At 41.9% G+C, this 72,089-nt stretch overlaps 1 protein-coding gene across 1 annotated transcript; it reads right to left on the bottom strand.

The window, feature by feature from the left end:
- Window positions 1–34,443: 34,443 nt before the first annotated feature.
- On the bottom strand, window positions 34,444–71,125 carry PNPLA4 (patatin like domain 4, phospholipase and triacylglycerol lipase). The gene is made up of 7 exons (XM_075263654.1): window positions 71,113–71,125; window positions 67,629–67,814; window positions 60,606–60,700; window positions 60,230–60,365; window positions 42,379–42,444; window positions 35,878–36,030; window positions 34,444–34,666 (listed from the first exon to the last, which is right to left on the bottom strand). The coding sequence occupies exons 2-7, from the start codon at window positions 67,806–67,808 to the stop codon at window positions 34,493–34,495; spliced, it is 804 nt and encodes a 267-aa protein (XP_075119755.1). The 5' UTR covers window positions 67,809–67,814; window positions 71,113–71,125; the 3' UTR covers window positions 34,444–34,492.
- Window positions 71,126–72,089: the final 964 nt, after the last annotated feature.

Genomic DNA, 72,089 nt, shown 5'->3' with positions numbered 1-72,089 from the left:
AAGTACAGCGCAACCCACCCACATGCCCAAGGCTTCAACGGCCTCATCTCAAGAAATCTGGCCCAGGAGATGTTGGAATCCCGGCTGGGGGACACTCTGCCCTTTTTGGGCAGAGTGTCTACTGCGCCACCGCACTGTGCCGTCCACACCAGCACTTTCCCCCAAACATGAGGCGGTCCCTAAATTCAGCGCTTAGCCCTAAAGTTCCATGTGACCAGTTACGAATGGACAAGTGCATGCGGACAGGGACGCTACCTTTCAATTTGGGCACAGTGGTTGAATGTAGTTGAGGCGTGGACCGGGTCGCAAAATGTGGTGGCCTGACTTGTCTCCCCACACAACATTCCTGGGAGGAGGGCTGAAACACCACCCTCCTCCGCTGTTAAATTGACCCCAGCTACGAGCTGGAAACGCTGCAACACTGGTGTGGGGAGACGTCAGCGGGCCGTGCTGAAGCTCATCAGCTTGGGGGCCAGACAGCACACTGCCTACAAAGTGAGTCATGCCATCCTCGATGAGACGGCAATGTGGTTTTTGCCACTGCACCTGGGCCCAGGCATGTTGTCATGTGTGATAATGGCCGTAACCTGGGATTGGCTCTGTAGCTTGGCAGCCTGCAACATATTCCATGCCTGGGCCACGTTTTTAACTCATTGCTGCTAATCTTTTGAAAAAGGTACCCCAATGTTCCTGAGCTACTGGTGAAAGTGTGGCGCTTGTGCGGATAGTTTTTAAAGTGTATAGTTGCCGCTGCTAGCCTCTATGCACTCCTACAACGCCTGTACCTGCTGGAACAACGGCTGTTGTGCGACGTCTCCACACTGCTGGCACTAAACATATCATGTGTTGAGCAGAGTGTGTGAGCAGCACAGACCTTTGATGTAGTTCCAACTCCAAAACCCTCGGGTTCGTCAAAGTCAACTCCCTCAGTTGCTCAACCATGAGTGGCCATGGGTGGCAGACTTATGTGAAATCCCATCCCATCCATTGCACTGGACACGAAACATTAGCATGCGCTCAGCACAACTTCGGATATGGCAGATGCGTTAAGCAGGGTGCAGGGTACAACACAGACCAGGCCCGAGCACCAGGAACAGGTGTTAGAAATACTGCAGCATCTGCCATTTCCTTCCAATTTTGGGGTTTTGGACCCGCCACCGACTTGTCTGGACCTAAGTGGGGATCATGAGACACAGTTGCCATCAAGGCAAGCTGTGGTCATGTGCGGTTTGCAGTAAGGGGGCAGTGCGCAATTGGAAGAGGAGTTGGTGGATGACGAGGCCACCGACCCCACATGGACAGGGGTGATGTCTAGGGGCTAAAGCAGTGTAGATGTAGAGGGAAGCTAAATCAACAAAAAACCTGGGTAGAAGCAAAGGCATAAACTGGGGTGATGTTTAGGGGTGAAAGCAGAGTAGATGTGGAGGGAAGCTAAGCAGCAAAAACAGTGGGTAGAAGCAAAGGCATGCAAAACTCTACCCTGTTGGAAGACTTATTCCTAGGTCTGGAACACGTTAATGGCCCCCCTGGACAAATTACTGCCACTCAGGGGCCTAGTGTCACCAGGAGGGACAAGTATAGGCGCATGTTGTGGGAATACCTGGCCGACACCAGCTCTGTCCTCTCCGATCCCTCTGTGCTCTACAGCCTAAACTTATTTTCTCATCTTTTTTTCTGAACTGCACATCTCTTGCCTGCTTCCTTTGGGATCTTAGAAATGGTGGTCCACTTCCACAGATGGTAACTTCAATAGACAGTGTAACGGGAGTAGCTGAGGGATCGCTGTCTTAACCACTTTTTGGCACAAAATTAACTTCCAAAGCCAAATATGGTGCAAGTATATGATGCAAGGACACCTACACACCTATCTCTGACACATTGGGGAGTTCACCCTCATGCGCCCTTTTGGCCTGCACCATCATGCGCCTCTTCCCAGCCACTCCACATTTCCCAAGCTTTTCATTGCAGGCAGAAGTACAATACAACCCACCCCCATGCCCAAGCCTGTAACAGCCTCATCGATAAACTGCTGGCCCTGGAGATGTTGGTGTTTGTTTATGCTTCTGGAGACCCAGGCCTTCCGTCAGCAGATGGCAGCTGGGGCACCTCCCTATGCTGGGCCTAGCCGTTACTACTTCTCTTGGTGTGCTGTCTCTGCCTTGCGCCTGCATGTGTCCCATAACATCAGTCGGGCCCAGAGCTCTGCGCTTTGCTGCAAGGTCCACTTGACCACCGACACATGGACAAGCGCCTGTGGTCAGGGATGCTGCAGTGCTTATCTTTAATGACAGGCAGGGTGAATGTGGTGGAGTCTGTTCCCCGGGTGCAAACTGGGGTGGCCTATCTCCTCTCCCAGGCCAAAATTCATGGCAGGAGTAGACTGAAACCCTACGAAGCTGCAACCTCCACCCCAGCTACTAGCGGAAAACACTGTAACACTGGCATGGGGAGATGTCAGTAGGCCGTGCTGAAACTGATCAGCTTGGGGGACAGACAGCACAGTGCCTCCGAGGTCAGGGATGCCATCCTGGCTGAGATGGCATTTTTTTTTCCCTGCTACACCTGGGGCCTGGCATTTTTGCGCCTGTGATAATGGCTGGAACCTGGTAGCAGATCTGGAGCTTGCCAGACTCAAACACGGTCCACGCATGGCCCACGTTTTCCAACTTGTTGGTGCCATGTTTCTTTGAAACCTACACCATTGTGCCTGATATACAGGTCAAAGTGGGGCCATTTTCGTAAGTGAGAACTAGCCTCTGCTAGGCAGAAAACATTCAGAGCACACTCCTCTCATCTTCGCACCGTTGGCTGGCGGAGGAAGACGAGGGGGTTGGAGTGGCATCTGATGTCCCTATCCCACACGAGGCTAGAGGGTGCACTTCAGTGCATCCCATTGCTTCACCACAAATGGTGTGAAGGGGAGTGGAAAATGGAGGAAATGGAGAGTGACCCTTACAGTTGGGGCCAGCAAAGGCATGCCAAGTAACACACTGGCACACATGGCTGACTTCATCTTGGGTTGCTTTTCAACACATATTTCACATCATGAAGAACAAATAATACTGGATTTTTTCAAGCCTCGAACCCCGGTCTAGGTCTAATGTCTGTTCCTTTCTTATATTAGGGGAGAGGGAAAAAAAATTACTTCAGTGATACGTTTAGCGTACATAGACTGACTATTAATGTGTATCCCACTTAGTGTTGTTAGGGTTACACACCGTCACAACCTGGCTAAAGCTTCTATAGCTGTTAATAAAGTCAACATAACTTTACGGTATCCAAAAAGACAGCTGGTACCGACAGAGAGCAAGACAAATGTCACCCAAAGCTGTGAGCTCTGAACACCCACAGTGACTTTGGCGTCATCATCATTATAAGGGAGTGGGTGGTAATAAATAACTTGGCAGTGCCTAAAACCCAAAAAGCTTATACAACTATATTTACATTAAGATACACAAATGAAACTTTTCAGTAGCATGTCATGAGACAAGCTGATAAGCTCTTCCTTTGTGCAGTGCTATTTGAAAGTTAAACGCTGCCTTTATTTTAATTCTGGAGAAGGTGCAGACATTAGATTTAGAACATGTTGTCTTCATTGTCCAAATCCTCTATATAGGTAACGCGTTTTTCGGGCCGAGCTGTCTGGGAACGAGCTGGTGCAGCACTGACAACCTGGGTGAATATGGCAAGAGCCTGAGATGTAGGGTGAATGAATCCCCAAATTATTTGTGGAATTCCCAGTGAGACAATGGCACTGTATACCAGTATTAAAAATTGTGGGTGCACATAACCCCCATATATTCTTTGAATTCCCAGTCAGACAATGGCACTGTATACCAGTATTAAAAATTGTGGGTGCACGTAACCCCCATATATTCTTTGAATTCCCAGTCAGACAATGGCACTATATACCAGTATTAAAAATTGTGGGTGCACATAACCCCCATATATTCTTTGAATTCCCAGTCAGACAATGGCACTGTATAGCAGTATTAAAAATTGTGGGTGCACATAACCCCCATATATTCTTTGAATTCCCAGTCAGACAATGGCACTGTATACCAGTATTAAAAATTGTGGGTGCACATAACCCCCATATATTCTTTGAATTCCCAGTGAGACAATGGAACTGTATAGCAGTAGCAAAAATTGTGGGTGCACGTCACCCCAATATATTCTTTGAATTCCCAGTTAGACAATGGCACTGTATACCAGTAGTAAAAATTGTGGGTGCACATAACCCCCATATATTCTTTGAATTCCCAGTCAGACAATGGCACTGTATACCAGTATTAAAAATTGTGGGTGCACATAACCCCCATATATTCTTTGAATTCCCAGTCAGACAATGGCACTGTATACCAGTATTAAAAATTGTGGGTGCACATAACCCCCATATATTCTTTGAATTCCCAGTGAGACAATGGAACTGTATAGCAGTAGCAAAAATTGTGGGTGCACGTCACCCCAATATATTCTTTGAATTCCCAGTTAGACAATGGCACTGTATACCAGTAGTAAAAATTGTGGGTGCACATAACCCCCATATATTCTTTGAATTCCCAGTCAGACAATGGCACTGTATACCAGTATTAAAAATTGTGGGTGCACATAACCCCCATATATTCTTTGAATTCCCAGTGAGACAATGGAACTGTATAGCAGTAGCAAAAATTGTGGGTGCACGTCACCCCAATATATTCTTTGAATTCCCAGTTAGACAATGGCACTGTATACCAGTAGTAAAAATTGTGGGTGCACATAACCCCCATATATTCTTTGAATTCCCAGTCAGACAATGGCACTGTATACCAGTATTAAAAATTGTGGGTGCACATAACCCCCATATATTCTTTGAATTCCCAGTCAGACAATGGCACTGTATACCAGTATTAAAAATTGTGGGTGCACATAACCCCCATATATTCTTTGAATTCCCAGTGAGACAATGGAACTGTATAGCAGTAGCAAAAATTGTGGGTGCACGTCACCCCAATATATTCTTTGAATTCCCAGTTAGACAATGGCACTGTATACCAGTAGTAAAAATTGTGGGTGCACATAACCCCCATATATTCTTTGAATTCCCAGTCAGACAATGGCACTGTATACCAGTATTAAAAATTGTGGGTGCACATAACCCCCATATATTCTTTGAATTCCCAGTCAGACAATGGCACTGTATACCAGTATTAAAAATTGTGGGTGCACATAACCCCCATATATTCTTTGAATTCCCAGTGAGACAATGGAACTGTATAGCAGTAGCAAAAATTGTGGGTGCACGTCACCCCAATATATTCTTTGAATTCCCAGTTAGACAATGGCACTGTATACCAGTAGTAAAAATTGTGGGTGCACATAACCCCCATATATTCTTTGAATTCCCAGTCAGACAATGGCACTGTATACCAGTATTAAAAATTGTGGGTGCACATAACCCCCATATATTCTTTGAATTCCCAGTCAGACAATGGCACTGTATACCAGTATTAAAAATTGTGGGTGCACGTAACCCCCATATATTCTTTGAATTCCCAGTCAGACAATGGCACTATATACCAGTATTAAAAATTGTGGGTGCACATAACCCCCATATATTCTTTGAATTCCCAGTCAGACAATGGCACTGTATACCAGTATTAAAAATTGTGGGTGCACATAACCCCCATATATTCTTTGAATTCCCAGTGAGACAATGGAACTGTATAGCAGTAGCAAAAATTGTGGGTGCACGTCACCCCAATATATTCTTTGAATTCCCAGTTAGACAATGGCACTGTATACCAGTAGTAAAAATTGTGGGTGCACATAACCCCCATATATTCTTTGAATTCCCAGTGAGACAATGGAACTGTATAGCAGTAGCAAAAATTGTGGGTGCACGTCACCCCAATATATTCTTTGAATTCCCAGTTAGACAATGGCACTGTATACCAGTAGTAAAAATTGTGGGTGCACATAACCCCCATATATTCTTTGAATTCCCAGTCAGACAATGGCACTGTATACCAGTATTAAAAATTGTGGGTGCACATAACCCCCATATATTCTTTGAATTCCCAGTCAGACAATGGCACTGTATACCAGTATTAAAAATTGTGGGTGCACATAACCCCCATATATTCTTTGAATTCCCAGTCAGACAATGGCACTGTATACCAGTATTAAAAATTGTGGGTGCACGTAACCCCCATATATTCTTTGAATTCCCAGTCAGACAATGGCACTGTATAGCAGTATTAAAAATTGTGGGTGCACGTAACCCCCATATATTCTTTGAATTCCCAGTCAGACAATGGCACTGTATACCAGTATTAAAAATTGTGGGTGCACATAACCCCCATATATTCTTTGAATTCCCAGTCAGACAATGGCACTGTATACCAGTAGTAAAAATTGTGGGTGCACATAACCCCCATATATTCTTTGAATTCCCAGTCAGACAATGGAACTGTATAGCAGTAGCAAAAATTGTGGGTGCACGTCACCCCAATATATTCTTTGAATTCCCAGTTAGACAATGGCACTGTATACCAGTAGTAAAAATTGTGGGTGCACATAACCCCCATATATTCTTTGAATTCCCAGTCAGACAATGGCACTGTATACCAGTATTAAAAATTGTGGGTGCACATAACCCCCATATATTCTTTGAATTCCCAGTCAGACAATGGCACTGTATACCAGTATTAAAAATTGTGGGTGCACATAACCCCCATATATTCTTTGAATTCCCAGTCAGACAATGGCACTGTATACCAGTATTAAAAATTGTGGGTGCACATAACCCCCATATATTCTTTGAATTCCCAGTCAGACAATGGCACTGTATACCAGTATTAAAAATTGTGGGTGCACATAACCCCCATATATTCTTTGAATTCCCAGTGAGACAATGGAACTGTATAGCAGTAGCAAAAATTGTGGGTGCACGTCACCCCAATATATTCTTTGAATTCCCAGTTAGACAATGGCACTGTATACCAGTAGTAAAAATTGTGGGTGCACATAACCCCCATATATTCTTTGAATTCCCAGTCAGACAATGGCACTGTATACCAGTATTAAAAATTGTGGGTGCACATAACCCCCATATATTCTTTGAATTCCCAGTCAGACAATGGCACTGTATACCAGTATTAAAAATTGTGGGTGCACATAACCCCCATATATTCTTTGAATTCCCAGTCAGACAATGGAACTGTATAGCAGTAGCAAAAATTGTGGGTGCACGTCACCCCAATATATTCTTTGAATTCCCAGTCAGACAATGGCACTGTATACCAGTAGTAAAAATTGTGGGTGCACATAACCCCAATATATTCTTTGAATTCCCAGTCAGACAATGGCACTGTATAGCAGTATTAAAAATTGTGGGTGCACGTAACCCCCATATATTCTTTGAATTCCCAGTCAGACAATGGCACTGTATAGCAGTATTAAAAATTGTGGGTGCACGTAACCCCCATATATTCTTTGAATTCCCAGTCAGACAATGGCACTGTATACCAGTATTAAAAATTGTGGGTGCACGTAACCCCCATATATTCTTTGAATTCCCAGTCAGACAATGGCACTATATACCAGTATTAAAAATTGTGGGTGCACATAACCCCCATATATTCTTTGAATTCCCAGTGAGACAATGGCACTGTATACCAGTAGCAAAAATTGTGGGTGTATATAGCCCCAATTCTATTGCTAGGGGACTTGCAGGGTATTTCTGAGGTGAAGGTGGGGGGGCACACCGTTGGAACGGGGATTTGGGGTGTATATATGGGGTATACGGGAATACACTGTCAGTGTGTTCCATTCAGGATCCTGGGAAAGCTGGGTTGCGGCGATTGAGCCCGTCAGTGCCACGTTACACTGACAAGCTTCTCCCTGGAATTGAAGTTATATGTAAGCCCAATATATTCTTTGAATTCCCAGTGAGACAATGGCACTATATGGCAGTAGCAAAAATAGTGGGTGTATATAGCCCCAATTCTATTGCTAGGGGACTTGCAGGGTATTTCTGGGGTGAAGGTGGGGGGGCACACCGTTGGAACGGGTATCGGGGGTATATATCGGGTATACGGGAATACACTGACAGTGTATTCCATTCAGGATCCTGGGAAAGCTGGGTTGCGGCGATTGAGCCCGTCAGTGCCACGTTACACTGACAAGCTTCTCCCTGGAATTTAGCTCTTATAAGAGCTGTTGGTTGTCTTCTCCTTCCTATCCTAGCCTGTCCCTGCCTACCCAGAATCTAACCCCTAGCTAACTGGACGGAAACCTCCGTCCTCGGTGAATTGCAAGCTCAGAATGACGCGAAGCTGGGCGGCGCTGTTCTTTTAAATTAGAGGTCACATGTTTTCGGCAGCCAATGGGTTTTGCCTACTTTTTTCAACGTCACCGGTGTCGTAGTTCCTGTCCCACCTACCCTGCGCTGTTATTGGAGCAAAAAAGGCGCCAGGGAAGGTGGGAGGGGAATCGAGTAATGGCGCACTTTACCACGCGGTGTTCGATTCGATTCGAACATGCCGAACAGCCTAATATCCGATCGAACATGAGTTCGATAGAACACTGTTCGCTCATCTCTAATAAACACATAATTGAGATTTTTTTTATCTAAAAATATTAATAAAAAGCATCTTATGTTATACATGTTTGGGCACAATGAATATTTTTTTTTCAGTCCTGACAGCACCTTATGCAGAATAACTTACAAAATCCAGTGTTTGCGCTGTCCTGTATAGGCAGTCACACAACATATGGCATCAGGTACATTTTCAGATCCATTAGGTTGTTTACAGCAATATGTGTATCACCTGCATATGGTGAATGATGCTAGAAGACAATAGGTAGCAAAATAAAATAAAAATATGACTTCAGGCAGGATATAACAATGCAACCTTGAACAGTAGAAGCAGATCAACACGGCTTAGGCTAAGTCCCCTTGCAGACGACTGTGGGGTCACTGGTGGCCGTGATTGAACCGTACGGCCGTTGTATGATCGGCATATTGATGGTGTGACCCATGTGCTTCCGTGGCCCCATTCATTTAATAAATAGGATCTGTAGAAGCCACAAAACAGGACAGGAATAGTCCCGGACTGCGTCCCGGACGGTTGATCCGCACATTGGACCTTGTAATACACGGTCATGTGCATGGGCTGATAGAATTGAATGGGTCAGTGTACTATACATAAAAAACCTGAATTGCTCACTGGTAACACTGGTAACTTTTTTATACGTCTGTGTACAGAGCTATATAAGGTGTCTCTTTTGTGGGGCTGGACATATTTTTTAGTTATATAATTTTGGGGAATGTTTAATGTTTTGATTCAACAGTTTTATGCAAAACAAAGAGAAAAATGGCAGTTCAGCTCTTTTGATATTTTTTTGTTACAGCATTCACAATAAAGGAAAAATAATATTGTACATTTATAGACTGGGAATTTTCAGAATTTAATAGGCTGCCATCTGTCATGGTAATGGATCGTTGGCTCCGGATCTTATTCCAGAGGATGGTGATCCAAAGCAAAATAGTGGCCCATGGAAAAATTCTGAACAAGGCATCAAGAGAGTTAACGTATAGTGAAGTGTAGACCCGGCAGCTATGGCAGCCGCTCAGCATCTAAGTAGCCGCCATAATGAAGAGTTAAATGTGGTTATGTTCATTGGAATATCTGGTTAAGACCTATTCTCAGCATGTGGTGGTCCTGCAGGAAATGCACTTATTAGCTGCATTATTAAGTCCTTAAAGGAGTATTTGTGGGCTCTTCCTATTATGATATCTACTCCAACTATGCCAAAGGTGTCACTGTCCTGGTAGCCTAAACAGTTAAATGCATCTTTCAAGAAGTCGATATTCAGCCTGGGATTATATTTCTTATCTACCTTTATTGGCCATCTACTGACCTTAACTCATGTACACCTCTTCCATCAAATTGTACATGATGTTATGGCTATTATGGTTATGCTAGACTCAGCTCCTATTCTCCTTATGTGAGATTTCAATTTATTCATAGACTCAGATACACTGAGGACAACAACTTTTACTTCCCCCAGCAGCATCACTGAAATTTTCTTAGGGTCGGTTCACATTAGCGTATGTATTCCATCCATGGAGAGTCTGCATGGAGATCCCTGGATGGAATACAACTGCAACTGCACTGTGCAGTTAAAGCACACGGACCCCATAGACTATAATGGGATCCGTGTGCTAGCCACACACTGCCCACACGAATCAGGGGTTACTCACTGCAGGAGGTATGGAGGCTTAGGCACCCACATGACACTGCTTATTTATTTCCCACAACACCTGACTTATGTTTAGAATTCTCCTGACTACCCTCTGTTGGTTAGGATAAGGCCCCACGTTGCGGAAATTCAGCTTTTGTTGTTGCAAATTTTGCTGCAGTTTTCTGAGCCAAAGCCAGGAGTGCATTGAGCAAAAGGTAAAAGTATCATTATTTCTTATATATTTCCCATTTCTTTTGTAGCCATTCTTGGCTTTGGCTAGAAAAACTGCAACAAAAAAGCTGCGTTTCTGCAACGCCTAAATGTTGCTCCTATCTCCACAGGGATATTTCACACCACTTCCCATTATTATGGTATTAGATTTTGGAACCACTGGTGGACAGAAACCATAGAAATTCAATTATCTATGGACACATGAACAGGAACTATTGACCCTTGAATGTTATGCTCTGTATGACCTGGACACTCTATGTACACCAACCTCTGCGTCCTCTGTCTTGTTGCCGTTTTCACGTTATATTTTATATTTCACGTTATATTTTGAAGAGCCGTAAGACGCCGCGGGGAAGCTGCACAGAGAAGACTTCTAAAGGTAGGAGAAGAACCAGCGTTGATTGGCCGACTGTATAGCATTCAGGCAATCAATGCTGGTTCTGCATCGAACTTTGCTATTCGAATATCGAGTGGTACTCGATCGAGTACGAGTATTTCGAATACCTACTCGATCGAATACTACTCGCTCATCTCTATTAATCTCATCTAGATTGCAGAAAAGCTGCATTTTTCTAAAATGTGCGTTTTCGCTACATTCTAGATGTTTTTTTTATCTAAGAAGGAAGGAAAAAAATCAGTGCAGCAAAAATGCAATAAAAAATGCTGCGGGAAAAAAATGCATTTTTGTTGTGGTTTTTTTCTGTAGTGTTTTTTGCTGCATTTCACTACATCCGTTGACCAATTTTTATTTTTTGTAATTTAAAGGTAAAAGTATCAGGTCTTTGATCAAACAAACCATTTGATGCTTTTTTCTTTATATCGCTGAAATGATTATCTTGTTTCTGTGTGCTCAGCAAAAATTCCCATTTCCACCCTTACCATCAATGGATAATCATCACACGCTATAAAGGCAAATTGAGCAGTAATTCAAAATATAAAGCTCTCACTTAATGAAAGAGATGACCAAGCTGGAAGAGGAGACGTTATTGGAGGCGGGTAGAAATAAATTGGCTCGTTAAGTAACAGAGAGCACGAATAACAGAGCAGGACCATATTTAAGACCACTTTTATCTTGGGAATCTTAAGTATTCTCAATTTGTTAACTTTATTCCATAATAAAGAGTAAAATATTAATTAAAAGTTAGACTTGTGAAGTTTCGAAACTTTTGTATGATCTGTAGAAAGCCGGGATGAAAATCGACTTGAAATGCTTAACAATCTGCAATTAGTCTACATAAAATCAGTGCTGCATTAAATATGGCTACACATTATTACAGCATTTAAAACTCCATGATTAAAGAATGTATATATTTTAATGCATCTCCAAGAAAAAAGTAAAGACCTAGTTAAAGCCATAGAAAGCGCCACAGCTACATAAAGACATGAAACATCAAAGGACACCGACTATTCCTAAAGCTTGCATACACCAGTATTAGTTGGTAGGCACAGCTATGCATTTAGATTTAGCCGCCTTTTGAGAAGGTTTCAGAATTAAAAGTAAAAAATGCACTTCTCAGAATTCTGCTTACACATGGGGGTGGTCATTTGGCTATGTTTCTAGTTAAAATTACAACCCTAGATTCTAGTTAAAATTACAACCCTAGATTCGAGGAGAAGAATTCTGTTGTGGACAAAAAAAAAATTATGGAAAAATTTGCACTTCCATGTTTTGGATCCACCCCGGGCTTTGTCTTATAAAAACGGACTGCACTATTTTAGGCACCTGTATACACTGTCTACCAATAAGTATTTGGACACCTGTGGTAGAATAGAAAAACAGCATTTATTCTTATTCAATAGTTGGTAGAATCCAGCAGATGCTTCCTTACAGATGGTATTGATCGACACAATACTCCTGGATGCCTGTTGAAACTCCTGGTGTATGTGAGCCATCGGTTGGGTGCGGTTTCTCTGGCCAGCACCCGTCGGTCTCTATCTCCCAGTTTCGGGTTCTGCCGACTCAGGGCACATTCCGACAATTACTGTTCACCTTCCACTTTGTAATCACATAGACGCCCTCGATTTTGGATAATTCAGTTCGCTTTCCATGTCCCTTAAGGATCAACCATTTCTGTGGTACTCAACAATTACCCATTTCTCGAAATTGGACAACTCTTGCATGTGACTAATGCCAATGCTGTTTCCTACATGATATTTAATGGCGGAAGGCGTGACACATCAGATATCTTCATTTTCATGGGTGTCCATTGGTAGACAGTATATAGGCATTATTAGCTGCACTAGAGCAGGTAAAGAGGAGGACAGCCAAGGTAATAATGTGGATTGGTGACCAGACTTTTAAGACTTGTTACCAATCTTGGGATTGCTCAGTTCGGAAAAAAGATGGAAGCGAACTGATTACAATATACAAAACAGATGAATGGACAGCACAGAAATATTTTTAATGATCTTTTTACATCTAGTAACTGTATACTTGTAACCATGACAAGGGGCATCCTCTAAAAAACAAAATTTTATATGATGCAGCTTTGTTTCTGCTGGAACTTTGCTTTTAACTATCGATTTCTCCGTTTCTGAGCTTTCAGATGGCACCTTTCTATGTGGTATAAAACCTGAGATATAACTAATTCAAGTGACACCATCATTTTAACTGCTATATCTCTATATTTTGGAAATGCAGGGTGAATACACAACAGATCTCCTTAAGGCTGGGACCCCATGCGCCTTAAATGCCGTGGATTGGCCACGGCAGAAACAACATGAAAAAAGTGTGGCATTTTACAGTCTGGCAAATCCCATCCCCACCTTGCAGAATAATACATGTCACGGATTTCAAAACTGTTGCGGTCAATTATACCTACGGAAACGCCTGCGGTTTCTCTATAGGTATAATTGAAGCAGAAAGTTGGACTTTCTGTGAAAAGCACTGCGGGGAAACCTGGGATGCATTTCCACCATGGTTTATCCCACAGTGCCTTTTTCCTGTAGGATGCTATGTGGAGCCTTAGCCTAACCATGTTTAGAACTAGAGATGAGCGAACACTAAAATGTTCGAGGTTCGAAATTCGATTCGAACAGCCGCTCACTGTTCGAGTGTTCGAATGGGTTTCGAACCCCATTATAGTCTATGGGGAACATAAACTCGTTAAGGGGGAAACCCAAATTCGTGTCTGGAGGGTCACCAAGTCCACTATGACACCCCAGGAAATAATACCAACACCCTGGAATGACACTGGGACAGCAGGGGAAGCATGTCTGGGGGCATAAAAGTCACTTTATTTCATGGAAATCCCTGTCAGTTTGCGATTTTCGCAAGCTAACTTTTCCCCATAGAAATGCATTGGCCAGTGCTGATTGGCCAGAGTACGGAACTCGACCAATCAGCGCTGGCTCTGCTGGAGGAGGCGGAGTCTAAGATAGCTCCACACCAGTCTCCATTCAGGTCCGACCTTAGACTCCGCCTCCTCCGGCAGAGCCAGCGCTGATTGGCCGAAGGCTGGCCAATGCATTCCTATGCGAATGCAGACTTAGCAGTGCTGAGTCAGTTTTGCTCAACTACACATCTGATGCACACTCGGCACTGCTACATCAGATGTAGCAATCTGATGTAGCAGAGCCGAGGGTGCACTAGAACCCCTGTGCAAACTCAGTTCACGCTAATAGAATGCATTGGCCAGCGCTGATTGGCCAATGCATTCTATTAGCCCGATGAAGTAGAGCTGAATGTGTGTGCTAAGCACACTCATTCAGCACTGCTTCATCACGCCAATACAATGCATTAGCCAGTGCTGATTGGCCAGAGTACGGAATTCGGCCAATCAGCGCTGGCTCTGCTGGAGGAGGCGGAGTCTAAGATCGCTCCACACCAGTCTCCATTCAGGTCCGACCTTAGACTCCGCCTCCTCCGGCAGAGCCAGCGCTGATTGGCCGAAGGCTGGCCAATGCATTCCTATGCGAATGCAGACTTAGCAGTGCTGAGTCAGTTTTGCTCAACTACACATCTGATGCACACTCGGCACTGCTACATCAGATGTAGCAATCTGATGTAGCAGAGCCGAGGGTGCACTAGAACCCCTGTGCAAACTCAGTTCACGCTAATAGAATGCATTGGCCAGCGCTGATTGGCCAATGCATTCTATTAGCCCGATGAAGTAGAGCTGAATGTGTGTGCTAAGCACACACATTCAGCACTGCTTCATCAAGCCAATACAATGCATTAGCCAGTGCTGATTGGCCAGAGTACGGAACTCGGCCAATCAGCGCTGGCTCTGCTGGAGGAGGCGGAGTCTAAGATAGCTCCACACCAGTCTCCATTCAGGTCCGACCTTAGACTCCGCCTCCTCCGGCAGAGCCAGCGCTGATTGGCCGAAGGCTGGCCAATGCATTCCTATGCGAATGCAGACTTAGCAGTGCTGAGTCAGTTTTGCTCAACTACACATCTGATGCACACTCGGCACTGCTACATCAGATGTAGCAATCTGATGTAGCAGAGCCGAGGGTGCACTAGAACCCCTGTGCAAACTCAGTTCACGCTAATAGAATGCATTGGCCAGCGCTGATTGGCCAATGCATTCTATTAGCCCGATGAAGTAGAGCTGAATGTGTGTGCTAAGCACACACATTCAGCACTGCTTCATCAAGCCAATACAATGCATTAGCCAGTGCTGATTGGCCAGAGTACGGAATTCGGCCAATCAGCGCTGGCTCTGCTGGAGGAGGCGGAGTCTAAGGTCGGACCTGAATGGAGACTGGTGTGGAGCGATCTTAGACTCCGCCTCCTCCAGCAGAGCCAGCGCTGATTGGCCGAATTCCGTACTCTGGCCAATCAGCACTGGCTAATGCATTGTATTGGCTTGATGAAGCAGTGCTGAATGTGTGTGCTTAGCACACACATTCAGCTCTACTTCATCGGGCTAATAGAATGCATTGGCCAGCGCTGATTGGCCGAATTCCGTACTCTGGCCAATCAGCACTGGCTAATGCATTGTATTGGCTTGATGAAGCAGTGCTGAATGTGTGTGCTTAGCACACACATTCAGCTCTACTTCATCGGGCTAATAGAATGCATTGGCCAATCAGCGCTGGCCAATGCATTCTATTAGCGTGAACTGAGTTTGCACAGGGGTTCTAGTGCACCCTCGGCTCTGCTACATCAGATTGCTACATCTGATGTAGCAGTGCCGAGTGTGCATCAGATGTGTAGTTGAGCAAAACTGACTCAGCACTGCTAAGTCTGCATTCGCATAGGAATGCATTGGCCAGCCTTCGGCCAATCAGCGCTGGCTCTGCCGGAGGAGGCGGAGTCTAAGGTCGGACCTGAATGGAGACTGGTGTGGAGCGATCTTAGACTCCGCCTCCTCCAGCAGAGCCAGCGCTGATTGGCCGAATTCCGTACTCTGGCCAATCAGCACTGGCTAATGCATTGTATTGGCTTGATGAAGCAGTGCTGAATGTGTGTGCTTAGCACACACATTCAGCTCTACTTCATCGGGCTAATAGAATGCATTGGCCAGCGCTGATTGGCCGAATTCCGTACTCTGGCCAATCAGCACTGGCTAATGCATTGTATTGGCTTGATGAAGCAGTGCTGAATGTGTGTGCTTAGCACACACATTCAGCTCTACTTCATCGGGCTAATAGAATGCATTGGCCAATCAGCGCTGGCCAATGCATTCTATTAGCGTGAACTGAGTTTGCACAGGGGTTCTAGTGCACCCTCGGCTCTGCTACATCAGATTGCTACATCTGATGTAGCAGTGCCGAGTGTGCATCAGATGTGTAGTTGAGCAAAACTGACTCAGCACTGCTAAGTCTGCATTCGCATAGGAATGCATTGGCCAGCCTTCGGCCAATCAGCGCTGGCTCTGCCGGAGGAGGCGGAGTCTAAGGTCGGACCTGAATGGAGACTGGTGTGGAGCGATCTTAGACTCCGCCTCCTCCAGCAGAGCCAGCGCTAATTGGCCGAATTCCGTACTCTGGCCAATCAGCACTGGCTAATGCATTGTATTGGCGTGATGAAGCAGTGCTGAATGTGTGTGCTTAGCACACACATTCAGCTCTACTTCATCGGGCTAATAGAATGCATTGGCCAGCGCTGATTGGCCGAATTCCGTACTCTGGCCAATCAGTGCTGGCCAATGCATTCTATTAGCTTGATGAAGCAGAGTGTGCACAAGGGTTCAAGCGCACCCTCGGCTCTGATGTAGCAGAGCCGAGGCTGCACAAGGGTTCAAGCGCACCCTCGGCTCTGATGTAGGAGAGCCGAGGGTGCACTTGAACCCTTGTGCAGCCTCGGCTCTGCTACATCAGAGCCGAGGGTGCGCTTGAACCCTTGTGCACACTCTGCTTCATCAAGCTAATAGAATGCATTGGCCAGCGCTGATTGGCCAATGTATTCTATTAGCCTGATGAAGTAGAGCTGAATGTGTGTGCTAAGCACACACATTCAGCTCTACTTCATCGGGCTAATAGAATGCATTGGCCAGCGCTGATTGGCCGAATTCCGTACTCTGGCCAATCAGTGCTGGCCAATGCATTCTATTAGCTTGATGAAGCAGAGTGTGCACAAGGGTTCAAGCGCACCCTCGGCTCTGATGTAGCAGAGCCGAGGCTGCACAAGGGTTCAAGCGCACCCTCGGCTCTGATGTAGGAGAGCCGAGGGTGCACTTGAACCCTTGTGCAGCCTCGGCTCTGCTACATCAGAGCCGAGGGTGCGCTTGAACCCTTGTGCACACTCTGCTTCATCAAGCTAATAGAATGCATTGGCCAGCGCTGATTGGCCAATGTATTCTATTAGCCTGATGAAGTAGAGCTGAATGTGTGTGCTAAGCACACACATTCAGCTCTACTTCATCGGGCTAATAGAATGCATTGGCCAGCGCTGATTGGCCAGAGTACGGAACTCGACCAATCAGCGCTGGCTCTGCTGGAGGAGGCGGAGTCTAAGATCGCTCCACACCAGTCTCCATTCAGGTCCGACCTTAGACTCCGCCTCCTCCAGCAGAGCCAGCGCTGATTGGCCGAATTCCGTACTCTGGCCAATCAGCACTGGCTAATGCATTGTATTGGCGTGATGAAGCAGTGCTGAATGTGTGTGCTTAGCACACACATTCAGCTCTACTTCATCGGGCTAATAGAATGCATTGGCCAATCAGCGCTGGCCAATGCATTCTATTAGCGTGAACTGAGTTTGCACAGGGGTTCTAGTGCACCCTCGGCTCTGCTACATCAGATTGCTACATCTGATGTAGCAGTGCCGAGTGTGCATCAGATGTGTAGTTGAGCAAAACTGACTCAGCACTGCTAAGTCTCTGCATTCGCATAGGAATGCATTGGCCAGCCTTCGGCCAATCAGCGCTGGCTCTGCCGAAGGAGGCGGAGTCTAAGGTCGGACCTGAATGGAGACTGGTGTGGAGCGATCTTAGACTCCGCCTCCTCCAGCAGAGCCAGCGCTGATTGGTCGAGTTCCGTACTCTGGCCAATCAGCGCTGGCCAATGCATTCTATTAGCCCGATGAAGTAGAGCTGAATGTGTGTGCTTAGCACACACATTCAGCTCTACTTCATCAGGCTAATAGAATACATTGGCCAATCAGCGCTGGCCAATGCATTCTATTAGCTTGATGAAGCAGAGTGTGCACAAGGGTTCAAGCGCACCCTCGGCTCTGATGTAGCAGAGCTGAGGGTGCACAAGGGTTCAAGTGCACCCTCGGCTCTCCTACATCAGAGCCGAGGGTGCGCTTGAACCCTTGTGCAGCCTCGGCTCTGCTACATCAGAGCCGAGGGTGCGCTTGAACCCTTGTGCACACTCTGCTTCATCAAGCTAATAGAATGCATTGGCCAGCACTGATTGGCCAGAGTACGGAATTCGGCCAATCAGCGCTGGCCAATGCATCCCTATGGGAAAAAGTTTATCTCACAAAAATCACAATTACACACCCGATAGAGCCCCAAAAAGTTATTTTTAATAACATTCCCCCCTAAATAAAGGTTATCCCTAGCTATCCCTGCCTGTACAGCTATCCCTGTCTCATAGTCACAAAGTTCACATTCTCATATGACCCGGATTTGAAATCCACTATTCGTCTAAAATGGAGGTCACCTGATTTCGGCAGCCAATGACTTTTTCCAATTTTTTTCAATGCCCCCAGTGTCGTAGTTCCTGTCCCACCTCCCCTGCGCTGTTATTGGTGCAAAAAAGGCGCCAGGGAAGGTGGGAGGGGAATCGAATTTTGGCGCACTTTACCACGTGGTGTTCGATTCGATTCGAACATGGCGAACACCCTGATATCCGATCGAACATGTGTTCGATAGAACACTGTTCGCTCATCTCTATTTAGAACCTAAGAAAGTACAATAGTATAATAAAGTGTAACATAAAAATGTTAAGTAAACACCTTGCAAAACAACAGTAAAAAAGTGAAACTACAGTTAAAGGTATATGGATTTGTGCATGAGCATGCAATGGTGTGTGCACTTATGGGGAAATTATTTAAGTGCTGCATGATGATGCATAAAATGGAATAATAGTAATATCCCTTGCACACAACCTAGTTCCATCCGTGGAAAGCAGTTCTTGTTTGGACTGTATTACCCGGAATAAATTCATCTGTGTGCATACAAGTCACTGCATCATATTCATTTATGAATATGGCAGAGCCGACTGCGCATGCGTGGATTTTAAATCCAGAAGAAGCCAACGGAAGAAGACATTGCGGGGAGGTGTGCCCAAAGAAAGAGCCAACTGCGCATGCATGCCATCTAATGTCACAAGAAGCCATTGGAAGAAGATGTCACAAAGAAAGCGTTCCAGAGGAAGAAGAGGCCGTCGTTGGAGAAGAGGCCGCCCCCAGTGCTGCGAGAAAACTCATTTGCATACCGATGAAAACTGGGATATCTATGGAACGACGGTATGGAGAAGACTTCTAAAGGTAGGAGAAGAATAGCGTTTCTTAAAGCTATTCCTACTAGAGATGAGCGAGTAGTGTTCGATTGAGTAAGTGTTCGATCGAATACTACGGTATTCGAAATACTCGTACTTGATCGAACAATACTAGCTGTTCGAAGTTTAAGGTTCGATGCAGAACCAGCGTTGATTGGCAGAATGCTATACATTCTGCCAATCAACGCTGGTTCTTCTCTTACCTTTCCAAAGTCTTCTCCGCGCTGCGTCCCCACGTCTTCTTCCGGGTGGAATTCACTCTGCCTAGGCATTCGGCCTAGGCAGAGCCAACTGCGCATGCGCAGTCGGCTCTGCCTAACCGGATGCCTAGGCAGAGTGAATTCCACCCGGAAGAGGACACGGGGACCCTGCGCTGGGAGAAGACTTCAAGCAGAATCCAGCCCAACCGTCACTCGTGGACTTGGTAAGTATTATTTCATCGAATGTTGCCTACCCCTGAAACGAGCATTCTCCCCCCCCCCATAGACTATAATGGGGTTCGAAATCCGTTCAAACAGTCGAACAGTGTGCGGCTGTTCGAATTGGATTTCGAACCTCGGACATTTTAGTGTTCGCTCATTTCTAATTCCTACGTATTAGGAAGAAAAAATGGAATTCAAATGATTGAATTCCTTTAAAGAAAATTAAAAAACTGTTGAAATATCGTAAATGTTGCACTTACCTTTAAATTCCTGGTCACACCTGTGCTGATAGTTTACTGCTACAGTACAGGCTATTTTTTACACCATCGTAATAATGACATGTAGACTTGACCCTTGACCAAGAAAGTCAATCGCTGGCTGTAGCAATGCTGTCATCTTCATATTTATTCACATTTGGATTCTGAGCTTTTTATCTATTACTCTTGTAGAATATCTTAATGGATTATAAAAATACTTAATACCCTTTTAGTTTCTAGTTAAGGCTTTTTGCAGAGGGAAACATATTTAACCTGCACAGATGCTGTTGGATACCATTTATCTTAAATGTGAGGTTAACACATTGGAGAATACTCATGATAGCTGTGTGCAATATTACTAGTCAGCATGGTAACCAAAAAAAAAAAAAAAAAAAGCATATATTGAAACTTGGTGCGTATTTCTTTGGTAGTCATCATTTTACATCTTCTATGTCTTCAAATGTTAAATTCCCAATAGGCTCGCATGTCTAATACTGGATTATTTATAGGGAACACCTAGGTGAAATTGTCTATAAAAGCAGAAAATGTCTTCATCATAAGCGAAATTTCACATAGGAATCAATAAAATAGGCCAGAAGCAGAGCATCTACTGTAGATAAGACACAATATTGGCTTACAGTAAGGAAGAAGCGATGGCACTGAAGTGAATGAATAATACAAGCGTTCAGTATAGGATGCCCTTATAGAAATCAAGCTTCCTTAGATTTCTAATAGAGCTGTTGGTTACCTCTAGTGTTACAATGCTCCATTGGATTAGTGCCGAAACGTGAATATAATGCATTAATTCTAGAGATGAGCGAACAGTGTTCTATCGAACACATGTTCGATCGGATATCAGGGTGTTCGCCATGTTCGAATCGAATCGAACACCGCGTGGTAAAGTGCGCCAAAATCCGATTCCCCTCCCACCTTCCCTGGCACCTTTTTTGCACCAATAACAGCGCAGGGGAGGTGGGACAGGAACTACGACACCGGGGGCATTGAAAAAAATTGGAAAAAGTCATTGGCTGCCGAAATCAGGTGACCTCCATTTTAGACGAATAGTGGATTTCAAATCCGGGTCATATGAGAATGTGAACTTTGTGACTATGAGACAGGGATAGCTGTACAGGCAGGGGTAGCTAGGGATAACCTTTATTTAGGGGGGAATGTTATTAAAAATAACTTTTTGGGGCTCTATCGGGTGTGTAATTGTGATTTTTGTGAGATAAACTTTTTCCCATAGGGATGCATTGGCCAGCGCTGATTGGCCGAATTCCGTACTCTGGCCAATCAGTGCTGGCCAATGCATTCTATTGGCGTGATGAAGCAGTGCTGAATGTGTGTGTTTAGCTCAACTACACCGGTGGAGTAGTTGAGCTAAGCACACAGATTCAGCTCTGCTTCAATCAGCGCTGGCCAATGCATTCTATTAGCTTGATGAAGCAGAGTGTGCACAAGGGTTCAAGCGCACCCTCGGCTCTACTACATCAGAGCCGAGGGTGCGCTTGAACCCTTGTGCAGCCTCGGCTCTGCTACATCAGAGCCGAGGGTGCGCTTGAACCCTTGTGCAGACTCGGCTCTGCTACATCAGAGCCGAGGGTGCGCTTGAACCCTTGTGCACACTCTGCTTCATCACGCCAATAGAATGCATTGGCCAGCACTGATTGGCCAGAGTACGGAATTCGGCCAATCAGCGCTGGCTCTGCTGGAGGAAGCGGAGTCTAAGGTCGGACCTGAATGGAGACTGGTGTGGAGCGATCTTAGACTCCGCCTCCTCCAGCAGAGCCAGCGCTGATTGGTCGAGTTCTGTACTCTGGCCAATCAGCGCTGGCCAATGCATTCTATTAGCCCGATGAAGTAGAGCTGAATGTGTGTGCTTAGCACACACATTCAGCTCTACTTCATCGGGCTAATAGAATGCATTGGCCAATCAGCGCTGGCCAATGCATTCTATTAGCGTGAACTGAGTTTGCACAGGGGTTCTAGTGCACCCTCGGCTCTGCTACATCAGATTGCTACATCTGATGTAGCAGTGCCGAGTGTGCATCAGATGTGTAGTTGAGCAGAAATGGCTCAGCACTGCTAAGTCTCTGCATTCGCATAGGAATGCATTGGCCAGTCTTCGGCCAATCAGCGCTGGCTCTGCCGGAGGAGGCGGAGTCTAAGGTCGGACCTGAATGGAGACTGGTGTGGAGCGATCTTAGACTCCGCCTCCTCCAGCAGAGCCAGCGCTGATTGGTCGAGTTCCGTACTCTGGCCAATCAGCACTGGCCAATGCATTTCTATGGGGAAAAGTTAGCTTGCGAAAATCGCAAACTGACAGGGATTTCCATGAAATAAAGTGACTGTTATGCCCCCAGACATGCTTCCCCTGCTGTCCCAGTGTCATTCCAGGGTGTTGGTATCATTTCCTGGGGTGTCATAGTGGACTTGGTGACCCTCCAGACACGAATTTGGGTTTCCCCCTTAACGAGTATATGTTCCCCATAGACTATAATGGGGTTCGAAACCCATTCGAACACTCGAACAGTGAGCGGCTGTTCGAATCGAATTTCGAACCTCGAACATTTTAGTGTTCGCTCATCTCTAATTAATTCTAAAAAATAAAAAAAAGCCTCACAAATAAGTTTAGTTTTACTAAGAAAAGCGAATACTTATTGAACTTATGATTTTCAAAATGGTTTGACATTTTCCTATGTAGATATATATTATTGTATATACTCGAGTATAAGCCGACCCGAATATAAGCCGAGACTCCTAATTTTACCACAAAAACTGGGAAAACTTATTGACTCGAGTATAAGCCTGGGGGGGGGGGGATTCACCATTGCAGATAAAAAGTCTGGTCATGTGCATTACAGCTTAGTAACTCCATGGGGATCATAGTAATAGCAGTTAACCCCATCATGTCCCTCACATTAACCCTCTGTGTGCCTCACATAAGAGTTACTGATATGTGGGACATGTGGAGGTAATAATTAGGTATCTTCATACTTAAGGTCCTTCATTAGTACCCTCATGTGTCTCACATATTAGTAACCCTTATATGGCGCACATAGGGGTTAATATGAGGGACATGATGGGATTAACTGTTATTAATGTGAGGCACATGGAGTTACTGAAACTAAATTAATAACCCCAAATGCCTGACATTAATAGGCAGAGTAACTAAAGGAAGGTCCCTGTGTGTGTCACATTACTGTAGCTTCCACTCCTCCATACAACAGACATCTTCCATAAGACACAATGAATCCTGGCCACTCATCTGCAGGGTAGATGCTAAATCCTAGTGTGCTAAAGGACCTCTGATGACGTCATGACCATGTGATCGGACTCTGGTGTGGGTGGAGCTACTAGGATTTAGACTCAACCCTATCTGCAGATGTTACATACCAGTGGCTACAGGACCTTTGATGATATCACAGTCACGTGACCTCATGACAAGCCAATCACAGAGTAGTAGCACTAAAGGACCTCCCCCTTCCAGGTCCTTCCAGTTTTCTGTGCTCCGTGGACCCTGACTCGTGTATAAGCCGAGGAGAGCTTTTTCAGCATGAAAAATGTGCTGAAAAAGTCGGCTTATACTCAAGTAAATTTCATTCTCTATCATGACATTTCATTCACATCTGACATCATTGTTCTTTATAAAGTTATACTGTGATGAGGGATTTACTTACACTCAAATTTGTATATAAGTGTAAGGGAATTGCAATAGGAGCAATTCCACAGTAGGTGCTGGAAACCCTGGGAAAGGGGCACAAGAGACAGTGAGCCCTGGTCTGAAACCCCCAACTGTCCCTTCCTGCTTGCCGGTCCTTTCCTAGGTAATAGGCGACAACTGGAAGACAAAACCCTTCCTAAATATGTGACACACAAAACGTGGACAAGACAAAACAACAACAAGGGAGGTCAGCTAGCCACAAGGCAATAGCAAGCACCAATGTGAATGTGAGCCAAGAATAACCCGCCCCGGAGTTGATAGGTGGACAGGCCGTCAATCACAGGGCAAGGCTAAAATTAACCACTTCGAGAACTGAGGCAAACAAGGGCAGAAGACGGGTGTGGTGCAAATTCAATTACAGAACAAGAGCCATGTTTACACAGTGCAATCAAAAACTCCAAGCAAGGAATTAAACTGCACATGCCTCCTGCACTGCAGCAAGCGAGCAGGGGGTGGCGCAGTGACCCGAACAGGCAGAGATGTTACAATAAGACTGTATTACTTTAAAGGTTGTGGAGGAAGTAGCTCGGTAGTAGCAATGGTGCGGACCCAACCAGTCAGAGACAGGGACACAAAATCTGGTGCAAACAGCTTTACTTAAAAAAAAACACAAAATAAATAAACCTTCACATCAGGTATAAAAATAAGCAAAACTCCTGCTCATCCGAGCTCTAACTAATACAGAATCAGGCTAACTATATGTATGGCTTACTTCTGGCCATATGATCAAACAAAACACAAATCCCAGTTTGGTCTCATCAAAACTCAGCTCTCTATGACAGACCCAGGCACCTCCACTCACTCCCAGGATCTGCTCTGAAGTGTAGGTTTGCAGTTTTTTATGGTCCAGTAATAAGACCAGAACCCACACCAGTTAGTGTCTGGGTGTGCTTTGTCAGAGTAGGTGATCTGGAGATCTCAGCAATACATATAGGTCTTCTTCATGCAATTGTTAAAAATTGGCTGTGTGATAGCTCTTTCGAGAACATATTGATTTCAATGTATCTATTCACGTCTGTTTTTTGAAGGATCATTTTCCATGGTTGTAAAAACAACTGACAAGCTCTACCTTTATCCTCTTTCACAGAGACACAAACCCAATAGAAATCAATGGATCATTTTTTAAGGGATGTAAAGCAGGTTGACATCTGTGTTACATCCATTAAAAATGAATCAGTGGGTTGGGTCAAAAAAGAAAGACAAATAAAATATCTGGGTTTTTTTTTTCACTGACAGTTCAATGCAGATGCAAAATATATGACATCTGGCCATCAAAAATGAAAAAAGGAACGGATGGGATGTAAAACAGATGCAAAATGGTTGTGAAAAACTCTTTCAGGCTACATCATTCTTTTGGCTTGTAGTATTAGACACAAGAGCTCCAACGTATTTGGCTAGTGAAGACTATTCATTGCTTATTACTTGATTTAATCTATACTCATCCTTTTCCTATCACAGCTTCCCAGAGTCATAATGTTAATTTTTTTTCTGTTCTCGTAGTTGAATTTTTAAAAATATTTTCACATAACAGTAAGGGCTCATTTTTTGCGGGGAATTTTTGACTGGTACCATTTTGTGGAATGTGAAGTGACAAAAAAATTGGGTGATTTTTTTTTAGTTTAGTGCATTCTCTGTATGTTAAAAATGTCCTTATATTTGAAAGAGGACCTTTCACCACCACCAACAAGTCCTGCTCTTAACATCATTTAAAAGGCACTGCACCAGTGACTCTGGAACAGTTGGATTTTTTTCTCTAGCCCTCACCCTACCCAAGCAATAAATGCTATTATTTTTTGGTGCCTGATATACTATCAAATCTCTGTACTGTCAGGAGAATGGTGTCTTGTAGGAATAGACAAAGGGTGTGATTCTGAACTTTGACAGTGTCTGGCTCTTATTGAAGCTCTGTATCACACCCCCTGCCTGACACTGCCCTTCGGACATTACAGAACTTAACTAGAACATCAGACATCACAACTAATTGTGTTTGTTGCTCAGGAACTGTTCAGACTAGAGAAAAAATCCAACTACGCTGTAATCTGTGGCCCGACGCCTATTAACTGATTCACCCGGTGATCAAATTGTGGGTGTGTTAATGGCATCAAGAAACACAAAGAAAGTCTTTAGATGCAGGATAGCAAGATCTAAGGGGTTATAGGGTCAGGAACCTCTTTTTTACTACTTGCAGCCATTAAAGCAGAATATCAACTGTTTGTTAGGGCTCGTTCACACGGGGAAAGAGGGGGCAGATTTTGGCGGTGAATCCACGTCAGAATCCGCCCCCTCACAATAGAGGTCTATGCAGACCATTAGCTTCCTTTTTTTCTGTGAGCAGTGTGTTCTCACTCATGGAAAAAAGAAGCAAGCTGCCCTTTCTTCAGGCGGATTCTGTGGCTGATTCAGCCTCGGCATCCGCCTCGCGGCAGCACACTCCAGACTAGGCCCATTCATTTGGGCTTACTCTGGAGCAGGAAGCCGCGACTGTCAGAAGCCGCCACAGTTGCGGCAGGCACATTTTGGTCCTATTCTGACGCAGCTTCCCGTGTCAAAATCAGGATCAAAATACGCCATCCCGTGCGAACAGGGCCTAACAGCTGACACTTGCTGTCAATCACCATCTTCAGGATCTACTAGTACATCATGCTACATTAACAGGCGCCCACCATGGTGTACCAGTCTCCTGGGGAGTTAAGTAGTTAATTAAATTTGAGGAAAGATAAGTGAAAATGTCTGTTCTCGTTTCATGAAATTTAGAATGGTAGAATCTTTTCAGTATGTCCCAGCTTTGCAGCAAATCATAAAAATGGAGGAGAGAATTTAGTTATTAGCTGTGCTTAATAGATCTTTAATAATCCCTACTTAGATAATAGACAATTTAATTATACAAGCGGAGAATTATGAAAGTACATCCCATTTAAATACAGTAGATTTTCCTTTATCTCCCACAGTAAATTGCTTGGAAATGCTTTCCCGTCTAGTCCTCATGTTTCAGGACATAGCACTTTCTGATCAGTCTGTATTACTTATATAACAAGTTGCGTGTTGTGTTGCTGGTGTCCTCTCTTGCTCCTGTGGATATTACATTGATAGGACAAGGAGAACCTTTCGTGAGAAATAAACAACATAGACCTTATAACATTAGACTTGAAAATGTAACCACAGCTTGTCTAGACCTTTTTATTCAATACCACTGGGGAAAAGCTCAAGGAGAGAACATATCACCTTTTATATAGACATTACCAAACAAGTACATGCTATAAGACAACAACTGTCAGTATATGCTGCTTATTATTTAACTGCTTTCACGGCGGAAATATCTAATAACCAGACCATGATTTTAGCTTTCCTGTAGCATGTGAGAATACATTGCTTTATATCCCTTAATAGGCAAAAAAATAGTTCAGTGAAATAATTTCTCAATATATATTTATAGTGGTGAGATCCTAGGAGCGTACTGTATATCATACCGTATGGCGATCTCATTAGACGTAATGCATCAGCTACATTATATTTATTAACTAGAGATCAATATCTATTCATTTTCCGTCTGTTTTGTTTTCTAATTGCCTATATACTGTATATACTGTATATACCATATGTACTAGAGTATAAGCAGACCCGAATATAAGCCGAGGCCCCTAATTTTACCACAAAAAGCTGGGAAAACTTATTGACTCGAGTATAAGCCGAGGGGGGAAATGCAGCATCTACTGGAAAATTTCAAAAATTAAAATGGTTGGAGTTTTTGGGTGCAGTAGGTGCTGGGGAAGGGGAGGGGGTGTTTGGTTGTCTGTCTGCCCCTTCCCTGAGCTTGAGGACTGTTTTTTTTTCCCCACTTGGAATTCAGCCTGGCTGTATATAGGAGATCTGCAGTGCTCCTATTAACCCCTTCCTGACGGAACAGGAGCACTGCAGATCCCCTATATTCAGTAGACCGGGCACTTTCAGACACAGGGATACCTAATGTGTATGTGTTTCACAGTAATTTCCTACTTTTATATGTATTCTAGGGAAAATGAGTGATTTAGAACCTTTATTTATTTATTTATTTATTTATTTATTTTTTTATTATATTTTTTAAAGCTTCTTTTTTTTCCCCACTATTTTATGGAAGATTCTATACATTACTATTGCGGCTAGTCATTAACCCCCCCTCCATCCCGCACACAAAAAAAAAAATAAATAAATAAAAAATATAAAAGAGTATATATGAGTATGTGATTATAGTGGAACTCATCTTGCCATCTGTTGTGACAGCTATTCGGAATGGGCGAGGTCTGCAATTTTTTTACTTATTTACTTTGTGTTAATAGAGAAAGTGATAAAAATAAACAAATTTGTGCCCTTTTATAGCAGATATACTGTACATTTAATTTTCTGGCTTGGCAATTTTACATCAATGGATTTAAAGGGATAGTCCGGGATAAAGGGATCTCTCTAATATAAACTAACCCGTCTACCTCCTACCTTACTGTACCAAAAATCTATGAGTAAGTAGGTCACTGGATCACCAGATCGATTTTCTGATGACATACCATTTCACTATTTCTGGAAACAGGACGTCACCAATACTATCTCATCCCCCACCCCATCAGACTTTCCTGTCTTCTGCTCCAGACCTTCGTGGCGTAGCTCATCACTTCATCTGGGCTACTATGCATGTCGGTTCTCCAAGTCTATTGTGCAGGTCCAGAGGAAGTGGCATCCTCTGTCCTATTCGGAAAGCAGGTAAGTATGGTGGAGTGGGGTGTTGAGTTAGGTAGGAAGGGCTAGTAGTGTGTGGACTAGCTAGAGAAACAGGTTGTGAGTGAGAAAGGGAGAGGGGGGGAGTTAGAGAGTGAGGTGGTTTGAGTCATGTCTGAGTCACTCAAGGCATCTTGGTAGTTGTAGGAAAGGAGAACAGGAAGAAACCCATATAAATAAATGCAAAAGATGCTAGGAGCTCAAAGAGAAAACCAGAAATCACTCAAAACACTGCTAAAGGTATTTGGGTGCACTTATTACCCCATTAATAGCACTAACAGGCTATTTTTTTGAAAAATTATTTTTTTGCCCAGAATACCCCTCTAAGTTATGAAACACCAGTTTTAAGACATTCACCTAGTGACTTCTATGGGATACTTTTCTTAAGCTGCTTTGTAATTTGTATAGAGATGATTATACAACAAGAAGGAAGGTATGATTTCTCCTTGTTTTATATTCCTCTAGTTTTATAGATTAAAATATAATAATGTTACCTTTCACTACAACTCTGGCTGTGATGATAATGAAATGACTGCTGAGAAGTGATCTCTATAAAATGTGAAGTGCTTGCCTATTCTTGCAAAAACAGCAAATGACGCTACACTTAGAAAGCACACATACATATATCCGGAAAATCCCTCTCTTAATTTCCTTTTCTTTTATCCAACTTTATCTTATATTACAATTAAAAGTAAGAAATCTACTTCTGTCTTATGTACAAGGGTTCAGTAATGTCTCCCCTCCTCTTCCTTACAATCTTATGCTAGGAAACTGAGGGCCTACCCTATTACAGTTAATTTTCATTATTTTCTATATCAGGAAACTTTTTGCAGCAGGAGCCTCCCACATCTATCCTGATCAGGGGTGAACCTGCCCCTTTCGCCGCCCGAGGCGAACTACAGAAAGCCGCGGGGGGCGAGGCTTAGTGGCGTTCGCAGGTAGAGAGCAGGCAGGCAGAGGACCTGCTCTCTGCCTGAGCGTGAGGGGAGTCCGCTGGAGCAGCGCCTCCCCAATCCACCACTCGGAGCTAAGCCAGTCCAGGACAGCTTGTCCTGGAGTGGCTTAGGTAATCAAAAATGCCGCCCTCCCTGGGGCCCTGACATAGCACCGCCTGAAGCGGTTGCTTCAGGTCGCCTCATGGGAGGTGCGGCACTGATCCTGATCATAGTAAAATAAAAAGTTGTTATGACCATCCCTCTGCTAGTCCTCACCCCTTAGGGGCGGTTCACACCCACACTCAGTGTTCGGTGTATACAATCTTCACCCTCGAAAAACTGGACAGGGGACAGAAACCCAGCGGTCAGTTTTAAAACCCATTTACTTGAATGGGTTTGTAAAGGTGATCGCTGTGTCTGCCTGCGGCCTCTCCATGGGGAAACAGTTTTTTAGCCGGACACAAAGTCAGACATAAAGGAGTTTGTGTCCGGCTAAAAAGACGGTTTCTCCAGGGAAAGGCTGCAGGCAGACACGGGTGGTCACCTTTACAAACCCACTCAAGTGAATGGGTTTTAAAATTGACTGCTGGGTTTCTGTCCTCTGTCCAGTTTTGCCAAGGTTATCAGTGCCAGTACCATACCTCTTAACTGTCAGAAGGGTGTTTCTGACAGTCAGTCAGGAACGCCCTTCCTCACAGCAGTGTCTATAGTGCTGTACTGTGAGAGTGGTGAGGAACGCTTCCCTCTCCTCCTGATAGTACTCGTCTATGGACCTGATGGATGTTCCTCACCACTCAGCGTCATCGCTGGGTGGTAAGCAACGACCACTCTCACAGTACAGCGGTATAGACGCTGCTTTGAGGAAGGGTATTCCTGACTGACTGTCAGAAACGCCCTTCTGACAGTAAAGAGCTACAGTACCAAGAGCTATCGGTATAGCTCTTCACCGGGGACACAGAACGTGAAAGCCTGAATTCAGTGTACTGTCAGCTTTCTAGCGGTCTATTACACCGCATGTGCCCGAGGATGTGAAAGGTCCTCTTTAAGTGAATGCTATGCATTTCTTTTACTGATCGGTGGTGCTGACACACTTGAGAGCTGTTCAATTACAGTCCCGAAAACCCCCAATAAGCCTCATGAGCACAAAACTCTGGCGCTAAGGTATAATGTGCTAAATAATGAAGATTTATAATTTTCAGTTCCGTACACTTCATGGTAAGAGAGGGTATGTTACATATCATTAAATGCCTTCTTTTTATAGTCTCTTGGCAATATTTACATCTAATTTGAAACGTCTTTCCATAGAAAGAGAAGAATTAATGTTCATCATAAATATATAAGCAATAAAAATCTGGTTCCTCCTGGCCTATGAGATGCAGACCGCATTGTGCATAATTACAGAAAAGGTTTTTATGTTCTTAAGGAATATTAGAAAAATGATGAATGTGTTTCATTTTCGGAGAGCAGCGTTATTCATCTGGGTATAACACCTTATATTTCACAGCCTGGATTTTGATTTAATGCTTTATGAATTTATCTCTTAATAAATACACTTGTTTATATTTATTTTAATACTGTAATTCTGGTGACAGCGCCATAACTATGCCAGCTGGTAGCTTTACGTTATCTCATTAGACACAGTCTTTAGTTAAGTTATAACTTCACATTTCCTTGCATCATTCTTCATTGCTTTGGTACGTTACTGAGGTAGGGAACATTTCTGGAGCCATTGCTTATACTTAATGCGTTTTCAATTGATTGATGAAATCTCAAACCTAAAAGCAGAGCCATGTACACAGATCTAGTACCGAGGCTCATGGAGGATATGCAACTCCTTTCTGTGGTGCTGTAGGCGCTCTGCGCTATCATTTGGTGTCTCTGTACGGCGTCATACTACAGACATATTCTTCTCTAGAAGCAATGCTTACAGGGAATATATTTGCACTATGATGTGAGATGGATCACAGCATTGTGTTATGGCATTCTATTAAGCCTCTGTATGGAATCAGAAATATATAAAAGGACTGGACATTATAGCAAACACAAAAGCCTAGTAAATAGGACCTTTGTCCACCTGGGGCGCATGCGGTTTAATACACTGCTTGAAAGCCGACAGTGCGCTGAATTCAGTGCAGTATTGGCTTTCCCATTCTGTGCCTCCGGTGAAGAGCTATCAGTGCCGGTACTGAAGGCCATTTCTGACAGTCAGTTAGGAATGCCCTTCCTCACCGTAGCGTCTACTGCACTGCACTGTGAGAGAGGTCATTGCTTACTGCCCAGTGATGACGTTGAGCGGTGAGGAACACCCCCCCCCAGTACTGGTCTATGGACGAGCACTGTCAGGGGCGTTTCTCACAGCTCTCACGGTACAGCACTATAGACGCTGCTGTGAGGAAGGGCGTTCCTCACTGTGTGTCAAAACCACCCTTCTGATAGAGAAGTCCTATGGTATAGCTCTTCACCGGGGGCACAGAATGGGAAAGCCGATAGTGTGCTGTATTCAGTGCACTGTTGGCTTTCTAGCGGTGTATTAAACCACATGAGCCCGAGGAGGTCAAAGGTCCTCTTTAAAGGGATATTCCAACCTGCAACAGTCATTACCTATCCACAGGATGAGTGATAAATGTTAGATCATTTTGTATTATCTGGAGCCGCACAGTACATGCTTATCTGTTCCTCCATTCAGACTTCTCCTAACTCCTAAAGAAGCGGGGACCTCCAAACAAATCTAACAATTGAAAGTAAAGCTAATAATTGTTATATGCCCAAATATGTATTTAAATATATGTACTACTGATATAGGGCATGACATAGCCAAACAAATAGGAAGCTGGAGGGTCACTCAGATTAAAGGTAACCATACATATTAATGTTAGCCAAATCAACTCACTTCAGTGGGAATGGTCGAGCATTCAGTGTGTCTCGACCATTCCCTGATAACAGATGTCAGGAGGAGTAAGTACTGAGCATTATGAATTTTAAGGGTATGTTCACACGGTGGAAAATGAAGAGGAATTACTCCTGATTAGGCCCGGATGAATGGACTTAAATCAGGATGGAGTCTGGAGCCGCGGATCGAACATGACGCTCCTTTTTTCCATGTCCTGCTGTGATCTCTGCCTCCTATTGAAAACAATGGGAAGCGGATTCCAGGAGGAATCTGCTCCGGATTCGGGGGGCGAAATCTGCCCCCAAATTCCTCCGTGTGAACACAGCCTAACATGTCTGTCAGCGGCATGCAGATGTGTCACCTTTTAGCTGGTCTTTTGGCCAAATAAGTGTAGCAAAAGTTAAGAAGCTCTCACACAAAATGGTTCTGTAGTTGTTCTGATGCTAACCATCCTATTTGTGTCCATGTATTTGTGTCCATTGCAGAGGATAAATTGCAACCTTTTAAGGTTTTTATTAGCATGTTCAGGTAATTGCGTAAAAATTTCTCTCGTAACGGAAAACAAAACATGTTCCTCTAAGCTCAGCCTGCATGTGTATGGGGGATTCAGGGCGATTAGCTGAAGTGTACTGCCAGCTTTATACAGCAAACTTGAAATTATAAGCAAATCTAAGCCATTTAGCATACTAGCTCATTGGAAGCGTTATTACGGTTTATTTCCCTTAAGTAGGCTTTGGTGGACTTTTCAAGGTTCTTCAATTTTTCATATTGATGACCTATCCACAGTATCCAAAACCAGCACTGATCAGATAATCCAGCTGCTTAAAGAGGTATTCCCATGTACATAATCATATCTATATTTGTAGATAATTAAAAGTTAAGCATTTTTGCAAATATAAGCAAATAAAAATTCTGCAGAGTTTTAAAGATTTTCTCTAACTTTCTTAGCAGTGACAGTCTGTTGTCTTGATCGGTTGACAATGGTTACGACCACTAGAATGAAAGTTTCTATGGTCTGGGACTTGTCAGGAACCCAGCCATGATTTTCTTATTAAAAAAAACCCCAAAAACTATGTACATGGGAATACCCCTTTAAGTCATAGGAATCTATAGCAATGAACAACCCAAAAGCAGCTTTGCAAGTAAAAGGATCAGAGCAGCAGAGCCCCAGCACCATCCTAATAAAGTGGATCATGTTGGAAGATGGCTCCACAGCTGTGTTCCTACTACTTGAATAGGAGGAGAACAGCTTCACACTCTGTCCATCGCTATAAATTGGGGCACCTGGAGACAGCCAGAATTGCTTAAAGGGGTATGCTGCTATTCAGCTCCTCCGCCCCCTCCCCTCCGGAATAGCAGCATCGCTCCTGCCGCTGCTGGCTTCATGCAGGGTAGGAGCGTAGCGATGTTGCAGGCACCTGTGCCGGCGTCTAACACTCCCCGGCATCCGCCTCTCTATTACAGTGGATGCCGGGTCTGTATTGGCGGCTCTTCCCCCCCCCCAAAGTGTAAACTCCCCCCCATCCAGGCTCGCTCCCGTGCACTTAGCCCCTCCTCCCTCCCCCATGAGAGCAGCAGATACATCAATTGACTTTTGACCAGATAAGTCAAGGGCTGTGTCAACAGAGGAATGAATAAAGTAAGATAGTTGACAAACAAAGCAGTTTTGCTGAAGCAGTGTATTTAGGAAAAGTCTTACATCCACATTATCAAACAGTATAGATAGGATCCTTGTGATGGGACAACCCCTTTAAGGCTGAGTTCATACGGGGTATTTTGGTCAGGATTTTGAGGCTGTATCCGCCTCCAAATCCTGACCAAAAAGACAGCTCCCATTGAAATTAATGGGAGCCAGACAGTTTTTTTTTCTGGGAGCCATTTGTTCCGGCTCTCCCTCCTCCGGACTAGGGCCATTCATTTGGGCATTGTACCGGCATCCAGTGGCAGCTACCCGTATATCGGACTGGAACGTGAGGCAGCCTCCGCCTCAGGTTCCGGTTCAAAAAACCCCATGTGAACCCAGCCTAATGGTGCAGGGTTTGGATGTCGGACTCCCACAATCAGATACTGATTTGAATAAAACATGACAACTCCCTTAATATAAAAGTTCCACTTTAATATAAAGGAGAAAAATACATCAACATTTCATAGCCACGTTATGTTGGCTTAATAGAACCACACTCAGACATGGCGCTGTTTGGTTCAAAGCAATCCTCTGATTGTAAAAACTTTACTGTATCTTCAAATCCATCTTGAAAAATGAGCTCCAGCTTGGTTCGGCTTGGTGGAAATAATGCTCGATAGAGTCTTTCACCATTGGCAGCAGATAGCTGTGGCAGAAGTTTAAATGAGGACAGATAAATGGAATGACTTTTTTTTGTCTCTAGTTACTCTGAAATGTAACAATCATTAAACAATCCGCTATACTGCAAGTTTTTAATTACAAACTTGAGATTTTTACAATATTCTCTAAATGAAGTTAATGGTGTACATTGCGTGTGCACGCAGGTTTTAATTAACATTCATCCCAATGAGCAGCGGTTTTAATTAAGAATGAAAAAAATGTATCAATTTACTAAAATGTAGAAAAAAAAAAAAAGAGATAAAACTTACAAATATACATGAAATCTTTCGCATCACTTACTGTCCTGTCTAAGAAAGACTAGCAAGTTACTATAAAGTTTTCAATTTTTAATAAAAGTGTTTGCAAATATCATAACTAGAAAGTCTAATTATTTTTTGTCTTTTTTATCTTTCCGTAGAAGATAAAATTATCGGCTAACCTATTTCTCTTCTTTTTGCAGATGGTGATGTGATACGCATGGTTGTGTCAACCCTTAATATATCATTTTCATCTAATGATGTCATAGACTCTATGTATTTCTCCTTGTGAAAGGTTATTTGGTGGTCTCTGATTTATAAGGCCAGACTAAGGATCAGATTATTGTATTTCTTTTGGCTGTGTATGTTGGTGATGAGGTGCATATGACTTTTGTATGCTTGAAGGCAAGAAGAGTTGTGTAGGTCCTGTCATGGTGCCGTATATGCGTAAATAACTCAATAGAACCTTAAACTCAACCATATTCATTTGGACTTTATACTTATACAGTTAATAGTCTTGACCCACTTCAATGGCAAGTTTTGGAAAAGAAAAGATAATGTGTCCACTAGAAAGTATAGTAGGTTTTTTTTCATAAATATTATACCATTTTAATCCTTAATTATGGGATTTTTAAGACACTGGCTACTAAAGTTTTGAAACTGTCTACTATGTTAAAGGCTTCCTTTATTATCTGGATCCTTCTGTAAAGTAGATAGGAATAAATAATAATAAAAAAATATTTATATAATTAAAAAAATCATAGTCCATTTAGAAAGTACAAAAAACATGAAAAACTAGAATTGGGTTGGTTATCATCAGTAACAAAATCTCCTTTTTTTATCCATCCATCCATCCATCCATCTCTCTGTCTCTAGGTGTACAATTTATATACTCATGCTATAAATGCATATACATGTAAAATTAAAATAAAATAATTACCTTTATTTCTTGTTTACCAATTTTAAAATACATATTAGAATGTCCACTATCCTTTGGGCATATATCTTGTCGACCACAAAATGGTGATACGGTAATTGTTCGCCCATTGGGCAGGACAGGTAAACTGTTTGTGAATCCTCCATCAATCCATTTCTACAAGAATAAATTTCCAAATGTTTGCCATGACCGATTTCAACACAAATCACAGTAAACAATGCATGCTTTGTCACATATGAAGGATAGAGAATTTTTAAGTATTGACACTGTCTTGAACAGGGGAGTATCCTCTGCCACATGAAATATGCCACTTTTCTAAACGGAGCGAACTAAGTAATGGCCCCATTACAGATTTTGCATTTGGTCCCACATTTGGTCCCTAAGGCTAAGTTCAAACTTGAGTTGGAGTCTCCGCATGAGACTAAGCTGAATAGTCCACCTAAAATTGTCTGTAAACTCCACTCATGCGGAACCGTACAATGGAGACCAGAATGCTAGTGTGAACCTTGCATAATAAAACAGTGCAATATACAATTGCCTAATTTTACTTATTTTACTGGTAATCCAAAACCATACAAATTGATCATGTTAATGATAACAGATATAAATTTTTTCTATTTTGTGATATTTTACTAAAAGGGAAAATGTGTTTTATTGTCTTCAGATGCCTCTTTTGACTTCGGACAATAACATATTTCCTTCCCTACCTGACACTGGTTTTGCATTTTTATTTTTTACTGCCCACCTACCAAAAAACTTAACTTTTTTATTTTCTCTATTGACATATGTGGGTTTGTTTTCTGCAGGACAATTTTACCTCCTAATGGCACCATTTAATTTTGATGTACTGTAAAGTTGTAAACAAATTATAAATGGGAGGAAATTGGAAAATACTCAGTTATGTCATCTCGTTATACATTTTGTTTTTACGTTATTCACGTTCTGGTAAAAAAAAAAAAAAAAATCAACCTGTTACTTTACTACTTAATATAGTAATATAGTTTGTAAGTCTGTTTTAATATACACTATGTGATCAAAAGTATCCAGACACCCCCAAAAACATACGTTTTTCATATTAGGTGCATTGTGCTGCCACCTACTGCCAGGTACTCCATATCAGTGACCTCAGTAGACATTAGACATCGTGAGAGAGCAGAATGGGGCGCTCTGCGGAACTCACGGACTTGAAACGTGGTCAGGTGATTGGGTGCCACACATCACGCAGGTCAATGCCAAATGATGCCTCGCTTGGTGTAAGGAACTTAAACATTGGACGATTGAACAGTGGAAAAACGTTGTGTGGAGTGACAAATCACGGTACACAATGTGGCGATCCGATGGCAGGGTGTGGGTATGGCGAATGCCCACTGAACGTCATCTGCCAGCGTGTGTAGTGCCAACAGTAAAATTTGGTGTTATGGTGTGGTCATGTTTTTCATGGAGGGGGCTTGCACCCCTTGATGTTTTGCACAGAACTATCACAGCACAGGCCTACACTGATGTTTTAAACACCTTCTTGCTTCCCACTGTTGAAGAGCAATTCGGGGATGGCGATTGCATTTTTCAACACGATTGAGCACCTGTTCATACTGCACGGCCTGTGGCGGAGTGGTTACACGACAATAACATCTCTGTAATGGACTGGCCTGCACAGTGTCCTGACTTGAATCCTATAGAACACCTTTGGGATGTTTTGGAACGCCGACTTCGTGCCAGGCCTCACCGACCTACATTGCTACCTCTCCTCAGTGCAGCACTCTGTGAAGAATGGGCTGCCATTCCCCAAGAAACCTTCCAGCACCTGATTGAACGTATGCCTGCGAGAGTGGAAGCTGTCATCAAGGCTAAGGGTGGGCCAACACCATATTGTATCCAGCATTACCGATGGAGGGCGCCACAAACTTGTAAGTCATTTTCGGCCAGGTGTCTGGATACTTTTGATCACATAGTGTATCTTCATTTATCTAAATGTAGTTTTTTCATAGTTCCATATAATAGATATATATATATATATATATATATATATATATATATATATATATATATATATTACATATTTTAGGGTCCCAGCCATTTTTCTATTTATTTACAGAAAACATGATTTTTATACCATGAGACCGAGTAAGCCTTGAGGAATTGACTGTAAATGTATTTATTTATTGTCTATAGTTGTAAATGCGTGAGTGGTGTTAACATACTACAGTACTGTCTCATGAATTGTGATTATACCAGTAATGGACCACCAGATGAATAGTTATTTAAATATTGAATTTAAGAAAGTTTTATTTTTATTTCTAACCAAGTGTGATTTTTAATATTCCCATTTCTCTTTTATTATTATTATTATTATTATTATTATTATTATTATTATTATTATTATTATTATTATTATTATTTATGATAAACAATTTATTAAAAAGTATAGATTTAAAAATAATATATAAAATATATAAATATATATTATTAATATTAATAATAATAATAATAATAATAATAATAATAATATTTACCACTGAATAAAAAAAATCTACAATGTATTTGTTTACAAGACAAAACAAAAAAATGTGTTTACAGCATTGTGCTTTTTGTAAGCAGATCTGTAACTGGATATACACACAGTGTGTCATTTTTATATATTCTGCATATTCCTAACAAATTATTATTATTTTACTCAAACTACTAGTTTACAGTGAAAACCTAAATAAGCATGCAGAGATTGTGTGCTGAACTATTTAAAACCTATAAATCATTACAATTGCACTGAGCATTATATATTGTAATCAATTCATAATGTAATATTATTCACATTAATAAATGCACATTGTGCAATAGCCTAATGATGCATAACAAATGCCTGTCAATTCTTCTGGGTCTTAATTATTGTGTATTTTAGACAGTGTTTCCACTTTTGTGGTAGTCTGGTTATGAAATCTTTATGCTTTTGTTGGTTAGGTACTGTAGAATTCATGTCATTCCCAAAACATGATATGACTGCAGTACGCAAAAATATTCTGCCTTGACTTTTGCTAAACCAAATAGTATTACTTTTAGCATTTTTATTAATTATGATGAATGATTTATAGATAAAAATAAGATAATGAAGTTAAAGGGAGTCTATCATTAGAATCCCATATTTTACTACTAACACGTAGGAATAGCCTTAAGAAAGGCTATTCTTCTCCTATCTTTAGAAGTCTCCTCCGCACCGCCGTTCGGTAGATATTCCTGTTGTCATGCAAATGAGTTTATTCGCAGCACAGTCTCATGTGCTTCTTTAAAATTCTCCAGTGCCGCCTCATCTTCCCGCATGCCTCTCCACCGTGTTCTTCTTTCAGAGATTCTGTCTTCTGCATCTAAATCCTAGACATGCACAGTCAACTCTGCCATTGGTCTTTGGGCAGAGCCGACTGCACATGTCTGTGCAGCCATTTTTTTGTGGCTGCTTACGTGAGCATACTGCACGCGCAAGAAAATGGCTGCAGAAGCCTGATGGCAGAGCCAAATGTACCAACCGCGCCAACCCAAACACCTAGGCTTTAAAACCCAAAGTCACCAGTGCCGGAAGAAGACATCGTAGAGGACGCAATGGAGAGGCGTGCCAGAAGAAGATGAGGTGGCGCTGGAGAGTTTTCAAGCAGCACAGGGGACGCCCCAGTACCGTTTGAGCGCAGGGGAACGCCCCCAGCACCGCAAGAAAGCTCATTTGCATACCAAAGAAAACCGGGGATATCTACCAAGCGGCAGCGTGAAGACGACATCCAAAGGTAGGAGAAGAATAGCCTTTCTTAAGGCTATTCCTACTTGTAAGTAATAAAATATGGGATTCTAATGATAGACTCCCTTTAAATACTTTCAATAAACAAAATGTAAATAATAAATGTATAAGATCATAAAGGACGTTACATCATAAACGCCAATGATTTTACTGGCAAAACACGTAAGAGAAAAGCTGATAATACATAGTGTGCGCTGAGAACATGGCATTGCAAGAGGTTGTGACTCAGACATAAAAATCAGCACCTGCCAAGATAATACCACAAAAATAACAGCATTATAAGCAAGCAAACTGCCACTGTTATTAACAGATGTATATATGCTGGAAACAGCAGCCCCTTTGGCAGGCATGTAATTTCTCAATCTCAGGTCTAACTTTAAAATTACAGCTTGGATAACAAATAAAGATATCTGACATACAATTCAACAAAGGTATTCTCAAATGAAATGAGATCTGTGTAATTCGACAGCGAGATCGTGTTACACAGCTAAGAAAGGTTATCTGCTGGAACTGGTCCATAGGAAATTGACTGTTAGTGTGAGAGTTGTCTATAGTGACCAATCTGATTCCGGATATCAATTTTAGAGCCCTTCTGGATATGGTTGGTTCCTATCGGGAATGCCTCCATTCAAGTGGTATGTAGATCTGTGTATTGCACTTAATAAATGGTGATATAAAAGTGATATATCAAACTTTAACTTGACACGGATAACTTGCTGCAGTGTGATATCGTATGACAGAACACAACAAAACTAACATGCCATAATGCAAATGTATTAAGGGTAGGGTTGAGCCGAGTTTGAAATTTCAGGATAGTTTTTAAAATTCGATTTTTGATAATTTTCCAGCCGATTCCAATCCCAATCGTGAAATTTGCTCGATTGGGATCCGATACCGATCGCTCAACCCCATTAATGATATATACATGAATAGGGTTGAGACGATCTTGAGATAACCTCCGACCTCCATCCCGCCAGAAAAGATCAAGATCAGAATTCCGATCACGATCATGAAATTTACTCGATCGCCGATCGGAATCCAATCTTTTCCAATCCCGATCGCTCTCCGATCTTTTCCAATCCTGATCGCTCAACCCTAATTAAGGGTCAAGATAAACAGCTTTTTCTAATCTGTTTTTATTTTCCGATAGAATATTTTTATTTCATTGTCTGTATTTGATGGAGGCAGCCATCTTATCTAGAGTGATGTGAATAGCATTCAGAGATGCTTTACAGAAGCCACATGGACCATAAGAGTCTATAGACTGCAGGTGACCTGTGCACTGATCCACATGCAGGGAAAGGGAGAAGATAAGGTGTGACAATGACCCATTGACATGCAGATGCTGTTTTATCTACTTATAGGTGTTAGGTTTTATTGATATATGAGCTGACTACTGATGACTACTGAAAAGTGATCTCTACAGAACAATCCTTTTATAGGTGTTAGTAGCTAGATTGAAAATGTCATGATTTCAGGATTTTTAGAACACAAATAGTAACCAGAAAAAAATGACGAAAAAATTCTGGTTTTCTGTTTTCAAGAATATAACATTCAATGGATTAAGGGGGTTTTCTGGGCAAAAAAAGTTTTGCTTTGTTTTTTAAAGATCTGTTAGTACTATTAATGGGTTAATAAATGTATCCAACTAGCTTTAGCAGTATTTTAAGAGATTTCTGGGTGTCTCTTGGAGCTCCTTGCATCATCTGCATTTGTTTACTTGGTTCAGCTTCCTGCTGTGTATCTTCCATACTAGCTCCCTCAAACCTTCCTCCCTCCCTCCTTCCCATATACCCCCTGTCTATCTAGCTATCCTGCCCACTACTAGTCCTTCCCAACCTACTCAGTGCAACCCCCTGACCCTGTTATACTTACATCTCTTCCTTCCAGGCTTCCTCCTGCGGGATGGCCCATCCTGCTTTTCTGATTCCACTGGTAAGTGTAATAGTCCCAGCGCTGATCTGTGCTCTACAGCCGATGATCCACCTCTAGTGAGCAGGTGTGGGAGCTTCTGACATGGCTACGCAGTGGAGGTGGATTATCAGCTGCCCAGCACAGAGCAGCACTGGGATTATAGAGCACACCAGCAGTCAGAAAAGAGGGAGGAGCCGTTCTGTAGGAGGAAGCCTGGAAGGAAGAGAGGTAAGTATGATGGAGTGGATGCAAGGAGGATAGTAGTGACGTTCCATTTCTGGAAAACGGGGAAATGGATTATCACTGGATAACCAGCAAAGGTCCCTGGGGTGGTGGTCACATGACTGCCCCAAGGATATGGGTAAATATGTATTTTTAATAAATTATGTTATTTAGAAAGTAGGCAGGGGGAGGGTGTTTAGATTAATGTAGGGATTAGTTTTTCTCCTGGACAACCCCTTTAAGCTTTTTTTTTTTTTTTTTTTTCCAGAAACAATACACTTCTTCCATTGACAATATCTGGTTTTGCAATCCATCCTTATCAGATATAATGCACGGTAAAGACTAAACATGATATTTAATATTTAGGGAGACGTTTTCTTTTAGTGAAACCATCAACTTTTCAATATTTTAGTTCTCGGCATACATACAATCTATGTAGTTGTAAACTGCGATCTTAGAATAATTCATTTTTAAACTAATCCATTATTCTTCAAAGAATTGCAAAATTTTATCAGTTAAGGTTCAATATGTCAAGTATGTAAAGCAGGGCAAAAAAAATCAATAAAAGTCCTAGTCGCTGTATCGATCATTACCTCTCCTTTATACTCCACAGCATTGACACCAGCATACAGAGGAACAAAACAGCTTGCCAAAAGTACCTACAAGGAATCAAAAAAAGGTTTTTAATGGTCAATTCTATAAAAGCTTTAACAGCATATTGAAAGAAAATAGGATTTTTCTACCGAGCAAGCATCCCTTAAACACCTTTACTTTAGGGCAATTACAAGAAATTACCACAACCAGGCTTAAAATAGGACTCTCTTTGTGCACTCGATGCCACACAATCCAATTTTAAACAAGAACAGCAATTGCAGTCCGAAGCTATGCAATATAGTCAGAGGTGATGAACCTCGCCATTGCCTTGTTATATAAAAGGCATGAAATAGTAATAAGCTGGAAATTTCACACTAGTTCTCAGGTCCCTTTTTAGTCACTTTGTTATACTTGTTAGCAGCTGAAACACATTTTTTTTTTACTCCGAGATATAGCTACATTTCTGCATTATTCAAGTTATGGCAGTGTCAAAGAGACGCTTAACCTTGGTTTTTCATTTTTTTTTCCCCCATTGACTAGAACCCTACATCTTTGTGAAAGAAATTACTGTGTTAATGTTTTCTAAAGCCATCTGCTAGGCTTCACTGTATCAAACGAGGCCAAATCAGTATATTTTAATAGAGAAAATTAAAATATGAAAATATATAATTTCAGATATGGGAAAAATGATTTCATTGTTTGCCGAGGAGAAACATCTGTTCTGTAGAGGCACAGTGTTAGGGTGGGCCGGGACCTCCGCTGTGCTGTGCAGAGGCTCCCAGCCTGCTCTGTGTCTAGCATCGGGATGGCTGCTGGTTCCGATGCAGGGTAGGCTGAAAGCTTCTGCTGGAGTTTGTGGGGGTTCCGGTTTTACCCTGGCACTGGGCGAGCACTTCCAGGGTCAAGAAGATCAGCGGCGGGCCTGAGGTTATTTAGGACTCATTCTAATCCTGGCCCACTGCTGGTTATTTGTTTTACCGTGGCATCAGCTCCCAAGCTACATCTCCCTGCCTGTCTCCTGTCCCTGAACACTCTGTATGTGAATGACCCGGCTTGCTTTTCAGACTTCTCCTCCGTGATCATGATTTGATACCTTCCTGTATGACCTTTGGCTTTCACCTGACCTTCAGTTTGGATCCTGATTTGACCACTTCATTGACCTCCTGTGTATGACCCAGCTTCCCTGACTACGCTTCTGCCTCTGCATTCTGCTACCACGTGACCTCCAGTTATCGATCCGGCTTGCCTGACCACAGTATTTATCCTCAGATATCTTTGTGTAACTACATTCCTTCCAGCTCTCTTGGACTTCACTCTAAGGTTAGTTATCTGGGTCCTCCTTCTTGACGTTCGCTGGGTGTGTGTCACTCTCTGGGCAGTTGCGGATCTGGGCCTCGGACTTTTACCAAGTCCAACTCCACCATCAGGAGCTCTGGTGAAGAACTCTGGGGCCTGGTTCCGCTCCGGTTAGAAGAGCGGGGTACACCCAAGACTGATTTTGCCTCAGCGCTTGGGAATTCTAGTTACCAAGGACTTGAGTAATTTGTTGCATCAGGTTCCTAACACAATGTGAGTTATAAACCCGGCCATATACATTAGATATCTTTTAGTCTAACACTCATTTGTCTACCAGTTATCTTTTGCAACCCCCATACACATTCATAATCCAAATACCATATACGTTATATGATCATCTAATCCTACAGAAATTGCCAAGTGTGGTCAACATTATTCTAATGTGTATAGATAGTCTAACAGGGAAACAACTTGGTAATCCCTAAGCACATACTGATTGAACAGACTTCCAAAAACAGCACCATCCTTCATATCCATATGGTGAAGGAAATAATTATTTGATCCCTTGCTGATTTTGTAAGTTTGCCCACTGACAAAGACATGAACAGTCTATAATTTTAATGGTAAGTTAATTTTAATAGTGAGAGATAGAATATCAAAAATAAAATCACATTGTATAAATTTTATAAATGTATTTTCATTTTGCATAGAGACATAAGCATTTGATCCCTCTGGCAAACAAGACTTAATACTTGGTGGCAAAACTCGTTTTTTTGTAGATGATGATGAGGTTTGCGCACATGTCAGGAGTAATTTTGGTCCACTCCTCTTTGCAGATCATCTCTAAATCATTAAGATTTTGAGGTTGCCGCTTGGCAACTTGGAGCTTCAGCTCCCTCTATAAGTTTTCTATGGGATTAAGGTGCGAGGCCACTCCAGTACTAGTCTTTATGAAACCACAGACCCAATGTCCTGCAGACTCAAGAGGAGAGTCTTGTTATCAGTGCATGGTACAATCTGCATCTCTGATGGAATTGGGTTGCATTACTGCCTATAGTATGGGCAGCTTGCACATCTTGAAAGATTAATGCTGAGAAGTATATAGGAATTTCAGGACTACATATGCTCCCATCAAGAAAACGTCCCTTTCACGGAAGGCCTTGCATATTTCAGTGAGACAATACTGAATTTTTCATAACTACATGGCCTCGTATGTGCTGTACTAGCCAGACCTTTCACCGACAGAAAAGATTTAGTGCATTATGAAACAAAAAATCCAGCAAAGAAGACTCAGGACTGTTGAGCAGCTAGAATCAAGAAGTTGGACAACATTCCTCTCCCAATTGGTCTTCTCACTCCCCAAAAAAGAAGAGACTACATGATAGACTTGGCCCTGTCCCAACTTTTTTTTTTTTTTTTTTTTAGATGCATTGCTGTCATCAATTTCTTATAAACTGTTACTATGTTACATAATAATAATAGTAATAATAATAATAATAATAATAATAATATAAACGATAAAGAAAAGAAAGAAATGTGATCTAACACTTTATGATCTCATATCAATTTTTCCTTAAATATTACATTTCGTTTGTTCACCTAGCATGATCTCTGGCATGTAGAATAAGTGATTTCACTGTATAAAAGGAAACATCCGCAGATGTCTATATTCTATTTTCCTTTATTATTAAGATAAAGACTTTTATCTAGTATAGTTTTCCAGATCTTATCTCAAGAGTCCTTCTCAGTGGGTCTCAATGGCATGTTACTTTCAGTCTGTGGTAAAAACAATAGGTGGCTATGTTATCTCAAATTAACTGTGGTTGATAAGAATGTCTTTGTCTAAGTTGGAGCTGGGAGCAACAGAATCAGCAGGTAACATCTTACTGTTTTGCTTTCAAAATGAAAAGACAGAAACAAGAGATAAAAATGGATCTTCAGATACAAGGATTCCAAATCACTAAAACTTACCGAAATATATACAGGTGTAGCAAATTTTAACTAGCACTTAAACGTGTTACAACGCTTTGTCACAGAATCTCGAGTCTTTCAATGGTTCTTGTTGTGTTCTGTGATAAGAGATCACACTGAAACAAGTAGCGGTGTCAGATAAACTTTGCTACAACTATATATACAGTACATATATATCGATCAGCCAGTCGTAATGTTAAAACCTCTCACTGAGTAATTTAATAACATTCAGTGTTTTGTCATAATGGAATCTTTAGTGGTATTCTATTTTACGATCAAGTGAAATGGTTAGACTCTACCAAAAATGATCTGGGGAAGAATAGCCATAAACAAGCAAAGGGATCATGGATGCCCAAGGTTTATTCACGTGCAGTGCCAAGGCAAGCATTCCATAGCAGAGCTGCTGAAATATAAATAATAGACCCTTTAGAGTGCCCTACTGATCCCTATCCACTGCAGAAGGCACATAAATGGGAATGTAAACATCAGGAATTGACCATGGAACAATGGAAGAAGATTGTCTGTTCTTATAAATCTAATATCTTTTACATTATGGGTACATACCGGTATGTATTAGATATAACAAGGGTCAACTATGGATGTACCATCAAAAGAGGGCAAGCAAGGATGGTGGTGCTCTGGGCAGGGGTGGAATGGAAGCTGAAAGTGCCCCTGGATTTTTTTTTCCAGGGGCACCATTTTATAGACAGGCTCAGTGCCATTTTATAAGCAGGCTCAGTGCAAGTAGGTGGAGTCAATACAAGTAGGCAACGGCAACACAAGTAGCTCCTCCATATAAAGATAAGATAATCTTTTAATAGTTCCACCATGGGGAAATTCAGTGTGTTACAGCAGCATAGATCATACAATAATAATACAAAATACAAATACAAAAGCTCCATGATAGAGGTATTGTAGAAACAGTAGGTACAGATAAAAAATAAAAGGTAAAGAAGATAGTAGGATTGATGTTACAACTTAAGGATCTTTCATTTGTTTGTATGGAGTGCTCTACATTTAACTCAGTGTTGGTTGTACAGCCTGACTGCAGCAGGGAGCAAGAGCCTCTGATAACGCTCCTTCTCACACTTGGGGTGAAGCAGTTGGTCACTGAGAGTACTGCCCAGTGCTATCATGGTCTCATACATGGGATGGGAGTTGTTCTCCAGCATGGAGTACTGGGCCCAGGGGGCTTCCCAGGACAGAGCTGTCCGTTCTAATTAGCTTGTTGAGTCTATTCGTATCCCTGGTTGATATGCGACTCCCCCAGCAGGACATACCAGAGAAGATGGCTGATGCCACTACAGAGTTGAGAAAGGCCCTAAGAAGGACCCAATGGACTCCAAAGTCCCTCAGCCTCCTAACCAGTCTTGTGTAAAATAATTTGGCACAGAACTGCTTTACATGGAGGGAGAGGCAGTAGTTCAATGTCGGTTATGATGTCAGACTGAAACTGTAACACACAGGACTGCTGCCTCTCCCTCCATGTAAAGTAGGCATGTCTGTTACATAGGGCTGCTTGTTTTATATGTAGAGACAGCAGCCCTATGTAAGTAAAGTTAAAAGCGATGGAGTCAGGGTGGAAATTAAACTAGTGCAAAAGCAGCTGCTGCCATTACACTCACAATCCACTGACTCCTCAATCTAAAGGCCCTTAGGATTTGGAAAAACAAAAGAGGAGTTGGGGGCAGGTGTAAGTTAAAAAAAAGAAAAACGTATTCCCTGGTGCTCTGGTGTCTGCTGCCAAAGCCTGTATGGTCGTTCACCATTCTTTGGACCTCTGAACCCATGCACCCCTCATGACCACGGAGGACAATTAGTAGGATCCCCAAGAACTCAACCCCCCTCCCATCCATAGAGCATTGAGTCATGTCTCCTTCCCTGATATGCTAGATAAGGAGTGGAACCAGACTGGGGACCTAGGAAACTCGTGAATTTACATAAGCTAATTGTTGAGATAGGACCCTTGACTTGGGAATACTTCTTTAAGAGGTTAAACTGCTTTAGTGTCTAGATAGGTGAAAAGATACTATTTCAGAATCAGTATGTGCTGCATACTACTGAAGCTCAGAGAAACAGTAAAAAAGGCTTCTGGACCAATTCATGTAGTAACCATCACATTGAGTGTTTCCTCTGTTTTCTGAAGCAGTGTGTTGTATCGAGCCATTACAGTAATTTTGAGGGCTAATTTCCTTTAGTCTGGTTTCACCAATAATATATAGGCTACAATTTAGATGCAATTTGTTTAATAACACAAGATTATCCTACTAAATTTAACATAGAATTCCAAAAAGTGTTTTTTTTTTTTTTTTTTTCATTTTTAAAGGGGTATTGCCTGTTCACCAACTTGCAGGCTGTGTGCTCTGTGCACTTCCTGGTTTTCTCGGTAAATTGGTGGGTGGGGTTTCACTTGCTGTCTTCCAGACAAGGACAGATCTGCTTAGCTCTCTTCATAGCAGTACATGTTTGCAGTCAGTAATGAGGGATGGTAGTAAATAAATTAGCACAGTATCACTGGAAGATGCACAATATGAAGGTGATGTAGCAGAGCTGAATTTGATAGGTGATGAGAATCTCAAACTTACATGCTACAGCTCGCAATATACTCAGTTTTAGGTCTGTGTTACATACAGGGGTAACAGACTCCCTGTCTCAGCCCTTATCAGCAAAATTCAATTAGCCAACTGATAACTGGAAGAGCCGGAGATAAACAGCTCAGAAATACAAGCTGCTTCAAGCACTCAGCTCCCCCTGAGAGCAGGGAGCTACGTCACTTGTCCTGGATGGAGAGAGAAGATCATCCCCAGGTCCATGGATATGGAAACAATGTGTAATCAATGAAGTGAATAATCTCAGATAGCGGCCAAAAAAAGCAGTTTCTGATGCAATGTATTTAGGGAAAAGTCTTAAATCCACATAAGCTAGCAGTATAGATAGGATCCTTGAGATGGGACAACCCCTTGCACATTCATGACGTACTATAATATCAGCTCATGGTAAATATATTGCTTCCTAAATATCCTTGTCAAGGTAGGATAATGCTGAACTATTGAATCCTCTGACATCTGTGACCTCTTTAAAAGAATCCATTCTGTTGTTACTGTTAAATAACTGAAATTTGTGAACCACCTACTCAGTTTTAAGTAATTTTTACAAACGGGTGTAACCGAAATTGCTTAAAACCTTTTCGAAAATGTGTCCAAACATTGTTAGACATGTAGTACAGAATTTCTCAAGTAAGATTTGAAGTAAAGTATATAAGCAGCTATCAAACTAATGTCACTGCAAAAACCGACATTACCTTGACTCCATTCAATTAATTGTAGCCTTTTCAGCAACTATTGTACTGTACTTCAGCGACAATTTCAATTGCTATATGCCAACATGTATTGATTTAACAATCATCATTAGTGCCCAACAAATCAACGAGCTGACACTATAACTGCACTTTCCACAGTTGCGCCACCACACTGGATATAAGTTACACAATACACATTAACCTCCAAAGGCGTTCATATAATAAAGCACACATTGCACCAATCCTTTATCAAACTGCAATATTTAACTGAAACACAATAATTGATATGTAAAAATACATTCAATTGGAAATTGTTATTTATATTATAGTAAAAATAGCTAAGAAAACCGGTATAAAACCATTATTTATTGGAGTTATTTTCTATACAATTTCCAATCATCATCATCCAGTACTTATCCTACACCACCTATGAGCTAAACAAATTTCTGAGATTAAAATGTCAAGGTTAGTGTGTAATATATAATGGTAAGGGTCGGTTTTACAAATGGATATTGCTTATAGAAAGGCACAACACTCTCAACATGCCATGGCCCCCGCATTCTTCACAGTAACAATATGAGATAAACTGTAGCAGTAAACAGTAAATAGTAACATTACACATTGTGGTATTTTATAGTGTCTAAAGTAGTGGTAGCATATCAATATTCTCCTTTTAGAAAGGTAAAATTTAGAGACTGGACCCCTTCCCATACAACACTGTATTAGTCTGCACTGTGTATATAGCTAACAGTTGGGACTCAGTATTCTCTGTTGGAGTCGGAGAGTGATGAGTCACTCAGATGTCTTTATTAATAGTAGTCATGGCATCTAAGTGGTTAGAAAGTTAGAAAGATCCATTTTATATCCACCAAAACAATGTTTCTATATACTGTATACTTTCGGTATTTCAGGTAAGTAGAACTTTGCTTGTTTTGTGCCTTCCTGGAAATATGATTTCTTCTATTTTTCCTGATAAACACTGATAAGCATTGCGTCAGAGATTGGTTTCTAAATATATATATATATATATATATATATATATATATATATATATATATATCTTATATGTAGAAAAATAAGTGTCTGTCCATCTGGCTGTTCTTTATGTGTGACCAAACGATTGGACCGATCTTCACCATATCTGGCACATAGATACATCAGGTGTCCGAGAAGGTTTTAGACTGGGTCCCAGTTGTCTAGGATGTACCATTCCTGAGATAGTATTCCCAAAAAATGATCTGTATTGGCCAATAGAAGCCTGCAAGTCACTCATATTCCAACTGCCAGACACACAGTCATATGCCCCTTATCAGCCAATAGAAGCTTGCAGGTGCTTAGTCTCCAAATTCACACAGCTTGCCTCTAGGTACAAGCTTTTTGTCTTCACTGCTTTAAATTAGCTTTAAAGGCGCTGTGGATGACACTGTAACACAAGGTCACATACCCACAGCTTTACTCCAGGTTTCCATAACAACCAATCGTGGGTTTTTCACTCACATCCATTCTTAGAAATTGAAACATATTTAAATTACACACGTTTACCATCTCTCTGGTATACCATACAACTAATACTACTTGGTACAGGAAGAAGAAGAAGGAGATTGTTTGAGTCTCACCAGCACAAGAGAAATGAGAGTGTGCCCTATCACACCCCTTTGCCCCATATCAATGACCTATTAGATATTACCGTATGTCCATTTGTTGAAAACTACAATATACTGCAACACAAAATCCATGCATCCTTCCAAGCAATCCCATGATCAAGTCGCCATATATGGAAGAAAAATGTTATGGGTGTCAGAATATGATACTCTAGGCAAGTTTTTTTTTTTTTTCATAACTGGCATACAGTAGGCAAGTCTTAATGAACAGCCACATTGGAGTGAATTGCACCAAATTACTGAGTGATTTACATAAAATTGCTGAAATGCAAAGCCCTACACCCTCCTTACCCACTTGTATGAAAGTGGCAAGTTTTACCGAACAGGGGGGAAAGTTTAAATTTACAGCAGTGTGCCAAAAAGTGCCATTTTTTACACAAGTCAGCCTTTTATGTACGCCAGATAATGTGTATATATTCATTGATAACAATGCTTTATGCTTTTGGAGAAGTAAAACTTACTGCCTAGAGCCACCACTGGGGGATGGGGAAGTCAGCGCATAGGAATTAATAGAGCTAACATTGAATTCCATGGAAGTGGTAAAAGTCTCCTTATACTATGCTCCCCCTAGTGGAGAGTGTAAGGAAATGAAATGAGTTAGTGCTAAGAAGTTGAAGATTGCCACCAGGTACTCTACTCCCATGGACACCATATCTCCTGCATTGTCTGACTACATGGTAGGCATGCCGGAACTTGAGGGCTGCAGAGGGCATGGTTGCACCCAGGTCCAAGAGCCTTTCGGCGCCCATAGGGTGTTTCTTCCCAATATGTGAAGATCAATAGTATAAATGACACAATATAGTAGGTGAGGCCTGGTGTACACCTTGCACTGGGGCCCAGGATCTTCATGTCATGTCTCTGGTGTTGTTGACAGAAGGCTGATGACTTTGGCTTTGCCAGCTACTGTCTCTTAATATTAAAGAATGTAGAAGGGAGGGAGAAGAAGTTGTAAACTGCAGAACAAAGCTATTAAGAAACAAGGAAAGCACTCAAAAACTACAAGGGAATAGATCATATACAGTTGCAAGAAAAAGTAAACCCTTTGGGATTACCCTGATTTCTGCATTGGTTTACAATAAAATGTTCCCTAATTGTCATCTAAGAGATGGGTTTCTTACGAATGGCCACTTACAATACTGTGTAAGCGGCCATTTTCTCGTGGCCTGTGGGCATGCGCAGTCTGCTCTGCCTAAGGCCCAAGGCATAGAAGTTTACAAGCCACCACCGGAGGAAGAGGCTGAAGAGGACGCTTCTGACAAAGATGGAGGAGGCACTGGAGAGAGTTCTCTCACAGCATTGGGGATGCCCCCAGTGCTGCCTGAGCGCTGGTGCCCGCCCCCAGTGCTGCGAGAGAGCTAATTTGCATACCGACAAGAACCAGGATTGTAGGTGAACGGCGGCGCGGAGAAGACAAAGAAAGGTAGGAGACAAATAGCCTTTCTTAAGGCTATTCCGACGTGATACCTAGAAAAAATAGTTTGTGAATGATAGAATCCCTTTAAATAGAGAGACTTCACACTGTTCAAATCTTTATCAGCAAACTGTAATTATCTGACCAAAGAGCAGGAGATAACTGATATAGGGGAATGAAATATTCATACCTATTTTATAATTTAATATAATAGTAGTTATTAAATGGGTTATTAACTCTTATAAAATGTATGGCCTAATCTTAATGTAAGCCATCAACTTTAGATTGGTGAATTCTTATTGTCCGTACCCCTAGAGATCAGCTGTATTTACCTTCACTTTCAACCTCTTTTATAGTGGCAGTTATGAGTTACAACAACTGTGTAAAAAAATAAAATTGTTCAATTTATTTAATATTATATATTTAGCATTATGTATGACTTCATGTATTTTTTTTTTAGTATTTAGGATTGACTTTCCTATTGAATTATGTCTGATATTTTTAAATTTGTGCCATGAAAAATTTAAGAGCGATACTTTAAGTTTGGGACTCTGAAATATTGTTTCATGAGAAGAAAGTTAAGGTTTTAAACAATTAAAATGTTAAGGTCAACGTGGAAGCAAAAGGAGTGTCCTTTCCAAGATTTCCAATTAGGGAGGCATTAAAAAGTCCAAGTGAGAATAAATTACTTGGTGCGTACTGTACATAACCACATACTTAAGAGCACAACTGTGCCTCTTTTATGTCTGCAGCTGCTGAACCCTACTGCCTACAACTTATTACCATTACACTGAAAATTACAAAAACTCAATCTACTGTAGAAATGATCGTTTGCAGGTTATATAATAAGCCTTCTAAAAAGGCAATTGGCAAAGGAATACTTTAGAAATTACATAACTCTTGTAGGAGAGTTTTCGCAAAGTCACCTATTTTAGGTAACTTTCTACAGATACTAGAATGTTTATTAAAGGGACAGTATCATAAAGACTACCCATATACGCTGTTATAATATAAGATTGGATAAAGGGGGTACTATACTCAGCAGGGGTATAACTTGATGGGGTGCATTCGAAGGACCATGAGCACTGGTATATCTATATTGGTCACAGCAGTCACAGATGAGACTTGGCTCATAAACAAGAGAAGCGCACAGGTCACCCTCACTATACTAGGGCTGGATAACCTTCTTTGCTTTCCTTCTTTGGTGCATCATAAATTTATTTCCTCTGCCCTCTGGTGCACTGGAGTGGGAAGGTTTATGATACAAAGCCTTCCACTGTCTGAAAGGAGAAATTTAACCCTTAAATTTTAAAAATAGCAATTGGTTAGCAGCATATAGTCAAGGCTTGATTCTATGGAAGAGGCTGTGGAACAAAAGGGGGTAAGATTACCATGTGGACAGAATGAAAGTGGATGGGAATGATGAGAAACGTGTGTATAGACATAGTGTGAACAAGTCACTGGTTAGCACTTTAGCGTTGCAGTGCTGAAATCCTAGGTTTGGATCTGACCAAGTACAACATCTGCAAGTAGTTTGTATGTTCTCCCTGTGTTTGCATGGGTTTCCTCTCACATTCTAAAGACATACTCATAGGGAATGTGGATTGTGAGCCCAATATGGGACAGTAACCCACAAAGTCTATAGTGTAAATAACTGTGGAATATGTTGAAATATACAAGTAAAACAGATAAAATACATTATAGCTAGAAGTAGATATAGGAAAAATAGAAATGTAATTATTGCCAAAATATATGGATGGGCTGTGGCAGAAAGTCATGAGGGCAAGTTGCTCATGGGGGCCGAAGCTCAGTTTTTGCACCAAGAATCATGAGCCTTTAGTCATGCCCCTGATACATTAGACCCCCCCAACGATGAGCATGAATAGAGAGTGTTAGAGTTAAGTCCTCCATATTTGTATTTTGTCAGCCATCTTGTAACCTTTTTCTTATATAAGCTTTATGAGCATGTCTGTTTAAAGTTCAAGAGGCCCTTTTGGGTGGTTAAGGAATGCTGTGTGGATGAATCCTTATCTTTGTCTATCTCAAGGGTCTCATCTTTTGAAGATGCAGCTGACTATTTGTATATCTCTTATCTCTTTTACTCAATGTATACACTTAGAGTGTGTAGAGTGTATATACTTAGAGTTTATGTAGCCTATTCGTTATCTTCAAGGTTGGAATTGATTGGCACCAGCATGTAATCTTCTCTATCTTGCCATGATATATACATATAGACATAGTGTGAGATGTTAGTTCACACATAAGTATTTTGAAACTTTCTGTGTTTAAGGACAAAGTCCATCCTAGTCTGGAAAGCTATAATGAGATGCAAATTACATTAGGCCTTTAGCCAATAGTCATGTGCCAGGTTTTACAATGTTATGTTATTAGAATAGTCCAACCTGCTTTTGTCTGTATTGTATTTAAACTACCTTTTTGCACTATTAAAATTAGAACTCACTTGATACACTATCAGCTGTGTGTGTGGCTTCTCCAGGCTAAAGGATGGGTGAGCTCATCCAGGCCTGTTATTAAATTTGGAACTCTGCAACATACTCTTATTATGGGGACCGCTTGATGTCTCTAACAAGAGCTACTTTATTAGAGCAGCTCCCACACTAGCAGACTCTATCCTTGTAGTACATTGTATTACATTCCACCATGAGACGGGTGTGTAATGAAGGAGCTACCTGTGTTTGGATGATAGATAAGGAAACATTAGGAGCGTCTTTTGTTAGTCAGTGGCTCAAACAATACTCTCTACTCTGGACTGTGCCTTGACACAACCATTACTCCCATCATCTCAAACAGCAAGTCAAAGCAGCCTAGATGGCTGGTAGTTCATTAAAATAACCATGCTACCTCCCTCAGTCCCATATGCCCCTCTCAAGTCTGTCAGAGAGGCATGTCTATCAATCAATGATCTCAGACTCTCATCAAGAGGTACACTACCCAAAAGTATCCTGTGAGAACCTTTTTATAGGGTAGCAGGAAAACACTTTAATGCCGTTTTGGTGCAACACCCAAGTTTCTAATCAGACCCCACCTGTAATTATTTAGGTATATATCTGCCCTAGGTATGAATGCATGGTTAGTTTTGCAGCAATCCAACATTGTTGTATTTATTTTATTGGTCAATGAATGAACTCCATCATCTCTGTAGTGACTTTTCATGGTAATATTAGCGGCCATGGATGCTGGCATTGGTGCTGGCAGGTGTTTTGCTGATGACAGATATATTTATTTAGCATTCATTTTGAGCAAATATTAGATTATGTAATTTAGACACATCATTTCTCTGTACCAGTAGACCTCAAGTAACTGATCCATCTATTACGTCAAATTAATAGCTGTATGACAGCTGTAATACCAAGCTGCAGTCCTGATGTAACTCTATTGATCAAGCTGTCAACTCTTTCTGTGTCACATTCAACCCTGATTATAGCAGTGTATATGGGAATCATCATCCCTGTGGCTGCAGTCACCACCCTGGAGCTGGTGTCACTATATAGACAGTATGGAAATAGATACATGACTTTAGGTCTGCCTCTTGTACCAGCCGGATATAAGTGGCCTATCACGGATATTTCCAGGTGCAGGCACAATATACTGTGATACAGAGCATGCAAATATGATGTTATTTAGGAATCAATGTAAAACTCTGAAAAAATAATCAGAAAAATAATTCAATTTGCTTAATCAATATAACACTTAACTACAAATGAAGTGCTAATATGTGCATTACCCCAAAATGGTATGTGTAGAAACTACATCTTGTCCAAAAAAAAAACAAGACCTTATAAAAACTTGAAATATTTTGTTTTGCACAAAAAGCCAAAAATAAGTATATATATATATATATATATATATATATATATATATATATATATATGAAAAATCATGTAGCTTGTGGCTGCTGTATACAAACCATCTAATATAAGCTTAGCATTTCCCATTGGGTGGTATCTACGTCACTTGATCTTATGACCTACTTTTTAAAAAAAATCTATTTTGCATTTTATTGACTGCAATATGCATTCAGAACTGTCAATATGACAGCAGCTTTAGGTAATGAGGTTGTAAACCCTATCTGAAATGCACTAAAACGGTTTTATTTCGAACACAAGCTATAATCAATATGTCAAATTAAAAGCAAACATGAAACCTGACTAAGGCTCTGTTCAGACTACCATTATTCTGTTTTCATAGTAGTAGGATTACTTTTCCTTCCTCTGCCTGTTGCTCTGCTCTTTCTGGCTGTGGGTGCTGGATTTCAGTCTGGTTCTTTAAGAGAGTCTACATTTTGCTTGTCAGACAATTCCCTGCCCCCTTGGGCTATTTACAAACAGCAAGGACCTAGAGGTCTGTAGCAGGAGATCTGCGTTCACTGGTGATGATGAGGATGAGACACAAGCCCAAATTTTCATAGCAAACTTTTTATTGAAATAAAAGAACAGGTCATCACGACGCGTTTCAGGCCAAAACTAGGCCATTTTTCAAGTGCAAATCAACTGGTCACATCGGGCCAGATGCGCATCTTTTTCAGTGAAAAAGGTTCTGATAAGAACCGAAACGTCGCCCTGCTTGAATTAAATCCACACTTTTTCTAATAGTTGGAGTGCTGCCATTTTTTCCTCTTCTTACCGTATTTTGCGGACTATAAGGCGCACCGGACTATAAGGCGCATTACCCATGAGCGCCTTATAGTCCTGCCTAGGTCCATATATAAGGCGCACCGGACTACAAGGCGCAGCGCTGTCCGGTGCGCCTTATATGATTGAAAGCGGCGGCCGGCAGACTTTGCCGGCGGCCGCTTAACCCCCCGCGTGCCAGCCGCTTCTATTCATTTCAATGGTACGCTTCCATTGAAATGAATGGAAGCGCTCGGCACACGAGGAGTTAAAGGGATTCTACCTTTAAAAGAACTTCCTTCTTGATCACGTCGGAATAATCTCCTTACCTTTTTACCATAGCCAGCGCCGCCTTCTTCCGCAGCTCCGTCTCTGTCTTCTTTGGGCCTCATGGATGACGCATGCGCAGTCGGCTCTAACAGGCTCTCGCAGCCAGAGCCGACTGCGCATGCGTCATCCATGAGGCCCAAAGAAGACGACATGGAAGGCGCGAACACAGCTCAGGGAGAAGGCGGCGCTGGCTATGAGAAAGGTAAGAGACGAATAGTCTTTTAAGGCTATTCCGACGTGGTTAGGGGGAAGAGGTTCTTTTAATGGTAGAATCTAGAGTTGAGCGAGTACTGTTCGGATCGGCTGATCCGAACAGTACTCGCTCATCTCTAGTAGAATCTCTTTAAGCAGCGGCCGCCGGCAAAGTCTGCATGCCGCTTCCATACATTACAATGAGAGCGCGCTATTCAAATAGTTAGAGATGAACGAATACTATTTGAATAGCGCGCTCCCATTGCAATGTATGGAAGCGGCATGGAGACTTTGCCGGCGGCCGCCGCTTAACTCCTCGCGTGCCGCCGCTTCAAGCCTTATATAAGGCGCACCGGACTATAAGGCGCACTTTCGATTTCTGAGGAAATCGAAGTATTTTATGTGCGCCTTATAGTCCGGAAAATACGGTATGTAAAGTTGAAGATTTGCCATCTTTAAGTTTGGCTCTACACCCAGTTTGTATGCTGTGCTGCTTCTGCGTTTTTTTCTACTAGATATGTAGATAAGATAGATACATTTACAAGCATCAAAGGAGCTAAGGCTGAACACGAATTGAAGCTTGCAAAAGAGGCAAAGAGTAAGGTAAAAGGATTTTGGGGATATGTTAAAAGCAAAAGAAAAGTGAAGGAGACCATTGGAGTCCTGAAGAATGACAAAGGAGAAACAGTTAACATGGTGGAACAGCAGGTGGAGCTACTAAATTCATATTTTGTATCCGTCTTCTCCCAAGAAACTAATGGAAATATCGACATTAATGGTGATGGAGATGAGGGGAAGGAGGACTCCAAGCTGACTATAAGCGAAGGTCTGGTAAGAGAGCACTTAGCCAAGTTACAGGAAACCAAGTCCCCAGGACCAGATGATTTACACCCTAGAGTCCTGAAAGAGATAGCAGAGGAAATAACAGAACCCATTGCTATAATCTTCGGTAAGTCATGGGAAACAGGAGTGGTCCCTTTACATTGGAAAAGGGCAAATGTTGTCCCCATCTACAAAAAGGGGAAAAGGGACGATCCAGGAAATTACAGGCCGGTAAGTCTGACCTCGATAGCAGGAAAAATCTTTGAGCAAATTGTCAAGGAACATTTACTTCGGTACCTGGATGGGAAGGCATTAATTAACCAGAGCCAGCACGGCTTTATGACCAATAAATCTTGTCAGACTAACCTGATTTCCTTCTACAACAAAATCACTGAATGGTTGGACCAAGGGAATGCCGTGGACATAGTATATCTTGACTTCAGTAAGGCATTTGATAAAGTATCACATAACCTTCTTATTGAAAAAATGATTAAGTATGGCTTTGACAAAAAATCAGTTAGGTGGATTCACAACTGGCTTAATGATCGGGCACAACGAGTAATACTAAATGGCTACACATCGAACTGGAAGAAAGTCAAAAGCGGGGTGCCGCAGGGCTCTGTTCTGGGCCCAGTACTTTTTAATATCTTTATAAATGATCTGGACGATGGAATTATTGGGGAACTCATAAAATTTGCAGATGATACGAAGATAGGAGGAATAGCCAACACTAGAGAGGAGAGAGAGTGTATTCAAAAGGACTTAGACACACTGGAACAATGGGCTGAGGCGAACAAAATGGTATTTAACAGGGACAAATGCAAAGTTCTACATCTGGGTAACAGAAATGTAAAAAACATATATAGTATGGGAGGAATAGAACTAAGTGATAGCATAGGGGAAAAGGACTTGGGCATAATAGTAGATCACAAATTCAACATGAGCCAACAGTGCGGTGCTGCTGCAAAAAAGGCTAATAAAATTCTGGGATGTATTAAGACAAGCATTGAATCTAGATCAAGAGAGGTCATTATTCCGCTGTACTCTTCCCTGGTCAGACCACACCTGGAATACTGTGTACAGTTCTGGGCGCCTCAATTCAAGAAAGACCTCGATATATTGGAGCAAGTCCAGAGAAGAGCAACCAAAATGGTGGAAGGTCTGCAAACCATGTCCTATGAGGAGCGGCTAAAAGAACTGGGATTGTTTAGTTTGCAGAAGAGAAGGCTGAGGGGAGATTTAATAGCAGTCTACAAATATCTGAAAGGTAGTCACAGTGCAGAGGGATCTACCCTATTCTCATTAGCACAAGGAAGTACAAGAAGCAATGGGATGAAACTAAAGGGAAAGAGATACAGATTAGACATTAGGAAAAACTTTCTGACAGTGAGGGTAGTGAGAGAGTGGAATAGGCTGCCACGGGAGGTGGTGGGCGCTCCATCAATGGAAATCTTCAAGCGGAATCTGGAAGATACATATGGATGGATAGATAGATAGATAGATAGATAGATAGATAGATAGATAGATAGATAGATAGATAGATAGATATAGGTGGATAGATGGATAGATAGATAGATAGATAGATAGATAGATAGATAGATAGATAGATAGACAGACAGACAGACAGACAGATAAAACAATCCGGTCTGTCAGCAACCTGTATGGATGGAAAACGTCCTTTCATTGGAAAAAGCAGTACACCATGTATCGGTCCACACTGGGACCTTTCTCAAGTGCCAGTGTGGACCAACACGTGGTGTACTGCTTTTTCCAATGAAAGGACATTTTCCATCCATACAGGTTGCTGACAGACCGGATTGTTTTTTCTATTGTAAACCCTTTTGCTTGGAGAGGGGTTTCTGCCGTGCAATTTGTGGGATAATCCCCAGATTTGCTGGTGCTGCTGCAACTATTTTTCATAGATAGATAGATAGATATGAATAGATAGATAGATAGATAGATAGATAGATAGATAGATAGATAGATAGATAGATAGATAGATAGATTTATTTTTCTTTATGGACGGTTGGAAGATTACAGTCTAATGAATATATAGTTGGCTAAAACCTGGACCACAATTACAGTTCACGTTATGATAAAAATATTGTAGAGGGACACAAGATTTCCAGTTATACCAAGGAGAATGAGATTTCCATTAAATAACACATACAGCTCATCAGGTTTCCTGCAACACAATGCATTTACATTTGACAAAGTCAATGATGACAACATTGTTACCTTAATGAGCTCTTCTCTAGAGGCAAAACTTGAAACCAAGCAATTTTCTATGCTTTTGGAGTTGGTGATTGATACGTAAAGACGATTCTCAGCGATCTCATGAGCATGAGCAGGTAGAATGGTTTCTATGCCTTCCCTATGGCAAAGAAATGATAAACATTATTCATATTTAATTATTTAGCATGCAATAAATATTTAACAGGTGTTCAGCATTCAGCTGGAGGTTTGGGAAGAATGCCTTGAAACATGCCATTGTTGAGAAAGGAATCTGCATCTGCGTCTTTGGGTAACAATAAAAGCTAGCGCCACCAAACGATAATCTTTCTCTAGTAAAAACCCCTTGAAAAGCAACGTTCTATCAGATTTGCTTGCTCACCTTAAGTATTTCATGAAATCACTTCTTGGTTTTACCTCTCCAGGAAATCGCTTTCTAAAATCTTCAGAGAAAGTGTAAAGGAAATCCTTACTTTCCTAAAAGCCAAAGGAAAATGATATTTTTACTGCCAATTCAATAAATGTATAAATTTAAACGTAGTGGACAAAAAGCAAAAGGATACGTAACAGATTACTGTATATCTAATTAAGGACGGGTTCACACAAGACAGCTGTTTGGTTCTTGTTTGGTGTAGTGTTCAACCGAAACCGCCAGATGTTACAGGAAAATCAATGGGGAATTATGAATTCATATTTTATAAGAATGATTCATAACATTTTGGACTAGTGCTATTTATTTTATTGGATATTAATGCATATTTTAGGCTGGGATTTATTGGATGTCACCATCTGTGTGCCTTGATGTTGGTATATTTATCATAGTTACTACATTTTATGTATGTTGCAGCTGAATAGCCTTATTAAAATAATAAAATACATATTGTTACTTTCCAAAATTTCCACCTCATTCCGACGACTGCCTGGTCTGTCTTTATTCCTCTGTATCAGTGATGTATTGTCTCGATAAGTCATAATGGCAGCCAATGGAGTTGTTTGATGCTGTCACTGTAGCCGGTGAATGGCTGCCACAATCTCATAAGGCCTCATTCACATCTACGTTGGTATTCCGTCTGAGGGAGTCTGCATGAGGACCCCTCCCGAACAGAATACCGAATGCAACTGCAAGCGGTGTGCCAGTGAAAGCGCACGGACCCCATAGACTATAATGGGGTCCATGTACTTGCCACCAGATCTCCGGACAGGAAAGTAGTTCACAATCTACTTTCCTGTCTCCATGATTTATGTGCGCAGGAAAGTATATGGGTTCTGGGGCCACACGGTGGCTCAGTGGTTAGCACTGCAGCCTTGCAGCGCTGGAGTCCTGGTGTTCGAATCCCACCAAGGGCAAAAAAACATCTGCAAGGAGTTTGTATGTTCTCCCCGTGTTTGCATGGATTTCCATCCCATATTCCAAAAAGACATACTGATAGGGAAAAAATGTACATTGTGAGCTCTATGTGGGGCTCACAATCTACATTTAAAAAAAAAAAAAAAAAAAAAAAAAAAAAAAGGAAAGTCTATGGGTTCCGTGTGCTTTTACTGCACCGCGCTTGCAATTGCGTTTGGCATTCCATTCGGAAAGGTCGCATGCGGACCGGAATACCAACACAGATGTGAATGAGGGGGTAAGGAGAACCAAGTAGGACACATGAATGTAGCTCTTGTTTTATTTGACCTAATCTTACTTTCTATACTATTTTGTTTGTTGGAGCCACAGCCCCATACTACACCTAAAACCATGGCACCTGGGTGTCTTTATTCTTTTGCCAAAACCTTACCAAACTATCCTCAAACATGGCACCCATGACTGCACTTCCCATCACCATTAGGGTATGTTCACAAGGAGGAAAAGGTCACAGCATCCAGCTCCTGTGTAGGCCCGAATGAATGGGCCTATACTGGAGCATATCTCAAGCCACAGACGCCACAGCTGATTCCGCCACGGAATCCGCGGCAAGGTAGGGCATGCTGCTTCTTTTTTCCGCTACTAGCTAGCGGAAAAAAGAAGCACGTGACTCCCATTGAAGTCAATGGAAGCCGTTTTTGGCAGCGGATTTTGAGGCAGATTCCGCGTCAAAATCTGCTGCCAAAAAAACTCTGTGAACTAACACTAGCACTATGCACATACTCAAGTAGCGCTAGGTTCATACCTGTGCCTGCTGTCCACTTGGGGATTCCGTTCTCCATTTCGCTTGAAAAATGCAGAAACAAAAGCGTTACCCGGTTTGGACGGAAACCGGACAGAAACCGGACAGACCCCATTATAGTCTATGAAGTCCACGGTTTTTTGAGGGTAACCCCTTTTATAAAGAGGATTAGATACAAACCTAAGTATGCAGTCATGAACCTAGCGTAACTAAAGCCCTGAGCAAGTCTCTGTTTTTCAAAAGTTTGATCCTATAGAATTTGTAAATTTGGTATCAATCCAGGTTGTTCCAAAGTGATTCACTCACAAAATTATAATTTTAGTTGTTTTTTTTTTTTTAGAAAAGTTTCTTGAACTCCCTATTTACTTTTGCATTGTGATTTCTGTCATGAAGGGAAATGTATACATTGTAATGGCCTGATGTGTATTTTGTATACATTTCTACTGTATATTTAATATCTTGCAGTTCTTCTGCATATAAAAGGATTATTGTTATTTATTATTATTATTATTATTATTATTATTATTATTATTGTTTATTTATATAGTACCATTAATTCCATGGTGCTTTACATTTGGGAATCTGCACTGTACTTTGTACCATCCACTTTGTTTCTATTATAAAGCCAAGTACCCTACATGCTTTCTACAGGTCTTTTGTTTAGTGAATGCCTTATAGATTTATGTATTTATTGTATAGTCTTATTACGGTTGTCTTGTCTTTTCACCTTTGTCGGGATGCGTGGCTTTGATATTCTAAAGTAAGTAAACTATTTCTATATCTTTCTTGTGAGCACTGCAATAGAACAGAAAAAAAAAAAAAAAAATGCGCACATATATTCGAGCTGTTAAATCTTCAAGAGCGGTGGGCAAAAGCCTAGAACCTCTTTACTTGTATTGTAAAATTTATAATGTGAATTATATTCTATAGGTTTGCTCTGCTCTGCAGTGTATTGTACGGTATAATGTGAAGTATTTTCAGCTAATGCAGTCTGTTCACTCGTTATTTGTAGCAGATAATGACTGATAGCAAGATTAACTCTTAATTTCCACTGAATGACTCACTGACTACCAGAGGAAAATGGTCTTTTTGGACTGAAAAAACGGAATTTTACCGTATTAATTTAACAAAGGAAAGCTAATATTTGATCATCTCTAGAATTTATGTAAAATAATAATTATCATTGTCCTTTTTACTCTCAGGAAAAAAAATTGTATTAGTGATTCCTGATCATTTTATACAGAAAAAAAAAATAAATTCTTAATATCAAACTAATATATTACTGAGTATCTTTTTTTGGTTTAAGAGTTGCTATTTTCTTTATTAAAATTTATTATTATAGTCATTATATATATTTTTTTTTGCTTGCTACTTTCCACAATTAACAACAGGCTCGGATTACAAATGAATCCCTAGCGGGCACCTGAGCCCGATGGGCCACCAGCTCTCCCCGTAATGACATGATACACTCACTGTACTTATACAAAGACTTGTGGCGTAACTAGGAATGGCGCCCCCCCAACAACGAATGCCGAAGAACCCAACCGAATGACATCTCCCCTTCCCCCCCACATGCACTATTATGGGCCATAGTGGCCCCTGCACACAGTATTATGTCCCATAGTGGCCCCTGTACACACAGTTTGATGCCCCATAGTGGCCCCTGCACAAACAGTGTTATGACCTACAGTGGCCCCTGCACACAGTATTATGCCCCATAGTGGTCCCTGTACACACAATATTATGCCCCATAGTGTCCCCTGTACACACAGTGTTATGACCTACAGTGGCCCCTGCACACAGTATTATGCCCCATAGTGGTCCTTGTACACACAATATTATGCCCCATAGTGTCCCCTGTACACACAGTATGATGCTCCATAGTGGCCCTTGCACACACAGTGTTATGACCCATAGTGGCCCCTGCACACAGTAAGATGCCCCATCGTGGACACCCGTGAACAATTATTATACTCTGGGGTCTGAAAAGTTCCCAGAGTATAATAATCAGAGACCTGGGGGGATACAAACATAAAAAAACACTGTTACTTACCTATCCCTGGCTCCACTGCACTCCCCACTGATGTCGGCCATCTTCAATAAGGTATGGGACGTTATATGACCTGGGCCTGTGTTGCGACGCCTAAGGACACAGGCCCCGGTCATGTGACATCAGGGACATCACACTAGTAGGCCCGAAGCCTACCCGGAGTCAGGAGAGGTAAGTAAATGGGGCCCGTTACTAGTAATGGCCTATTAAAAAAAACAAAACTCTGCGGTAGCGGCTGTCGCTAGGCCCCCTAATGTCCCGGGCCCTGTGGCAGCCATTACCATTACGCCACTGACAGAGACTCAATCCAGAGCATCTAAATCAGGCTACACGTCAGTATAATATACTGGATAGATTAGATAAAAATGATCCAGTCCATTTTTATATAGTGCATATACATTTAGTAATTAGGATAATATCTTGGTGCAGAGTCAGGCCAACCAGTATTCATCCTTTATGGGCTCCATCTTGTGAACTTTCTGCAGGAACATCTTGCTGATGAGGTCTGCTGCTGTGTGAACCCAAATCCCCAGTTCACAGAACGAATAAGCCACTAGCTCAAGGGAGGGACCAGCTGTAGGCTACTGAAAGGATCCCAGGACAGAAAAAATTGGGTAAGGGAGCAAACTACTACTGGAAAAAAAAAAAGATATTGGTGACATTTTAGGAATTTGTGAACAAGTGTCAGTATTTGTATGTAACGCTATAGTCAATCGCCGAATGAGTTTTACGCAGGAGCTTTAAGCACCTGGGTTCAACATTGATCAACAGAGCCACATTTGAGCTGCTATTACCATGGTAGCTATACACCAAATAGCAAAAGTATTGGGCTACCTACATATTACTCCTAGAGAAATTTTATGAAATCCTGTTCTAAATCCAGGCATTACCATTGGGTATTTCCAACTGTTTGCAGATAAAACAGCTTTCACTCTTCTTTTAAAGTGCGTCTGTGGGAATTTTTGCATATTCATCCAGAAGTTCTTTTTCATTCCAAGGATTTTTTTGACGGGGTTGTGTTCAGAGCTTTGTGCAGAGTGGTCAAATTCTTCTACGTCAAACTCAATCAACCATGCCTTTATGGACCTTGCTGATGAAAAATTCATGCTGGAAGTAATAAAGGGTTTCCTGAAACTGTTCCCACCCAATTGTCCAAAATGTCTTGGTTTGCTGAAGCATTAACATTTTTATCCATTGGAACTAAAGGGCCAAGTCACTGCTGGAAAACAACTCCACAGCAATACTCCTACTCCACCACACTCAGGCAGGTAACGTTCTCCTGGCACTCACAAAATTCAGACTTGTCTGTCCAGACTGCCATATACAGACGTTCCATATATCTCCACTGGATTTTCGCTATTTTAGATAAACATATGCCTGAATAGTCTTTAAAAAGGCTATTCAGGTCCTGCTAATCGTTTTTTAAAAGACAACCAGTTTTAATGAATTACCTTTTAAACATATATGTAAATGAGCCCTACCGTGCACTGAGGGCATTCTGTGCACCCCTCCATGTCGTACTCTGTTGACGCCCTCCTCTCTTGGCTCTTCTATGTAAGTCCTCCTCCTGCTTTCACCGGCTTCAAATGTCTCTTCCCAGCAGTTTCGATCCAAATCTCGCTACTGTGCACGCTCCGGCGGCATTTCTCCACACGAAAATGGTGCCGGAGCGTGCACAATAGCACACAGGACGGAGCGCTACTGCGCATGCGTGAGAGTTGAATCGAAACCACCAGGAAGAGACAGTTGGAGGCGGTGAACCGAAAACAGGAGGTGGACTTACATAGAAGAACCGAGAGAGGAGGGCGTGAACAGAGTATGATGTGGAGGGGTGCACGGAACTCATTTACATATACTTGTGGAATTGGTGTGTGACAGCCTATGGTGCCTTTGTGCTGTATTGTATGCTCTCCTGGAAGAATGCTTTATTAAAGGCTATCCATTACAGGAAGCAATGCTGGAGGTGACATTTTTGGATTCATACGCACTGAGCATGGGGAATCGGTTTTTTATGAGAAAAGGAACTAGCAGTACAGGACTGAAGCTGTGCCGATACTTCCAGCAGGAATCACTGAGACAGTCCTTTACTTTTAACATTTTTGATAATAGAATTAAAGAGGACCTTTCACCACTTTTGGGCACATGCAGTGTTATATACTGCCAGAAAGCCGACAGTGCGCTGATTTCAGCGCACTGTTGGCTTTCCCGATCTGTGCCCGGTATAAAGAGCTTACGGTGCTGGTACCGTAGTGCTCTATGGTCAGAAGGGCGTTTCTGACCATTAGCCAGCGACGTCCTTCTGCCTCGCGGCGCCAATCGCGCTGTACTGTGGAGCCGGGAGGAACGCCCCCTCCCTCTGCTCACACAGCTCGTCCATAGACGAGCATTATCAGGAGCGGGAGGGGGGAGTTCCTCCCCGCTCCACAGTACAGCGCGATTGGCGCCGCGAGGCAGAAGGACGTCTCTGGCTAATGGTCAGAAACGCCCTTCTGACCATAGAGCACTACGGTACCAGCACCGTAAGCTCTTTATACCGGGCACAGATCGGGAAAGCCAACAGTGCGCTGAAATCAGCGCACTGTCGGCTTTCTGGCAGTATATAACACTGCCTGTGCCCAAAAGTGGTGAAAGGTCCTCTTTAAGTAGTAAATTGAATGCAAATTCCTAGCAGATTAAAAGTCATTTGATATCATGTATATTTTGACAGTCTCTACCTGCTCCTTGGTATCGTGCAGGCTACTATTATTGGCAGGTAGATTTGCAAGGTATTGGAAAGGCATTTCAATTTGCAACTTTCCTGCCCGGTTACTATTGTATCATTCCCCATAGTAAGTATACATTAGCTTTTATACACTATCTAACCCTGTACATTAAGCTCATCCTAGAAGACCATACATTTTAACCTTCAGCACAACCTTCACGGTCACACTCCATTTGTAGTAAGAGATCTTGATGAGTTTGTGGCGTTTTCCTATTACAAGCGTCACTAATAGATGTCAGCATTGTACGGGCAGATATGTTCCTATATGGATTTAATAGCACTCCGCTTTATATGTTACTGTTTGATGGAATTATTCCTTCATTTGATCAAAAGACATTAATTAGCAGAATAAAATAGTTAATGTGTCAGAAGGTCTGATAAGACTTAACTACCCGGCTGCAAATAACAGGTTGTCTACATGAACTCTCCGATTATACCTTTAATTACCTGTATTTTGTGTGGAGCTGTTAGAAGAACTGTAGCAACCAGAGATCCGGCTGAAGCCCCAGCAAAGACCTTCACAGCATTCAGCAGCTTCTGACCGTGTTTTAAAAAAGCAGATGCTGCCCCCAAGTGGTAAATCCCGAGAAATCCACAAGCAGCAAAAGATAGATTCAATTGCTTCATTATGCCCTAGAAAATGACAGCGAGATAACACAGTTGGGTCTCTGTTGTACACATATCTGTATTAATATGTATCAAGGTTAAGTGGAAGCAATGCCAATAGTTCCCGATTCTTTTAAAATGTTTTATAGTCTAATAAAAGGAACAATGTTGCATTTGTGATATGAAGGTTACTCAATATTTTTACATTCTAAACACGATATTTTGTGCAGTACACGGATAGGAACTCTGGGTCACCTGAATCAATAGACTCATTTTGTTTCCACATCTGATGGCATTTGGCATCCTCAGAGCTTAATAAAATACATTAGTCACAAATACATTACAGTATTGCAATCGGCAGACCCCAACACTTTTGTGAACTGTATAGATTACTTACATAGGTGCAATGCCATTTGTAGGGTGTGTTCTGCATTGAAGGGTGTGTTAGGAGCTTCCCTTACAGATTCCGTACAAAATGTAGGCAAAGAAGTGCAGTACTCTGTCTAGAGAAATGTCAAACCCCATTATAGTGTCATTTATATCACATTTATTGTTCTGCTACTATTGTATGACACAGCAAAACAATGAAATAAGTGAGTGTAAATAAAGAATGACGTGTCTATGCAAGGGTATACACAGAGGGGTGGTTTAAGGGTTACAAGCACCTCCTTGTTGATTCTGGCCAACCACCACCACAATGGTCATCTTGGGCTAGTTCACACGGGGCCAAAGGGGCGGATTTTGACAGCGGAATCCACATCATAAGCCGCCCCTTTACAATTGTAGTCTACGGAGACCACTAGCGTTCTTTTTTCCACTATCGTCAACAGAAGTGAGCTGCCCTTTTTTCAGGTGGATTGCGCGGCTCGCTGAGCCGCGGCTTCCGCCTGGCAGCTGCAGCCTGTGGCGTCGGCCCATTCATTTGAGCCGACTCCGAGGTGGGGGAAGCCGTGAACGCGATATCGTGGCAGGTAGGTCTTGACCATATTTTGACTTGGCTCCCCGAGTCAAAATATGGTCAAAATCCGCCCCACCACCCCCCTTAGAAGGTTCTGATCCACCTTCCTCTTCTGCTGTACCTCTTCTGTGCAACATGTGTAACCCCTGAAGTTTATGTGCAGTAGTGTGGTGCCACTGATCTCCTACATGAGCTGCCACTCTCCCATTGGAATGAGAGCAGCAGAAAACGAGGGGAGGGGGCATTAACTGTCTTCAGTGATGGGGAGAGAAGTTGTGGGTGCTTGGTTACCCCACCGAATTTTGCATTTACAGTACCAGCAGGACTCTTTGTCAATCATAATACATTGCACCTGCGATGTGAATTAAGAATAACACTAGTGCCACATGGTGACTTTGGCAGTGACACCTGTCGTTTCATTAAAGACAATGATGTCGCCCCGTGACTCCTTCAATCATGTTAGTGAATAGAATCACATGGCTCAACTTTTTCGCTATGTCACAGCACCCTTGGGTCGCAATGCAACTCCATTCTGTAAGATGAGTGTAGAAGTCACATGGCAATGTAGCAGTCTTTGGTCATACGACAAGAGACACAGCCAGAGTTGCTGCATGGATTTAGCCTAAATGGCAGCTCTTGTTCTCCATTACTACACATATAATAACTTCCCATTATGCTTAAAGTATAAGTCTAATACTGATAGGTCTTTCCATACCTTTCCAACATATCCTGAGATTTGTGAAGTGAGATGCACTACTGCGTGTTAAGTTCAAATTCCCAAGTGTACGATATCTCAGGTTCTGTTATAGCTCATACTACTTGTCAGCACATAAAAAATGAGAATCTCAGCTTTCTTGTGATACCAAAACCATTTTTACAAGTGGTAAAAAAAAAAAGAGAGAAACAGCTCTGTATATGTACAATATAACTGTGGACAGACTTTCCTTAGTAACAGCTCAGTTAGAAGAGAATGTTACAGCCTGTTTTATTTTTTTTTAAAAAAGAAGTTAGATAGGATAATAAAGCACATCACAAATGCTCACCGAACATTCCCCGACACAGCGCAAAGAAAAAAACTGGCGGTTACACTTTAATGACCTTGTCTAAGATTAAGACAAATATAGACTATGCGGTTTTAAAATGTGCCAGATTTCTTATATTAGCTGTAGGGACAAGGGACAATATACTGTGTGGGAGTCAGTAAGAGGGACAGTATACTGTGTGGGGCCAGTAAGAGGGACAGTATACTGTGTGGGGGCCATTAAAGGGGTGTTATACCGTATTGGGGCCAGCACACATGGCAGTATACTGTGGGGTCAATAACAGGGGGTGTTATACTGTGTTTGGGGTTACTATACTTTGGGGGCCCAATCTAAAGATTGCCAGGTTGGATATTGGGGTGGGGGCTCTATAGGTTGCTTCACTTAAAAAATAGATCATGTCCTATCCATTTTTACAGCCTGATGGATGCAATACAAGTCTATGGCGCCAATATTTAACATCCATTTATTGGGTGACACATCAGTTTTATTAACTTTAAAAACAGAGTACAGTGTTCGATAAAAATAAATAAGTAAATAAATACAAAAAAAAAATGCTGAAATTCATCCGTTTATTTCAGGAAATGTGACATATGGATGGAAGACAGACGCTAAAAACCGAAAGTGTCATCTGTTTTAATGCCCACCTTCTTCAATATCATGGTCATGTAACCTAAGGCATACAGTCCAGAATTTTGGAGCAAATTGTTCCAGAATTCTGCCGCATATTCAATAGTAAATCTGCCTCTTTTGCATCTTCTCAGGCTATGGGGGCTCAGTGGTTATGATGCAGACTGCAGCCTGTCAGAAGCTTTCCTAGCATGCTATGATATTGTATTGCATTTATATTGTCAGAAATTGGAGTGGATGCATCGGTATGTGTTACGTTTGCTATAATGCTTCGTGCCACTTGCAAATAGAAAACGCCGGACCCTCCGTAATGACAACTCATGCTCCAATCTAATTTTATTAACCAGAAATCCTCATATAGTGCAGGTCATTGAGGTTCCTGGTGGCCAATAGTGTTTTTTTTATGTTAGAAAATGCGATACGGTATATTTTATAGAACCTATAGTAACTCCTAGTGCTTGTCTAAGTACTTCTTACAGGCGAGTAGAGAAACCTCAGTGTAAGCAAATCTATTACAGTAACTTAGTTCCATAGAGATGACGAATAAAGCAGAGACTTTACAGCTCTGTAGCCTGCACTCCCCCCACCCCAATACAATACTGAGAAATATGTGTCAGTCTCTGGGCTGTGCCAGCTCCCATACAGCCCCGAGCTGCAGATTTCAGGCAGTAAACATTTGTTATTCCAGTACTCTGACCTTTTCTCTCTCCTGCCATAGAAACCAGGAAGGATTTTTTCCTGCACGCCTTCCTTCCTATGTCACTACCCAATAACAGAGATGATTGTAACCTCCAATAGGCAGACCAGGCTCATTCGCTATGCCTGATAGATACAACAGGGTGTTTTTCTTCCCCCGGAGCTAAGCAGCTTATTCAAATGCTGGATATCTTGACCTAAATCTCACCTCGAAACGATTCTTTTTTCCTTCGTTTCTTTTCTTTTATCTCACATTTGGTCCAAGCTCAGTACAATTGCTCGCCTGGATAGTACGGCTTTCCTTCACTTGTCCCTTGCAGATATATAATTCATGGCCATGCTGTCACCGACTTTCACTTAGCTATTTCAGAGCTCACAAATACATATCACTTTTTGCTATTACACAGAAAGAATCCTATCATACTGAATGTATTATTCACAGATGTCTATGTTACTTCACTCTGCTGACACATATAGCTAATCCCAGATATACTCGCTACAATTCTACCGCTGTATCGCCGTATTTGGTGTAGTTCTTTTACGCCGCATAGCTCTGGGAGACAATGAAATGACATGCATTTTTTATATACCCAGAGGTTTTGTAGAACAGCAAGAAAATGCATGGAACACATTTGCTACCGGTTTTGATGGCACCAAAGTATGGAAAATAATTGCTAAATATAGCAAATAAAAGGTTTAGAATATTGTACATATCATACAAATTTAATGGGATTCTACCAATAAGCACATTTGTCTGCTATCCATAGGATACCACATGAGACTCATCTTTGGGGGTCCAACTATTGGGAGCCCCTAAGATCACAAGCACAGAATTTCCGGGATCACAAGCCATCCTGGATATTCTACTTACTTACGTAGGGCACTTACTGGCCCTAGTACTCGTGTGGGCCTAAAACTAAGTTATATAGCTGCTAAGGAGGTAAAAAGTCAAAATCTGCTGTACCTGTGTTATTAATT

This window comes from Leptodactylus fuscus, chromosome 2, assembly GCF_031893055.1.
Source record: "Leptodactylus fuscus isolate aLepFus1 chromosome 2, aLepFus1.hap2, whole genome shotgun sequence".
Lineage (NCBI taxonomy): Eukaryota > Metazoa > Chordata > Amphibia > Anura > Leptodactylidae > Leptodactylus > Leptodactylus fuscus.
Note: the sequence above shows the minus strand (reverse complement) of the source record. Positions and strands in the feature narration are given on the sequence as shown.

Bases quoted from the DNA above. Each gene is read 5' to 3' on its own strand.
- PNPLA4 (XM_075263654.1), bottom strand. From the start codon at position 67,808: ATGAAGCAATTGAATCTATCTTTTGCTGCTTGTGGATTTCTCGGGATT. The intron at 60,701-67,628 runs GTAATTAAAGGT...TTTGGCTTTTAG, and splicing joins CAGCTCCACACAAAATACAG to GAAAGTAAGGATTTCCTTTA. The intron at 60,366-60,605 runs GTGAGCAAGCAA...TCTTTGCCATAG, and splicing joins GATTTCATGAAATACTTAAG to GGAAGGCATAGAAACCATTC.